The sequence below is a fragment of the Rousettus aegyptiacus genome, unplaced genomic scaffold (assembly GCF_014176215.1).
Source record: "Rousettus aegyptiacus isolate mRouAeg1 unplaced genomic scaffold, mRouAeg1.p scaffold_m13_p_12, whole genome shotgun sequence".
NCBI lineage: Eukaryota > Metazoa > Chordata > Mammalia > Chiroptera > Pteropodidae > Rousettus > Rousettus aegyptiacus.
In genome coordinates this window covers 81,151,763-81,223,851 of record NW_023416287.1, presented here as the reverse complement: position 1 = coordinate 81,223,851, position 72,089 = coordinate 81,151,763, and the positions used below count along the sequence as shown (strand labels likewise).

General features: G+C 38.5%; 1 long non-coding RNA gene across 1 annotated transcript; it reads right to left on the bottom strand.

Annotated features, from left to right (window-relative positions):
* Positions 1–35,082: 35,082 nt before the first annotated feature.
* On the bottom strand, positions 35,083–70,757 carry LOC107502198. The gene is made up of 3 exons (XR_001594944.2): positions 70,584–70,757; positions 62,678–62,836; positions 35,083–35,639 (listed from the first exon to the last, which is right to left on the bottom strand). It is a non-coding gene; the product is annotated as an uncharacterized LOC107502198 (long non-coding RNA).
* Positions 70,758–72,089: the final 1,332 nt, after the last annotated feature.

The following is a 72,089-nucleotide window of genomic DNA, read 5'->3' as shown; positions in this document are numbered from 1 at the left end:
AATCATGACTTTTTTAACACAGATAAAAAAGATTAATGGATTAATAATTATTGATAGAAAAAACAGAAAATATCTTAAAAATCAAAGATACCAATGTTAGCCAATTCCAAATTATTTATCTTTCCTTTTTTTCCATTAAAAGATAAAGCAGTCCCTCATTTATACTTTAATTTTTTATTAATACAAAATGTTTGCATCAGAATCAGATTCTCAAAATCTTTTGCTTCCATGAAAAAAATTTCATTTCAAAATTGGAGTTTAATAATATTTAATTATTGTTAAATTGGAAGTACAAACAATTGCAGTCTTTCACCTGGGTCTTCTTATAAGGAAATTCACATCTTTTTATGGTATTAAATATTCCCTTTATCTTCCGGAGAACACAATCTTGTTAAAGCATCTTACTTAGCTGAGGTCTTGTGGTGAAGACCATCTTTCTATAAATTGTATAAATATAAATTTAAAAAAGAAAGAAGAATCTCTGCCTGATCACAGCTACTCTACCTTTGAGAATTATCATCTGGCCTTACAATATGACCCGTTCCACCCATAACAGCTCTTTTGTTATTGTCTCACCCTGAATTCATTTTAAAATGCCAATTTCCATAATAATTTAATGCAGCTGTTAAGACATCCTCTTTCTTCTGATCATTGTTATTAATGGTGTGCCATAACATATGCAAGGCTAGCAATCCTAACTACTCTTCCTTCTGCAGCCATTGTGCATTCTCCTTCCAGATCCTGCTCCTCTCCCCCTTTCTCTAGGCCACAGCCTGTGTCAGCCCCACACAACTTTGAGAGGGGTCATCTCCTGCAGGAAGTTCATTTCAGAGTTATTAGTCCAGGACTTAGGAACTCTGTGGGCAGTTCTGTGGTGATCACAGTCGGAAAAGAAATTGTTCTTTAGTATTCCCCAGAGAAGCAGCTTGGCCTTAATTGTAGTCTTCCATTTGCTGTTGAATGGTTTATGGCAGAATCTTAAGGCTATTTTTTTTTTGTAACTTATTATCCTCGATGTTTTGAAATCGCTGTTCCATAAGTGTGTTTTCCTTCCCAAAATCTAAACATGACAAAATCAATTGGCAAAATTCTTAAGGTTTTAAAAGAAAAAAAAATGTATTAACCATAGATAAAATAATAGTAGATTAGAGAGAAAATGCTTGTTATATGCAACTTTGTAAGAAACAAATATATATAATATCAGAAAAGTATACTTTTACCCTATGGCACAATGCCGTATTCCTCCTCATATTTTTTACATAAGTAAAAAGCTTTAAAATTTATTATCACTTTTCTGATTTTAATACTTCCTCCAATAGATGCTCATCCAAGAGAACTTTATTACCTATAAAGCTTTCTCTCTCTCTTTTTTTTTTGCTCTTTTTGATACAATATATATATATATATATATATTATTTAAACATATCACTTCTTTAATAGGTCAATGTAGAAAATATTTTATCTTTGGAAACAGAGTTGTTGACACTGCAGTTAACTCAAAAGTTTACAAACATGTTTATCTGATTTTTATTTGAAGATGTCTTCTTGACTTTTAGTAAATTATTTGATTTAGTGCACACAAATGATGGTTGGAAAGATTTATTATTTGGGAAGTCGTTTTCAATGAGCTGAAAGGCTATATGCTCCACAGTAAATTCTGGTGAGAAATATACTAAAGAATTTCAGGCTCTGAAATAAGAAAGTTCTTGGAATTGTTTTTTCCGGTTAAAGCCAGTCCAAAAATTGTGTCATGTTTTAATCGAAAAGCATTTAGATAAACGACATAAGGTAAACGTCTCTGCAGCAGCCAAAACATTATCTAGTTCTTGATTTACGAAATATTAATGTCATTTTTGTGGCAGGAAACCTTTTTTGCTTTAAGCATCTCTTTAGAAAAAGAATGTCAGAAAACAGAAAATGTTAACAGTGTTGTAAAAGTGTTTTTAAAGGAGCATGTCAGCCACATCTTTGAACTTCTGTTTCTGTAATAAGTCAGCCCAGGACACAGAGGTAGGTTGGAGCAGTTTTAGAATCTGTGCATAAAGTCACTGCTGGTCTTGTTCCTCTTTGGCATTCTTTATTGACAATGACTTTAACTCCAAACGAATTGCATGAAGATAAATATGTCCATTAAGGAAACTAGGAGAAAAGGAAAGGGAAGGAATGAAGCTTAGGTTTTCAGGAGAATGATCATTATAGGGAGTTAGTAATGATATCAGAACAGAGACCTGCAGTCAAAAAGCCTTCTCCTCATTCTTTTTGTTTTAATATGACCATCTCAACAGGCTTCATTTCCTTAATGTGGAAGAGAGCTGTAATGTCAGAGAAATTATCAGATGGCATTGCAGGTGTTTTTTGGACTCGACTTCCACAATTCCTCTCATAGAAAATAAGGAGAGGAAACAAATGGTTTATCTTTGAGAACCTTTTGTCAAAGAATAGCTTGCCTTCCGAATAAAAGTTATTAAAAAAAAAAAAAAAGATTATCCACTCCAAGAGTAAAAACATGAATGAGAAACTTTTCAAATACTTTCAAATTCCTTAAAAAGAAATCACTCACTGCATGTTCACCAAAGTCCTGCTTCAATAATGCTTTGCTCTAGGAGTGACAACCCAGATGAAGTCCATCCCCAATCCAACACTAAATACAAGAAAGTAGGAACAAGTGCACGCTACATGTAAGCTTAAAAGGAGCTTTCTAAAGTAGAAATGATCTATCAGCTCCAAACATAACGCAGACCATGGCAACTTCAGGACTGTGATATTGAGCTTAATCCTGAGTCTGACCATAGGTTCCTGAATTCTTATATTCCCCTACCCTGCCATCCCATTCCTGAGGTTTGATAGTGTTTCCAGTCTTGAACATACATACACACAAGTGTGTGTACATAGACATCTACAAGCATATGCACATATGTACATGTCTACGAACACAAACACATCGTGTACTTAGGAGAGTGTTTTAATGTTTTACGCATTTCGTTTAAACAATAATGCCCCTGGCATAGGGCCTTTCCTAGGGTTTGATGATTGGTTAGTAGCAGATGATAGGCTTTGCACCATTAATTCTGGAATTTTGTTAATATCTCTAGGACATGCCCTTCTCAGAGATGTTCACAACCATTATATTTAAAAAACTGTAAAATACAACCTCTTCAAGCCCAATGGCCACAGACTGGCTTTATGGAGGTACAGTTTCAAATGATACCCTTACACGCTCTTGATGGCTTTTCCAGTGAAATGGCATGGATTCCCTCTCAGGAGATGAATCAGTTTGTAATTATTGTAATTGTTCCTATATATTTTGCTTAAGCTGCTGTGAATCAATCTAGTCAGCGAGGCCTCACATGCAAGAGTTTCCTCTTTTCCGTATTCTTCCCAGGTTTCAAAAGCAAAGGAATGGCACATGAATGAAAAAAAAATGTTCCATGCTGCAATTTTTTTTTTTTTTTAATTGCTATACAGGCAAAACAGGTGCTGAAATGCGAAACCCTTTGGAGGAATTTCTCTGTATAACAAATCAGTGCTCACACTAACCAAAAGTGAAGCTGGCTTTCGCGTGGAATGCTGTACAAAAGCAGCGCCTTATTGACATAAGATCCATAGACGACTGTCCCAAAAAGACCGAAAAAAAAAAAAAAGTATACTGCCACTTTAAGAAAAAATAAACTAAAATATGAACTACCAAAAACCCTGCCATTTCCAGCCTGGGCTTGATTAATGATTTTTCTATCTAATAAAAGGTTCACAAACCATCTGTTTTTCTCCCTAATGCCTTGCCCAAAGGTTTTTCGTTCCTATTTCAGGCTCGGGGCCAACTGACATTCCACTCTTTTTTTTTTTTTTCCCAGCCTTGTAAACAAACCCTTCTCTCTTTTTAATCTTCCAGTGCTGTTTCCTACCCATCGTTATGCATATTCATTGCGAGTAAACATTTTTAGTGTCTACACTTAATCTCTTCCACTGGCAATTACTGTTCTATGCTGTTTTGTAATGCAGAAGGGCCAACGCTTTCCGTTCTAATAACAGCTGGGCCGCAGATGGGGCCTGCAGTCATTGTAGAAAATAAAAATTTACAAGATGCCAGTGGAATTTATTTCAGTTTTATGGAGTCACAGGAGGAACCTTTCTGTTATCCGCCTTCAGTGAAATCTGTAGGCACAAGGCAAGCTTTTGACATTTAATCAAAGGGGGGTTCAGGTAGGGTCTGGAACAACGCAAGGAAGAAAGCAGGTGGATCGTATTAGGCAGTGCCATGGTTAATTTATTTAGAAGTGATTGGCTTAGATGTGTGCAGCCAATATTTGACATCATGTATATATCTTGTTTAGCATCATGCCTCTAAATTGTTACCACTGGAGAGACAGTGAGCTGTCGCTGTGGACCGAACCAGGTGTTTGGTCGGGTTGCTACTTAGAGGTGCTGATGAAGATGGCACTGTTCTCACCAAAGACGAAGCATTTGTGTGGTTTCTAAAAGTTGATTCATTTTTACTTCACCACACCATTCTCTGAACTACTGTAAGTGCTTCTTCAGCAGAACCCCGGGGTGTGCGAATGGGCTTTTGAATACGGGCTGCAATCCGTATTTAACATTGTGGCTTAACTGGGAATTTCCTTTCTATGACTCTAGTAGGTGAAAACGGATTTTTTTTTTTTTTAAGGCTTAAATGTTGGATGTACACTATGACGCTGATGCGGGGTGGGATTCGAATTGTGCCGGGACGTACTGATCAGCCAGAGCGCCCTAAGCGGTTAAGCGCTAACTGCGGCTCCCGCAATGAAAAATAAATTGTCATACGCGCACACTATAAAAATGCAACCCGATTCAAACACAGTGCTCTTTCTGGAAGCGCTCACTATGGTTCTTGAACCTATCCTGTTGGATCCCCCATTCTGTATCCCTTCCTTACTCCCAACCCTTTCCCCCAAAATGTGGAAAGGGAATCCATGAAAATCATCTAAGGATATCCCACAGTTAATTAAATAAATGAACATGGGCTTCTACACTAGGTGAAACCTAATCCAAAGGTGCTTATGTTTTTACATTTGGGGCCCTCTTTGCCACACACCTTCAGCTGGTTGCCTAGCAACCATGAGAGACCCACTGAGCATGCTCACTGAGAAGCCTAATTGCTATCACAATTTACTTTTGTTTTTTTTTTTTTAAACCCATTAACCAAAATAGGATGTTTTCCTTTTTGAAGGACAAGTAAGGTCTGCATGAATTTGAAAGGCAAGAGAGTATATTTTGATACCAAACAATTCATTAAATGCCGATGCTAGCATATATGCAAGTACACATAACAAACATAAAAACTGGAGCAGATTGACATTAAATAAAGTATAAATTCCCATTTATTCAGATTTTTATATACTCATTTCTTTTATTCTCATTATCTTTTGGTTGTGGCTTTCCCTCCCTCCTCCCCCCAGGAAAATGATTAAGGGAGGAGGAAAAACTAAAATTTTATGTTATATGATAAAGCATATTAAGATTTATTAAAGAACTTAACTTGATTTATACATTAGATAACATGTTTCTCTTCCAAGGTTTACTTTCCTTCCTTGCTTTTTTTTTTTTTTTAAAAATCTCCTAATGATTCCAAGTTTATAGCTAAGATTCAGCTCCCTTAATATTTTCACAAAAGGCAAGAAATCATTTTGTGTATCCGAAAAAGAAAGACAATTTTTTCTAACTTCAAGACAAAAACATATTTTATATTAGGTTAACCTAATCTATCCACTTATTAAAATCTCTACACAATTGCTTAGTTTTTTTTCTAATGTTTAGATTTGTAGAGAAAATGTGTTTGGAATTTTAAGTACCTAATGACCTAGTTTTATTACTAAATAAAATGCCTTTTTAAATGAAAACTTGTATAGTATAGATTTCCAGGATTCTCCTAATTTTTTTCAAATTTTCTAACTCATTTTGAAAAATTAACTCATTCTTTTTAACTACATATTCTGTATAAATAACCTTATATTTTCACGAATCTAGGGATTCTAATAAAAGACATGCTTTTTATTTTTTTAAGTTTATTAGGGCGACACTGGTCGATAACATTGTTTCAAGTGTACAGTCCTATAATACATCATCCGTATTCTGCATTGCGTGTTCACCACTGAACGTCTAGACTCCCTTGGAAGGACATGATTTTTAACTAGCCCCATGATCCTGTCTCATGCCCAATTAGTCCTATGGAACCACATATGACATATTTATTTGTATCGAATTGCTTTAATGCTAGGGAACACTCACAGGATAAAGCTTTCCCACTCCCCTTCGGGAATTAACAGATATCATCAAATGAAATAAGCTCATGAGGTAGGTAGGGGCTGTATACTTAACTAAGCCTTAGACATACCACAACACCCCTCTCCCACTCCACTTTCTGCCCCCATCCCTACCCCAGGCCTTTTTTTTTTTTTTTCCTCATCAGTGACCATGGAATTCTGGGTAGGAAATGTAATGCCAGTGGTGCTTAGATTGGCAATTCCAGAAGAGTAACAGAGCTAACCCTCAATGCAAAGGTACTGTTTCCCTAAGGATAACTCTGTGTGTGTGTGCGTGCGTGCGTGCACACGCGTATTTTTGCAAATAATATTCCTTGTTTATGTATGAGCCAGTAGTTTTACCATTCCCTGAGAGGCAGCCAGCAGAGGGAGCAAAATTTAGCACACAAGCAGTACTCTGATGTCCTAGCACTGGTAAGAACTCTGGAAGACACACTGTATAAGAAATTAATAGAATCAAAATATTTCATTTCATTATGATTAACGTTGTTATGCATAGAAGCAGGCTGAGCAATGTGGGTTATGAAGAGCTAACAAGGCTAACAGGTGTGATCAGAAGACTTGGGGCTAGTGGTTGTGAGTATGATGATATGATTAGTAAAATAGCACTTGTTTCCTTTTTCCTTCCAAAAAACTACGAAAAAAAATATAAAACACACACATATACACATGTATATACAATATGTGTGTGTTTTTAATTCCATGGCTGGAAATACTTATGTTCCATTTATATAGTTTCACATATGTTCTTTAATATGTGAATATATATGCTCCTTGGGGAAATCTTTCTTTAATTTCATTCATGTTGACAACTCCCTTCTCTCTCTTCTCTTTCCCAGTCCTCTGCTTCACTGGTCTCTCTCTCTCTCTCTCTCTCTCTCTCTCTCTCTCTCTCTCTCTCTCTCTCTCTCTCTCTCTCTCATACAAAAGGACATACACGTGCACACACACACACACACACACACACACACACACACACATACACACACACAAACAAACACACAGACTGCAACAGTTTTAATTCTCGATGCTTTGGAGTTACTAAAATGTTTTGAGAAGAGAGTAATTTTTCAACTTGTTTTATTCCAAACCTATCAAGTGACTGGCTTAAAGAGAGTTTGTTCCCATCCCCTGCTAATGAGCTAGTTCACTACAGCTCTGGTTTCTTAGAATTTAAATTGAATATGAACATTTAGGTATAAAGTAGGGAGTGATGAGAGCTTTTATGAACAGAAAGAATTGAAGCAATTGTTTGGTCTTTTTTTCCTCTCTCTCTGAAAGTGGGATCAGAATTGATTGTTTCCTCTCACCCGTAGTCCTTTTCCTATTTTTGTGCATTGATGATCTCTGGACCCATGTAGTTTTTAAGTTTTCTCAACCTTAATCTCTAGAAATCCTATAGAGTGTGTCGAATTAAGACTCCATTCCAGCAAATACATCTTCGCATTTCTGTGCAGTTAATTCAATACATTCATTAGAATCTAAGGCTCTTCAACATTTTCGCTGAAGCACATAGATTTTCTCCTTGCCCCCTACTTTCATATTTATCCATTTTTTCCTTCCCAACTCACTCTCCTGATCTACTTCAGGTACTTATACTCTGCATCCCACCCCAAAATATTCTATTGGTTTCAACTTATAAAAATCATTATGATACAGCCACCCTTCTTATTTTTTTTTACAAAACCTGACATTTCAGCTTTGGAGACAGCTAAACTTGTTCACTAAATTCATACATAGAGATCCAAAACCTAAGGAAAAAATTTATTAGATTCTGAATATAATATGCTCTTCTCTTGGTTACAAAAGGAAACTCTTTCCTTTTCTTTTCAGGTTCTATACAAAATGGCACAAAGATAGCCAATAACATTAAATTACCAGATTTCTATATGTATATATGTTTCTGACCGCATGAAGACAAATTAAAAATGGAAACTTCCTACTTGATGCTTTCACAATCTCTAAGAATTGCAAAGCAGCTTCCTTACCAAAGTGCATTTGAGTCAGCCCTAACACTATCTAGAACCCATATTCTTAGAAACTAAAAACCTCCAAATAATTGGCAAATGTTTTCCTTTATTAAAAAGGGAAAAACGTATGTGTGCCAACTGGTTTATTATAATTGACATTCCTTTAGGATATGGATGCACATAATTAATGTGATTATATATAATCCTCAAAAGCCACAGATACGAAAAATCTCCTACTGACTTGACAGATAACATAAATTTTCAAAGATTTGGGTAAAAATTGTATATATTTTCCTTCTACAAGAACAAAATCTATATGCAGATTTCATTAAAATAGACAAAAGAGTGCTTAAACTGAGAGAGATGAAGTCAGATATTTTTTTATTACTATTATGGGTTTGAATGCTCTAGAACTGGTTACTAGATAGGTTTTGTGGGAATTTTTTAGTAGAAAAAAATTACGAAAATATTTTAATAATGCATACCTAACGTTTATTTTCTTATTAGTAATTGTTATGAAACCAGAATGCCTTGCCAGCCTATCTGACTGCACCTGTTACTAGATATTTCCAAGAGACTCACACACCAATTTTGCCTGAGTGCACTGGGTGTATTTCCCGTTGTTTTGATTGTACAGTCAGGGCACAAGCAGTTTGCATTTAAAAAAGAAGGCACATTTTATTCATTCAAAGAGGGGAAGTGATGTCCTTGGAACTTCAACCTTAATGAAACACTTTTAAAAAGGACACACTGATTGGAATGGGAAGGGATCCAAAGAGAGGCATCCAGAGAGAGAAGGGTGAGTGCGTGATAGAGAAGAAAGGGAAATGGATTAGATCAGCAAACCAAAACGATAGTATCCCAAGAGACTTCTAAAAAATCTGTATGAAGTCATTACAGGCACAGAGCATAATCTTGTGGGGTGGATGCATGCTCCAGAGTGCAGAGAGTTTGCCCTCAAAGCTGGGTTTCTGCAGAATTAATTCTAAATATTCCCTGCGGTGTTAAGAGTTTTCAGTCCCCAATTGCTTAAGTGATGATTAGTTGAAAAGTTCCTCTGAGTAATTTTGGCAGAAGTAACATTTCTAGCTGGTTGATTTGGGCATCAGAACGGACCAATGTCTTCGGACATCTGTACTTTAGAGACACCCTTATGCTAAAACCTGACTCCAGCACTACCCTTGCAAAAATAGCACATTTCCATTCATGCAGAACGGTGATTAGACTTTCCCAACACAACTCATACTTTTTAAAAGGCACGTCAGAATTTTAAAGTGCCTTAAATAAAGGGCATTGGCACATTAATGCAGCTCTCTCTGAGAAAAGATGCCGCATAATTTCCGCTGAACCCTTGCACAAACCTTCAATAAAGAAAGTTCTCAAAGGAAAAAAAAATACACACATGTACACATTCTTGATAACGAGAACAGTGTCCCTGGGAATTAAATAACTTGTATGTATATAAAACTAAGCCTTTAAGGTGCTTTGTTTCACACACTGAAGGCAGAGTGAAAGTCCCCAGAGGACTGTTGTTTTACTAATTTATTTTAAATATTTTTCTCCTTCCCCCACCTCCTGCAGCCGTTGCCTGCTTGCATGGTAGAAGTACATAGGATATTGGGCTCAGTTATTTTTTAAAAGTAGATGTTACTTTCTCCTACATCTAAATACGCATTTATAAGAAACAAGTGTCTTTCTGTACTAAGTGCTTTCAAAATGGCCGTGTGCTGTAAGTATGCTGGAAGAGTTACAGGGACAGTGTGACAGGTGGATTAGTGCCCCCTCCGCTTGGCTCTTGCAGTCTCCCCTCTGGCAGAGATGCAGATGTAATTTATGCCACGGAGGACAAGGATTATGTGTATGTAGAGCACCGGCATCACGTGGAGCACCCAGTTTTCCATTTGACTTCATGGTCTTCATGTCTGTTAAAAGTGACATTGAAAATACAAAGTGGGGTGGCACATGAAACCCAACTCCAAAGCGGGCAGCTTTTTCAAGCTCGGAGAGAAGTAACTGAATGGCTGCAAAATCATCAGTAGTAGCTGGAGAGAGAGGTGGCCAGTGGATTTTACTCCCTCGTCAAGTATAGTTCAAAGTTTAGATTCTTCCCCAAAGGAAACTGAGAATATAGAAGAAAAAAATTCTTTTTATGAGGAAAAATAGGGGCAACCAAACACCTTAAGAGTTTTCATAGCCTCTTGGGGTTAGAAAGAAATATCTGTTTCAGTTCTACATCTTTTTCCTACATCCTAAGCTGATGTCGGTCGTACTTATTGTCAGTTTGGAATACATAGAAAACAAAACAGAAGAACTTTGCTGCAAGCAATGTTAATAATAGCATTGGATGGTGGATCTGTCCCCAGCAAAAAGATCTAGTAGCTAAACCCACCCAGATGATTAAGCTGGAAGAGTTCCTGAAGTTCATAGTTTGAGTAATAGCTTTCACCTGTAGGCTTCCAGCCATGATCAATAATTTTGCCAAGAGAAACCCACATAATTCTCAATGGGATATAAGTAAGCGCCCTTTCTAAATAACAGGTGGTACCATCCCGTCTGGTCACTGACATTCTTTTATGCCAGATCATTTCACTGGCTTCTTTCTCATAAGAGCTGCCATCTCTTGATTCTTCTCTTTTTTATTCCATGTCATTTGTTCACTATAACTGATCCAGATTGCCTACTGAAATTTTAAACTGCCCAAAACTGAAACAACCAAGGTTGGGTGAGAGCAGATGAGGTCACCAGAAATATTCACTGGGCACTAATGGTTTCCAGTCCTGGTTTAAGATTTAAAAAAAAAAAAAAAGTCAAAAAATTTTTCTAGTCAAAATTCAGGCATCAAAGACCCAAACAGTTACACCTCTAGAAAAACAGGTATCTCCCCATTTCGTCGAGAAATGTAACGAAAGCAGCATGAAGGAGCTTTTCTTGCCACGATAACATGGCAATTTATAAATAAACAGAGGGTATTCACTTCTCAAGACTTGTGAGGTGATGTATGGAATTTGGTCAACACTGAATTCATGACATTACGAAAGAAAATACTGTGGGTATTTTTTCAGCACATTCTAGTGCAATGGAGATATTGAAAAAAAGAAAAGAAAAGAAAAGATACTCAAACACTTACCACAGGAAAGAGATTCTTTTGAGAAAGCCCTTTGAGATACTCAGTTTTCCTTCCCCGAGAAAATAAACTGCACATTTATCTCAAGAGACAGATTACAGATTTTATAATTCTGATAGAACAACTGTAGCACAGCCTCAGCCTCCCACATGTGTATGTGTTACCATCCGCGGGGGGGGGGGGGGTGGGGGGGGGCGATGAGATGCACTAGTCCCATTAATAATAGCAGTTGCATGCTTAATTTCATGTGCACTGCACTGAAAAATTACTTCTTACTATCTAAAATAAGATTCTGGAAAAGCCTGAGAAATCAGGAGCTCTTCCAACACATCTTCTTGGTTTCTGTGTGAACAGGGAGCTGATGACTCAAGCCATTTGGCAAATGCTGAGGGTACATACTGAGGTTAGTGGATACTCTCAGAGTGAGTTTCATACGACCCACTCTGAGATCAAAGAACTGCTCACAACGAAGGGAGAAAAGTGTTGTCAAAATCTTGCAAGTCTTTTTACTCCCAAGCAAGAGAACACTGATTTTACTGCAACTTTTAATTGCGAAATACACCAGGCAGGGGACTTCCGGTACGCTGATTTCCAAAAACGAATTCTTTCATTGTGCCTTTCACCATTCTTTGACCTTGTTGATATAAGTGGGAAAGGTGATTCATAGAGCTGAAAGATATTTTTGAAATAATTGTCCTAGTTTTAGGTTTTAGAAGTCTAAATCTAGTATGACTTAGCCTTAATACTAAATTTGGTAGTAATTTACATGTGGTAATCAATTTAGTAGCATACTTAAATGAAATAAAAGTAAAACTTATCGCTCCCCTAGAGTGAATAGGTCATCTCAGGACATTTGACTGGGGCTGTCCTGGTTTTAGCATTAAAAGTCTTGCCTTCTAGGGAACTCCCCATCCCAGGAAAACCAGGATGGTTGATCACCCTATACTGGCCCGTGAATTCCCCCATTTCTATTCAGGGCACTGCATTGTCTCTGGGGCCCCAAGTTTCAAAGTCTTCTTGGCTTTCTGTCTCCCACATCCAAACAACTCAAGAATTTCTGTCCGTTTCATGTCTGCATATGGTCTTTTCTCTACCTTCTCCTTTTAAATCCCAGCTCCATGACCTTCTTTGTGTGTATACACTTGTGTCCGATTTCCCCTGGCTAAATCCTATCCATTGCTCCCCCTTCCACAGCCCCAGTGAAATTTGTCCACCTTCTTTGAATTTCCGTGGCTCTTTGTTTTTTATCTCTCGTGACTGTGATCAGATGATTCTAGTTCGTATGGTTGCTATCGTGTGTGTACAAGCCTTATTTCCTGTGCTCCTGTGAGCATCCAGTGACATGGATTCCATCTTACTTACAGTGAGGCACTATGGCATGGTGGTTCAGGGTGGTTGTGGGTTGAATGGTATCTCCCAAAAAAGATATATTTGAAGTCCTAACCCCCAGTTCCTTATAATATGAACTTATTTGGTATAGGGTCATTGTAGATCTAATTAGTCATGATAGTTCATACTTGAATAGGCCCCTAGTCCAATATAACTGCTTGTAAGGCAGAGACACACAGGGAGAATGGCATGTGATGATAAAGGCAGAGATTGCAAGTAAGCAGCTGAAAACCAAGGAATGCCAAGGATTGCCAGAAGCCGCTAGGAACTAGAAAGATGTAAGGGAGGATTCTCTCACCAATTTCAGAGAAAATAGGTCTCTGCTGATACCCTGATTTCTGACTTTTGGCCTCCAGAACTATGAGACAATAAATTCCCTGTTTTAAGCCACCCTATTTGTGTTCCTTTGTTATGGAAGACCTTAGAAACTAATACAGAGTCTAACTGCCTGGATTTAAAATCTTGTTTTACTGCTCACTGTCTTATGTCTCTTTAAGCAATTTACCTAAACATCTGATGCCTCCATTTCCTCATCTATAATATGATCCTAGTAAGAGGACTGATATCCTAGCTTTACTATAAGGAACCAAAGAATTAATACATATAAACTTTATACCTGGGTCTGGCAATAAACCATATTTTTACCTTTTCATTTTTTATCCTTCAATAATATAGATGCAGCTGGCATTCCATAAATTTTTATTGAATAAAGAAAATATGTAAGTTGATTAAAGAAAATGGGAATTTATCCAAACATACATATTCTGCTTCTTTCTGTTGACCTAATGATTTGATTCAACATGGCAAGATGCTTTCAAGTTGATGTTCCCTCAACTTTAAAATGGGGGAACCCTAGAGTTATAGTTAAGATTAAATAAGATAATGCCTACGAAGTGTGACTTTCACACATATCAGCTATTGTTATTATTTCATTTTAAGTATTTTCATTTTAATGTTTTCTCAAGTTCTAAATCAATATTATAAATAACTTGTATGTTTCAAACTTGTTAATAGAGCAACGTACAGAAGAAATCTCACTTTTGCTTGTGAGATCTCATTTTCTTGACTTCTAAAATAGTGCTTTCAGTTGGCAGCAGATTTGCCCTCCCACTCCACCCCAGAGGACATTTGGCAATGTCTCGAGACATTTTTGATTGTCATGATTGAGGTGGGGATGACAAATGTCTACTACTGGCACCCAGTGGATAGAGGCCAAGGTTACTGTTAAACATCTTATAATGCACAAGATAGCCACCTACCACCAAGAATTATCCAGCCTGAAATATCAATAGTATCAATAGTACCAAGACTGAGAAACCCAGCTCTAAAATGAGGCGACTGGGCCAGGTGATGGGACCAGATTAACTTTTCTATTCCTTCCATCTCAAAAATTTCTTAAGTTTTTTATTTCGATAATGCATTGTAAATGCCACACTTACAGACTGTTCAATTAATTATTTGTATCACTTTCTATTTTTTAAACTATGTTTTTTTTTTTCTCCTGAATGTCATGATAGTAATTATTTGAGATGATCTAAGTTCTCTTAGACTTTAGCCCAGTTCTTACTGTTGCACCTTCTGGATTGCTTGATCCAAATGTTCCTATGAATGCTTCTGTGGCGCTGTTTTAGTTAGGATACAGGCTTAGCTCATGTGAGAGAAACCCAAAATACCAGTGGCTTGAGCAAGACAAAAGATTATCCTTATTTCACATTTACTTGTCTCTGTAATCTCCGCTAAGAGGTGGCTCTGCTCTAGGAGGCTGAGATCAGCAGCAGCTATGGAGTCTATGGCATCAGGGCTCCAGGCTCCTTCTCTTCTGTTGTTTGGTCATCTTTAAGGCTTTGTGGTCCGCTGCATCACTCAAGATGGAGCATCACTATATCTAAATTCCAGCCTTTGCAACAGGGAAAGGGGAAAGGGAGAACATGTCTCGTCCCTAAGGGTATGATCCAGAGGTGCACGCCTAAGTTCCATTTATAATTCAAATTTAAATGGCTGCACCTATCTGTCAAGGAGACTTGAAAATATAGTCTCTATTTTGTATAGCCATGCACCCAGAAAACAAACAAACAAACAAACTCTTACTAGGTAAAAAAGAAGTGAATGTAGTTTCTGCTACAGACTCCAAGGTTAAAATGTCAAAATACTGAGATCATGTTCTAAGATAGCCACTCTCGGTTCATATCAAAATATATACAGGAACGGGATAAAGCATCAGGTTGGTGACTATCTAGAAAAAGCCACCTGATTTTCCCACTTTACACAGGCTGAACCTAATCTTGCTAGAGAATCAAAACATTTGAAGAAGATAAGACTATCTAGGACTCACATTCCATACACAAAGATCAGGCTGCCACCCACGTGGGCAGGTGCTGGGGAGACTATAAAATGCACAGGTCGGCTTCTTCCCTTGCAGTGGACCTCTTCTGATCCAGATACCAAGGAGCCCACCCCTTCTTGTGGAAATAGAAACCTTGCTTCTTCTTGGGATGTGCTGCGTTCTTGCTCATGATTTCTTGAGCCTTAAGTATCAGCCTGTTCCCTCATAACATGGGAATGGATAATGATCTAAGAGTACGAGGGTCTGTGTTTACAAGGACCGTAAGTGACGGAGGGAGAAGGGCAAGGGGGGGGGGTGAAGAATGTTGATAAGGGAATGGCTTTAATGATGGATCGTGGAATCTGAGTTTGGTATCAGTCCCTAGAAAAAATTCAGAGTGGCCTTCTTGAATCAAGTCTCTCCTCTCATCCTTGCCTCTGCCCTAGACATCCAAACTGCAGACCCTGTCTGATCATTTCTCCCCATGAACTCAGTTACCAAACTAGACTGAGCCTAATAACTAAGCAGCAAGATTGACAGAGGCCTGCAGCAGCTGGAAGCCATCCTTGCCCAAAGGTAGAGAGAACCCACCTAAGAAAAATCCAACACAGAAGAAAACAGATTTCAGAATGGGAGAGCCTGATGCTTGAGAAAGCATCGTTTGTACTCCCTAATCCAGAAAAGCTTGGGGACTGTCCATATCTTAGACTTCCCAGTTGAGCCAATAAAGTCCCTTTTTTGCTCAGGCTGGTTTAAAATGTGTTTCTGTCACTTACACCCAGAACACCCCTCGCTAATGTAACTTTCAAGAAATTCTCATTCTAATAGAAGCAAAACAACACACAGATTATTTAACTTCGACCTACTCCAAACAGGGCCAGGGCCCCCTTTTCCATTATTGAGTTAAAAATATATATATATATACATTTCCCGGAAAACAGCAGAATTCATGTTCTCTTAAGAAGACCAAACATTCAACTTTGCTTCACCCATTTTGAACACACACTAATATGGGTATAGTATACACTAATATGAGTATCCATCACATCATAGGCAAATCCTAATAGTTTAAAAAATGTCTTTGAAATATCCATTTTCTAATGAAATATTCAAGGTGATTTTCCTTTTGTTTAAAAAATTGGTTAACTTTTAGAAGAAAATATTTTTTTCTTGCAGCTAATATTTATGAAAGAACCTTGTCCATTGTATTCTTGGGTGGCCTTGAATCATAGGTGGTTACTGATGGCAGAATTAATGCATCAAAGGTTGTTTTGAATACCTCATTTAAGGCTTCTGCTTTAGGGCCAAGGGCAGAATTCCATGGCCTTGGGCCTTTTCTCAAGAACATCTTCTTTTCAGGGTAAGCCAAGACTAGGTTAGGTGTGGGAAGAATCAACTAAAAACAGACAAGATACCTCAGGCTTACAGTCTGGGACTCCTCAAGGCCTAGTTCACATCTAAAAGTGGATTTGGTGCTAAGTCTTCAAGCTTATTTGAAAGGGCTTATCAGAGTCAGTGAGAAGAATTTTGGAACTAGTACAAATGCTAAATTTTGGGTCCATGAGCATGGAAGATTGAGTTGGCTGGTAGCAAATCACCAGCCTGCTCTTGCCAATTTGAAAACACTCAAGGGGGGCACCAGAACCTCTGGGCTGGCGGGAACGTCCCTGGCCATTCCCTCCTGTTGGCCACTCCAGAGGAGACAGTGCCATGATGGTAATGTTCAGCTGTAAACCTGCAGGCAGCCTGCTGGGCTGGGCACAAGCTGGAGCCTATGTAAACATTTTCCCTTTCTAAACCTGCATATTGTACTCTGCAGCATTTGAATGCCCACCCCTCCAAGCTGGGACCCTGGGGTCTTCTCCAGAGTTTTTCTGCCTTTTCCCCTTTCTGTCCAATTTAGCACAACACACAGCACCCCCTTCCTTCCCAGCAGAGCTCCTCAGATTTGACCTTCTTCTCTTTTTCTTCTATCAATTCTCTAGCCACCTGGTAGGGCCAAGGTGACAGATTTTCTTTTTTTCTTTTTTCTTTTCGTGTGTGTGTGTGTGTGTGTGTGTGTGTGTTGTTGTTGTTGTTGTTATTGTTGCTGTTTGTTTGTTTTTTGCTATATCCATTGCCAGGACCAGTTTTTTGCAGGATGGAGTTAAAAGCTACATATAAAATCTGATTTCAAGGATGCACAAACATTTGCAAGGAATTCAGTATATTATCATTCCCAAGCATGCTTGATATTTTTGCAAATAATAATAATAATAATGACTTACATAAACATGTATTATGTGCCTGGTGCTATTCTAAGAGTTTGTATATATATTAATGAGATGAAGTTTCAAGAGCTAAAATTTTTGGCAAAGGATGTCCCAGCTTAAGTTTACACTAAAGTGTCAATAGCTGACTGCAGAATAATTCTTTTCTAAAAGTGCAGAAGGGATGAGTTGAGAAAGACGAAGACAAGACTATCTCAAGGAGAAGCTGCGTGCCACAGTGGGGAGAAGAAGGCTGAGAAAGGGGAGACCCAGCACAGAAACAGTAATAAATCAACAGTATTGCCTAACTCATTCCAAACCTGTTCTCCCTCATTTACCTCCAATCATCCAAATAAGCCACAAATATTGTTTTTCAGTGATGTTAGAATCTTCTTTCCATGTCCCCTTCTCATACTCTTATAATGGCTCCCCCGTGAACTCTAGAAATAAATTAAACCTTCACAAACTCCCAGCAGCCTCAGCATGGATTCCCCTTATTCGTCTACACTTACCTTTCTGAATACTGCGGTTTATGTGCTTCATCTCTCCTGCAAGTCAGACCGTACGATGCAATAATCAGGAAGTGGTTTTGGTCAGCGAACTCTATGTCTGGTTTGGAGTTCAATACAATATGTAAGTACAATATAATATGTAAGTATAAGATGCATAACCTTTGTATGAAAGACAAATATTAACTTCATGTTATACTACTGTCTTCGAGATGCTTTATAGGGATTAATTACATGATGTCTGCAAAGCAGTTTGAGAACCTCCGGGAAAGGTGCTATATAAATACAAGGTATGATTATTTTTAGGAGCTTCTACTGCTGACATTCAGCATAGCATGAAAGAATGAAAAATTATCTCCATGTTCCCCGTCGTGGTAACAACTTCAGCTTACGGTTTAGAAAACCCATTTATAGAAAGTGCTAAAATTAAAAAATGCATTCCTTACATGAGCTCATCTAGGTAGCTTGATCTATGGAAGAAGAGATCTTTCTAAGCACGAAGTTATTATAGAATTTTAAACGTGATGACTCCCCAGGCCAAAGTAAGAAATTTAGAAACTACAAATCTTTTCACTGAGATACTCAGGCCCCTGGCTCCAGTCCAGCTCCCTACCTCCAAGAGAGACTATACGTTTGGATGAATGTCAACTATCCCATTCCTAAAGTTGTCCAGCGGGAGACAGTTTTCAATCAACTTCAGCCACCTGTTTCCATCTCACAACCATGCTGTCGGGAAGTTCTTCATGGTACCTAACTTACACTGCTGCCCTTAAAACATACCAGGCTTCCTCTCATTTATCCTCAGTAAAGCCAGAGCACAGATACCGAGTGACTTTTCTATGTAGCTAAAATGTAGTCTTCCTGTTGTAATTCTTCATGTTTGCTGATCATCGTCACCCGTTTCACCTTTAGGAGTAAATGGTTCTGCCCTAGAATCATTTCCTTCAATTCTGTTACCTCCACATATATTATTCTGAACCTACTGATCTCATGGAATAAAAGTTCCATGAGGCCGGATTGTTTTTTCTGTCTCATTTACTGCTAGATGCCCTGTGTGCAGTACAGTGCCTGGAACAGAGCACACACTCATTGGTATGTGTCACGCATATACATCGAGTTGTTCCGATGATTAAATGAAGTATTAGAGTGCGTGGCACTTTAGCACTGAGTACGTGAAACCTGGCTGGATGTTGATGTTAGCCCACTTCCATGTCCCTGAGCTGTGCTATTTATTTATTAATACCCGGACGCTGGGAATAGTGTACCAAAAGTCACACATTGGTACTTCCTGATCCAGTCCATATACTTGGATTGCTTTTACCTCCCACAATTAAAAAAAAAAAAAAATTTAAATAGTTTGTGAAAATTTAAAAATTGGAAAATTTTACTTGAAATGCACATTTCTATCTTCTGAAACTCAGAAGACCTGATGATAAGAAGAGTCCCTTCCAACATGACAACAGTGGTCTGGAGCTGAGCAGCCACCTACTCCTTAAACAGGTGTTTGCTCTGTTAGTTCCCAGCCCAACCAGGTCTGCCGCCTCACAGGCTCCACCCATCTTTCCCTGCAGCTGGGGATAAAACATCCAAATAACCAAGTGAAGTGTTCCCTTCTCAGCCAGATATGGTACCATTCTGATGCACCCATAATCAGGTTATTTAATTCTCACAACACCCCTCTAAGATAGGGATCATCATCATCATCATCATCGTCATCGTCATCATCATCGTCATCATTATGTCACAGATAATTACATCATATGATGATATGCAGAGAAAAACTGAAGTTCATGCAAGTCCCCTGTAGGGCACCATCTCAGTTTCTTAGTTCCCTCCTAGTGTGGGGTCAGCAAACTAGACTGAGGGGTCAAATCTGCTTTCCACATGACTTGCAAAGTCTAATACATTTACTCTCTGGTCCTTCCAGAAAAGGTATGCTGAACCCTGGTCTATGCCATCATATAACTTGATTACTTGAAAGGGGCTTAAAGAAGCCATTTAGCATCTCCTCCCTCCTAGGCAGGATAAAACATAAACTATACCACACCAAACACTATCCAACTAATTCAGAAGCATATTGTCATCAAAAATTTTACCCTGGCACCAGTGTGACCATATTGTAATTCCAGTAGTTCTATAAAAAAACAGACTTAAAATAGATGCATGATTTACCCTAAGAAACCTCATCTAATTGGGAATCAGAAAAATAGACAGTAGCATAAATATATGTTTATGTGTATAAATATATTGCATGTATATATACATTATATGAATACAGAAATTAAACTACATCTAAATGAGCGGAAAAAGATTGGCAGAGAAAGTCTAGAATTGAGCTAATCCTAATAAAAGATACCTTTGGCCGTGTGTGTGTGTGTGTGTGTGTGTGTGTGTGTGTGGTGTATAAATAACTCTATTTTGGAATAGATGTGAGATGGCAAATGTAAAGTACATGGGTTGCTACAGACAACTCTTTGTTCACTCCTCCTGACTATAACAGGCATTGCTAAACCAATTACTGCCCTTTTGCCTGCTAAGCTTAATGTGGCTTCAGAATCTTACTTAGCACAGTATTCCAGATAGCCCACCATGTTGCACCAACTGAGTAGAGAGGCACGCTAGATGAAATCTTTGACATCTCTTGAGAAAAGAGTCTAGTTAGCAATGGAGGCAAGAGATTTTGTTCTTATCTCAATCTTATTTTTAGAACTTAAGCCATTTACACTATTTTTATACCTTGCCAGGATGTGGGTAAAATGAGAACAAAGGAGTTAATGAGCTCCTGCTAAGTTACATGCTGAACCATTCTAAAGTATTATTTTTATGGCGTAGACACCTAATGAACATAAAAAATATGAGAAACAAAACAGAACCTACCAAAGGAAGGCTATCCTGAAATAAAAAAAATAGTTTAGCTGGCCATTTCCCAGAATGAATGCCTTTTATAGATTTGAACTATTAAAATTTTCTACTTGAAAAAAATAAAAGCGATCACTTGGGGTTGGGAAAATGATATAAGTACTGGAGGAAGATGGTGTTAATGGTAGGGATGAATTTAACCTCTTCAGAGTTCATTTAACACACATTTATAGAATACCTATCACCAGGGAAGACACACAGTGCTTGCTGCTTTTGAGAATACAGCAATGTATCCAGAGGAATTAGTGGTCCTCTCAAATCCTTTTTTTAAAAAAAATAAAGTAGTATGATGGTGTAAGTTTGGAAGTTCAGCTGCTGGCTGCAGATTGCAATAGAGTGCATCAAACACACAAGGGTGTATTTCTGTCATGTAACTTAGAGTCTGGATCAACAATTTTGATGTTGGTTCAGCAAATGGTGCGGAATATCAGGGCCAAAGACCCTTCGGTTTGCTTGGAATTTCTCTCATGGTCCCAAAATAGCTGCTGGAGCTCCAGCCAACACATTCAAATGTCAGGTACAATGAGGAAAAAAAAAAAAAAAAAAGGAAGAAACCAAAAGTAGATGCCTGCTACCTAGGCCTTTTTAAGGAACTTTCCCAGAATCTCTAAACAAGGACTTCTACATATTTTTTAATGACCCCCCTACCTATAAGTCAAGATGGAAAATATAATGGTTTTTTTCTTTTATAAGTAGGCTCACTGCCATTGAACACTGTTCTTTATTGAGGAGGAAGAGGAGAAAGGATATTCAGTATTAATTAGCAATTTCAACCCCTTGTATAAATTAAATAGCATACAATATTAGTTGTAGGAAATTAATTTGTCTTTCAAAGAGCTTCACTCTAATAGAAGAAATAGTTTATTTATATATGTATATATTATATATATTAAAATAAATCAGAATGGAAAGCAATTTATCATCTAAATAAACTACAAACTATCCAAAGAATACAAACTGTATTATACATACATCCAAAGTGCTTTTTATTAGGTAAAGGGACAGTGGCTAATTTCTATTTCCTTCTTTATGACATATTGTATTTCCAAATGTACTACAATGAATAGTTGCTAAGGTAGAGAGAGAAAGAAAGCATCATAAAGGAGGGATGGCATGATTTTGTTTCCACACCTATTATTTCATTTTATCATTTTAACTGTGGCATTTAGAAAAATAGGAGGGCATAACTAGACCTAATGAAGATTTCAATAAAGAACCCGTATGAGCTCGGGTTCTTGGTAAAAAAGGTGAAAGAACTGAATGCCTAAACTGGGTCCTGGGCTCAACCAGGATAATTCTTTGCACGCGAAATATATAGAATCGTAGAATGTTATGTGGGCTGTGAAAGCAATGACAATCTGGGCTGTCATTTATGTTTCTGAGTCCAATTTATTTCCCATTTTCTAAAGAAAGTCATTAGTGGAAGAATGCCAGAAAATGATTAACAGCAAAATAAGGTGGGGATCTGGCACAGTGCGCCACCTGAGCTTGGTGATTCCAAGGATCCAGGCACCAGTGTCTGCCCAGCACCCCCTGACATGTGTACTAAATAGCCCTCTTCACATGACAACGTTTAATAGCACAATCTAACTGGTCAGAATGCTAATTTGCACTAACTCTCCCAATAGCAAATTAAGTTTCTCCTGGGCCAGCCGGTGCTTAAAAAAATACACAAAGAGTAGTAAGAAAGAACAGTGCTGGGGGCAGAAGCTGGCTGGAAATCCTGTTCTAAAGTGCCTTAGCTTCCTCAAATTATTTGGTGATTGCACAGCTGGTCCAGGAGAACTACTTTTCTGTGGAGATGTAACCCAAGTAGCTGTCTTCCAAGGAAATGTTCAAACAGATGAGCCATGTCTGCTTCTTTTCATGGTGAGGTTATCCTTACCACTTGATGTTCTCGGCTCTCTTTCAGCATAATAGCCCTCTTGCCCTGTCCAGCTAGCAAAACATTATCATCCTGTTATTATATAAACAGAGTATCAGGTGCCCGCCATCCCTCCTGCTCCTTTTCCTATCAGCTCTATTATTGATCTCTATGGTTACTCATTGGGAGATATGACATCTGAAAATCTAGTTGTCAGCACTTCATGCGTTCCTTCTTGGCTGGATATTTTTTTTCCTTAACACTTCTATCTACACTATGTAGTATGCATTGATTATCTTGCTTATTGTCTGTCCCCCATTAGAATTTAAGGTTCAGGAAGGCAGAAAGTTTGTTCTGTTTTATTTTCTATTGTATCCCTAGTGCTTACAAAAGTGGGAATACAGTAGATTGTCAATAAGTATTTGTCGAACTAATGAATGTCAATCAATATTTAGTGAGCAATTACCAATAGACACTGTGAGCAGAGAGGGTCTCTGGAGCTGAGTGCTGTCCAATCTAGGAGAGGAGGCAAAATATGCACTAAATAACAATAAAAAAGGTAAAACATGGCTTATGTCATAAGAAATGCAGACCACAGAGTGAGAGCATGATTTTAGCTGGGAGGAATCAAGAAAGACTCATGGGAAAGTAAGGAATTGAGCCATGGAATTGAGCCATGGAGAATGGGTACAAGTGGCCATGCAGAGATGCTGGGAATAGGGTAGGAAAAGAAAATCTAGGGCAATGGGGCAGCATGAGCAAAGGTGTGAATGCCGCACTACTTGAAGTGTGTTGTTGAGAAGCACGAGGGGGTTGAGAGCACAGGTTTCAGGCTAATAGACTTAGATGTGAGTCCTTTTCCACTTAATAGTCTTGTCACCTTGAGCCTATTACTTAACTTCTCTAAGCTTCAGTTTCCCCACTTACAAGATGATAATAAAAGCAGCTGCCTCATAGAATTGTTCTGAAGATGAAAGGAGATAATACATGTAAGTGCCAAGTCCAACGGCAGTCAATGAATATTTTTTTAGCACAGTCTATGTGCCAGGAACTATTGTTAAGTGCTAGGGATATAGCAATGGAAAGAGGTAGACAAGGTGTCTGCCCTGGGGGTGATTCTGTGTATCAGGATAAGACAGCTGATAAACACACGAGCCAATAAATGTATAATTACAGAAACTGCTAAGTTTTACAAAGAAGATAAATAGGATAATGAGACTGTGACTAGGGTTAGGTAAGAGAAAGTAGGGGAAGGCCTCTCAGAAGGGAAGGCATTTGTTCAGAGACCTACACGTTGAGAAAGAGGCAGCTACCCAGATATCAGGGGGAAGGACCAGCAGACACAATGGCCTTGGGGCAGATCTAGGGTTGAACTGTCTGAAGTTCAAATTTGGATGAAGCGATGGGTTTGAGCCCCCTTTGGCTTGAGCCAAAATGGATGGTGGTCTATATGCATTGTTATTAGAGGAATAGAAATAGATGAATTTTACTCTTTGATTTGGAGGGAGAGTAGAGAGAAATTGCTGTGAATAGGAAGTTCGAAAGGCTTTATACAGGCAGAGTGACACAATCTGACTTACACTGTACGACCTGCCCTAAAGGGATGGACTGCAGGTAAGCCTCTTAGAGGATGCGGGGAGACAGAAGGTGGTAAATAATCCAGGCCAGAGGACATAGGGTTTGGACGCATGACATGGCAGTGGAAATGGAGAGGGAGGTGACTTTGGAGTATATTTTGACTATACAGACTTTATGATTAATGAACGGTTTTGACATAGAGTAATCAAGGCCGATTCCTAGGGCTGGAGCTTAAGCATTTGAGTAGATACTGGTGCCATTTATTTACATAAATTTGGGGTGAGAGATCTGCAGAGTGGAAAGATTGATATTATTATTGGGAAGATATCTATTAGACACCCAAGTGGAAGTAGCTACTGTCAGCTAGGTACTTGAGCTCAGTTGGAAGATGTCTCTGCTGCAGACACAGGAGCCTAATTCATGGTCAGAGTTCACCAAATGGAGACAATTTTAAAGATATTTCACAAAGGATTTCTCTTTCTTGTTACTATTATTCTGAGTTATTTGATAGACTATGGTATTTAGACTTTCATAAGCCTTCATTTGAATTTTCAACAAAGGTTTGAGTCATACCCGATGATCCAGAAGAAACATAATTTTAAAAATTATGCCAGAGAGATAACCAGGGATGGGGCAGAAGCAAGGGAATAATGGTTAGGCACTATTATTATCTGAATAAAGGAAGGACGTTATTAGCTAGCTGAGCATTGGGAAAATCAACAAGGTAGAACATAATACCTGTGCCCTGGTTCCTGAAACAAAAGGACATGAATGGAAAGACCCATGAAATCCAAATAAAATCTGATATTTAATTAACAGTAATGTACCAGTGTTGGCTACTTAGTTTTGACAAAGTAATGTAAAATGCTAACCATAAGGGAAACTAAGTGGTTTATGGGAATTCTCTGTGCTATTTTTTATAAGTCTAAAATTATTCTGAAATAAAAAAAAAGTTATTTTTAAAAAAGATATGAAAACAAAATTTTTAACCTCAAAAGGAATTTTAATCTAATAGGATGCAAAGAAGAAAATAAACAGTCAAAAGCCAATGTTATATGTGCTATAGCAAAGCTATGGAAGCAGGAAGGATGGACAGTTAGCTCAACCTGAAAATGGCTGCTGTCTGTTAAGCAGTATCTCAGTTACAATCACTAAGCAGGAAAGGAAGAAGGGTGTCGTGGCCGAGGAAACAGCATTTGTTTGGTGGTATGAGAAAGTCTGCAATATTCAAATAACTGCAAGAATTTGGAAGAGACCAATCAAAATGACATAGAAGGTAGACGCTGTGCTCATTCCTCTCATGATCTCACAACGATTATAATGAAACTACAGAGCAAGCATCCCTGGGAGTTGCCTGAGGTCTGGCTGAACAGAATCCTACACCTCTCAAGTCTGGTACCAGGGGTGAAGATGTGAAACCGGCCTGTCCCACAACCACATGTGGCAGTGGAGAACCAGGAGGGTTATCCTGGTGGCAGAGCCTCTTACGTACCCCAGGGAATGAGGGGACCCGGCCCTATACTGGCTCCCCAGCCCAGGGCTCCAGTGCCAAGAAGAGAAGTCCCCACAACCTCTGGCTGTGAAAACCAGTGGAGCTTGTGGCAAAGTGAGACGGAGGAATTTGGGAGTACAGACGGTCCTCCCAAAAGGCCCCACGTAGATCTACTCAGTGACAGACTCACTTACTCTGAGCTCCAGTGCTGGAGCAGCTGCTACAGGAAACCCGGCGACACACAGGGAGACACTGAGTTGCTGGACATCAAGGTGAGGGCTGAACAGAAGGCTTTTTCTTGGACAGAAATGCTGGAGTATCCACTGTTCTTTGGCTGAGCCCTTACCTCTCCCAGCCTGCAGATACAGGTGCCACCATATCTGAGTCTCCATCAATCAGGTGGCCCTGCTTAGGGGATTCCCTGGGACTCTACGTCTCCCAACTTCCGGGTCCCTAAGCTATTTCCAGTGGTTTATTCCACAGAAATGGCCTAGATCTTTCCTAAAGTCTCTCCAGGGCTCACAAAACCCAAAGAAGCAGCATCTGGCCTTGGTGTGCCCCATACCTGTTGCTGAGCAGCCCCAAGCCTGGCATTAGCAGCAGCCAGCCTCGGTTCCTGGGTTGGCCTCTCGAGGCCCCTATAAGCCCAGCATGGGTGGCAGCCATCTGTGGATGGCTTGGTACTTCTTACCAGGTGGCCCTCAAAGTGCATGGGCTGCAGCTAAACTTGGTCTGCAGCTGTGCCCCTCCCAGGAGGCCCTTCAGCCGGCACACGCAGTGGCCTGCTTTGACCAGCTATGGAGCTGGAGAACCGCCCAGAGCTACATCTGAGGACACACCCGAAGGGCAGACTGGGTTCACTGGCCAGTCCTCACAGCCAGTCAGCCCAAGTGTCAATCTCTCCCATCGGCATGCAAACAGCAACTGAGACTCAACCACAACAGGAGGGCACAAACAACTCACACGAGGGACACACTTTGAGCACCTCCCTCAGGTCACCACTGCCACTGGGCCCCACAGCGCAACTACTACATAAGGCCACTCTACTAAGACCAGGAGACCTACAAGTCCTACCTAATACATAGAAACAAACACAGGGAGGCAGCCAAAATGGGAAAACAAAGAAACATATCCCACAAGAAAGATAAGAACAAGGCTCCAGAAAAAGAACTAAACAAGCAATTTACCAGATGCATAGTTCACTGGTTATAAGGAACCTTGGGCAAGAGTAAATGTACTCAGGGAGAACTTTAACAAAGAGATGAAAAGCATAAAATTGGAGATGGAGAACATAAAGGGGAACAAGTCGGAAGTGAAGAATATAATATCTGAGATGAAAAGGACATTAGAGGGAATCAGCAGATTGGATGAAGCGGATGATTAAATCGGGGATTTAGAGGATGAGAGAGTGGATGAAACCCAGTCAGAACATCAACAAGAAAAAAGATTCTTAAAAAACGAGAACGGTTTAAGGGGCTTCTAGGCCAAAGTCAAGTGCAACGACATTATCATCATAGGGGCACCAGAAGGGGAAGAGAGATCAAGGAATTGAAAACCTATTTCAAGAAATAATGACTGAAAACTTCTGAAACCTGGTGAAGGAAATAGACATACAAACCCTGGCAGCACAGAGTCCCAAACAAGATGAACCCAAAGAGGCCCACACCAAGACACATCGTAATTAAAATGCTAAAGGTTAAATATGAAAAGAGAATCTTAAAATAAGCAAGAGACAAGCAATTAGTTACCCACAAGGGAGCTCCCATAAGACTGTCAGCCTAATTCTCAAGAGAAATTTTGCAGTCCAGAAAGGCCTGGCACAAAAAACTCAAAGTGATGAAAAGCAAGGACTCACAACCAAGATTACTCTACCCAGCAAAGCTATCATTTAGCATTGAAGGACAGAGAAAGAACTTCCCAGACAAGAAAAGGCTAAAGGATTTCATCACCACCAAGCCAGTATTACAGAAAATGTTGGAGGAACTTCTTTAAGAAGAAATAAATATGTATCAAAAATATGAATAAAGAATAGCAATAACTACATATCTGTCAAGAAGGTCTTCATATGAAAAAAGAATTAAGTGCTCCAATCAAAAGATAGGATGACTAAAAGGATAAGAAAACAACTTTTACAAATGCTTTCTATAAGAGACTTACTTCAGATTAAAAGATACACAGATTGAAAGTAAACAGCTAGACCTAGAGGGTACTGTGCTGCATGGAGTAGCTCAGCTAGAGAAAAACAAATGCCATGTGGAATCTAAAGGACAAAATAGAAAACAACAAAAAAGAGAAACAAACTCATAGATACAGAGAAAATTTTGAGGGTTACCAGATGGGGGAGGGGGTTGAGCAGGTAGGTGAAAAAGGGAGAAGAGAGTAAGAAGTACAGAATGATAGTTATAAAACAGTCATAGAGGTATAAAGTACGGAAGAGAGAATATAGTCAATAATATTATAACTATGTGCCATGTCAAATGGGTACTAGATTAGTGGGGTGGTAACTTCATGAGTTGCATGGATGTCTAATCGCTATGTCATTTTACCTGAAACTAATATAATATTGTATGCCAACTATAATTGAAAAATAAAAAAAAAATATTATTTTAAAAAAAATGTCACAACTAGGGTGCATGGTGCCTAAAAAGGTGTAGCCAGACCTAGAACTGGAGATGAATGGGAAGGTAAGATGACAAAGGGCATTTAAAAAACAACAACAACAACAACAACAACAACAACAACAACAACAGTTTTATTAATGTATCATTGACATAAAGCAGACTGTGCATATTTAAAGTGTGCAAACCAAGAAGTTCCGACATACGTATACACCTGTGAAACCATCACCATGTCAAGATAATGAACATATTAGTTACCCCCCAAAGTTCTCTTGTAACTCCCAACAAAGCTCCATCCTGGCTCCCCCTGACACTTCCTGTTATTCTGATGCTGTAGATTGGTTTGAATTCTTTATAAATAGAATCATACAATATAATGGGATGAATAGTGTTTCCCCAATTTTCATATGTTGAAGTCTTAACTCCTTGTACCTCAGAATGTACTGTATTTGAAGACTGGGTCTTTAAAGTGATAATTAAATTAAAATGAGGCCCTTAAGGTAGACCCTAAAACAATATGACCTGTGCTCTTATAAAAAAATGGGAACGTGGACAGAGACACACGCAGAAGGAAGTCCACGTGAAAACGCAGGGAGAAGACGGCCATGTATGTTGTATGTATCCATAGTTTATGCTCTTTTATTGCTCTATTCCACCAAACGAATATACAATTTGTTTGCCCATTCACCACTGACAAACATTTGGATGATTTCCAGCTTCTTCTTCTTATAAATTAAGTCACTATGAACTTTTGCTTGTAAGTCTTTTTCTGGACACATGCTTTCATTTCTTTTTAGGTATGTTACCTAGGAATGGAATAGGTGTGTCACATGACAAATGTATGTTTAATGTTATAAGAAGCTACCTAACACTTTTCCAAAGTGGTTGTACCGTTTCACCTTCTTATGAGCGTATGAGAGCTCCATTTCCTCCACATTCTTGCCAACACTTGATATGATGAACCTTTTAAATTTTAGCTATTCAAATAGTTGTGTAGTGGTATCTCACTGTGGTTTTAATTTGCATCTCACAATGACTAATAATACTGAATATCTTTTCACCTGGTTTTTTGCCATCTGGATACCTTCTCTAATGCTATCTGGTCACATATCTTGTAAATGACTCTTTAAAATCATGCTAAAGAGTTGAGGTTTTATTCTGTTTGTAGTAGAAAACCATTGATGGATTTTGAGGAGCGGAATAACATGATAAGATTTTCAATCTAGAAAGATCGCTTTCATGTCTATGGTTAACAGGAGTGAGTGGAGCCCGATTTTACATAGGAGGCTGATACGATTGTGTAAGTAGAGAAGATGAGAGCTGGGAAAAGTGAAGATAACAGATCGGGCCAATTCCAAAGATGTTTGCAGGTAGGGTCAAGACTCGATGTCTAATTGGCTCACCAGTTGGTGTGGAGTGAAGGAAAAGGAGGGGTCAGGATATCTGTGGCTTCTGGCTTGGGTGATGAGAATGGGTCATCTCCAGTGAATCTGGGATGGGATTAATCACATAGTCAGTGCCAACTCCAAGATTTTGATTGACTCAAAACAGAGGCATGTGAAGGAGGAGGCTAAAACATTAGCATTGGTGAAATGAAGGGTTAAGTAACCATTTTTTTAGCAACAGCTGGACTCCCCACCCCCTCTCATCACTTGCCAATTTCATGAGTCACTGCCTCCCCACCAGGCTGGCTGGGCTAAAGGCCTCTTCTCTGAGCCCAGGGCTCCCCAGGCAGGCCTCTATTCCTCCAGTTAATACTTTATATCAAAATTATTTTTTTCTCACACTAGTTAGTGACCTTCTCAAGGTCAAAGATCAAGCACTATCTGTCTACTATCAATTTCTGTCAGGGGCTCCAGCAACGGGCAGACACTCACTCAGTAGAGTACGTCCATGGAAACTGATAGAAGGGAAGAATGGTAAAGGAGCCAAGCTATGGGATGGTGACACACCTTCTGTTACAACTCATGCCGTGTGGTCAGTGGAGGCCAAATCGCTTTCCCCTTTGTCCATTGTTGGGGAGCAGTTTTGAGGAAATGGTGTAAAGTTGAAGAGATAATGAACCGCTTTAACTTTCTTCCATGTGGGCCCTCTGTGTTTGCTCCACGCCCCAGGAGAAAACCAGAGGCTCCCCAATCTGCCTGTAGATCTGAGTCCCAAGCCTGCTCTCCCTGGGACTACATCAGGAATGGGGTGTTCTCATAGCCTGCAGCCAGCCCCATGTGGCAGAAGAGGTGCCCGGTGCTTCTCAAAACCACCTGCAGTTCAGTTTTGGGGTCTTCTCCCCTCCCAGCACAGTTCTTGGTCTGTTAGCAGTTTATTCAGAGGCAGAGAGGAGACACTACGGTCCCCTGTGTTCCTCCATGATATCTGTTTCCCCAGGCTGGCGCGCAGTCCTCAGTGGCACCCTGTTCTTTGGGAGGTGATCTTTTGTTGGAGAGCTCCCCAGTGTCTGTTGTTATGTTTGAGACTGACTTTTGTTCCAGACTAGTGGGCTGGGGAGACAAGCCTACACTAAGTGACACAACATGAACAGAATGCTTGTAACATTTTCCAAGTTTTGTTTTTTTCCCCTTTCTTCACAGAGCTTCCAGAAAACTCGCTCTTCTGTGTCACTCCCCTACATTCTCATCCCTCTATGAAGCCTTGCTTTTGGAACTGGAGTGCGTAGACATCTCTCTCGGTCCTCACCTGTCTTCCTCTGCCGTCCCCCGTCTTCCGTAGACCTTTCCTTTCCACCTTTCGCTCTGGGCATTCACTCATGATGCAAAACATACATTCCAGGTTACTCTCCCATGTCACTTTCCTCCCCACAGACAAATCATAGCTGTATGGCATGCTTAATGACACCAGTAGGAATCTTTCAGTTCAGAACACACATCTCTGTTTTTCTCGGAAGGGAGAGTCAAAAGTTTACCAGCTAAACGACATGGATGATGTGGGTGCATCGTTTCCACTAATTATGGCCCCGCATTCCCTGCTCCCTAATTAAGCCAACAGCTAGTACTCTATTTGGGGCCCTAATTTCTTTCCTTTCTCAGGTTGTCAAAAAAAAAAAAATGCCCACCAAGATCTCCTTTTGAACTGAAAATTATTGTGCTTTAGTCTCAAGCCAAAGAAAAATTTATTTTGGAAAGTTCGAATCAAATTTTCTGAGTTACTCATGAAGGAAAAGGTCATGAAAATGCAGTATTTCTGACTTAGGTTTTTTGTTTTTTTTGATTTTTTTAAAAAAACATTCAACTTTTGGAATTCTCTCCATTCAAAAATCACTTTAAAAAAATAATAAACCTGAACCTTTTATGCCCTTGAATTCCCATAACAAACTAGTCATACGCTGTAATTGAAAGATTGATGCTTAAAATGGTAAAGTACATGAGTAAACTCTCTTGTTATGTACCAGTGAATTCATAATACTAATTAGCCACCTCTTAGTTCTGCATATTATTGGCTAGGGATACAGATAATATAAATAGTGGGCAATTCCACAGTAATGTTTATCTACTATTAGAGTGTCTTACATTCTGGAAATCTATAATTCTTCAAATAAATAAAGGAGCCACATTATAAAGTTGGACTCCATCACGCATTTCATCATCTTTCAAATTTTGTACTAAGAATAAATTAATAAATCTTATTTAAATGTTGACTCAAGTGATGCTGTTAAAGTATTCCTTTGTTCTCCATGTTTCCCTACTTTATCTAAACTATCCATTGCATGATGGAAATAAGCAGAAGAGACAAATTATGAACGAAACATGTGCTTTAGTAGTCTAGTTGTATTTATAATTTCACATTCCCTTAGGTTGTAGGAAGTAATTAAGTGCTTTTGCTTAAAAGGTCACCTGGGGCTGCATGGAGTCCGGAAGTAAATTGTTAATAGAGCCATCAAATAACATTATTGGATTGTTTAAATCTATCAAAAATAATTTAAAATATGAATCACTGAAGGTAATTCAAAATAAGAAAGATTCACTTACAGAAAATAAAGATTAACTTTACATACCTCTCTATCTATATAAATCTTGACGTCTTAGTCACTTGAGTTTGGCCTTAAGAGCCGTCTCAGACACCCGAAGGGAGAGGCAGCCCAGGTGAAAGGCTCAGCATCAGAACTGCTCAGGCCTTTCTCCAAAGCTGCATGGATGCAGCCCAGAGGCTGTGGAGAAGTTGGAACCTCCTTCGGGAGATAAATTCTACCACCTCTGTGTGCTTCCTCCCAGGGCCTCCCAGCATGAGAATCCCCCAGCTCAAGCCAACCAACAGGCAACACTATTCAAAATATTTCTGGAACTGCTGCCTCTGTCCTGAAAGCACTGGCCAGTCACAGGAAGCCAAAGTCAATGTGACTGATATTTAAGTCAGAGCAGACAACAGCTACCCAGTGCACCCAAGCACGGCAGGACATAAAGGATCACACTCCAAACCACTCACACTCCCTGCGTCTGGCTGCAAGCTGGCTCCAGTGCTGAATCAATCTCACAATCATGGCCTTACATTTTATAGAAATCATAATCACATTATGGCAGGTGAATTGATACACTTACTCCTAGGAGAGTTGTGAGCTCAGAAGACCAACAAGACTGGCCAGCTAACAATAATTAGAGAAACAAGCCCATCTTAAGGCGATAGGGATCGTGGGGATGGGGTAAACTGTAAAATACACACCCCACCTAAAGCAGGCAGTTGGTCTCAGTTCCTACTTTGCAGAAATACAGGCCTAATGCTGCCAAATTCTTATTTTCAAAAGAACTGGGGAAGTTGAATTTTTATGTGAATGCTCCCAATTTTTAAATGTTGGTAGGTAATAAGAATTTTTTTGAATATTGGGTAAACCAAATATAACACAACTGGGTACCAGATGTGGCTCAAGGACCAACGGATTTCAATGTCCAATTTATATAATTCGTTGTAATTATATATAGCCTGTGTTCCCAAATCCATCAAATATTATTTTTAATTTGTTTTTATAAGAACAATTTTTCTGCCTCAACTAAGTGTTATTTCTGTTTTTCTTCACCTTGCACTCTCAAGTCGAATTTAAAGTTGACAATTTGTGGGTTTGATCGTTCTTGGTTACATTCTCTTAGCAGTTTGGAAGAGAGCTTCTTACTGTTTTACAACATAGTTTTCCACTTTTAACAGCAACAAGAAAATATTTTTTTCACTCCTTTTTTCCCCCAGGATTGATCGGGGTGGGGGGGGGAGAAAAGGGGGAAATCTCTTCATTCCTTTCCTAACAATGACTAGCATCATCATTGATGTCAACAGAAACATAATAGGGGAAAAGGGGCTAAATTAAATTTCTTTTGATGCTTAGATTTTTCACGAGAAGAGAAATGAATATTCTGAAAAATAGTTAAACTTGTTTAAAAAATAAAGAAAGAATGTTGTTGTTGGTTCAATACCAGGCGCTTTGGTGAGACGATAAGATTTTTAAAAAGCAAAGCTTTTCACCAGGTGTATGACACCATTTCACATAGCCATTTGGGTTTAAATGGAATGAAACTGGGAAAAGAATGCATTTTGCATTTGTAATTCAGTTAAATAGCTGCAACACATGAATTGGTCTGCTGGTAGTTCCCCATATGTTCCTTTAGTCATTTCAACATTTTCCGAGCAACCACTAAAAGTGATCACTTTTCTATGAGACTTAACCTCTTATTCTTAAATCTAATAGGCTTGCTTTTTTTTTTTTTTTTTTTTTGCTTTTGGATCTATAATTATTATTACCAGAGTAATTATAAACAACCCTCCGGAAAATTATTCATCAAGTGCTCATCATCATCTAATAATATTTTTGCATACCTGAGGACATATTATTCTTCCATGGCAATGCCCTCAAATCTTAAATATTATGCAAATTCCCATTTAAGAAAGGGAAAGGAAGGAATGACAACTTTCCCTTTCTGAGCGATACACTGGACTCTAAACTGATGATTCAATATCTGACATTATAAGCTATGAGGGGAAAATGAATATATATTATTCCTGGGGAGAATCACTTTTATTTTTTATCTCAATTACTTGTGGCTTTATTTGAAAAAGCTCAACTTTTGATATTATAGATAAGATGTCCAAATTTTACCTGAATATTATATTTTTGGCCCAGTTGTATTTATATATCATAGTCTTTATATATAAATGTCAACAGCACTTTTAGAGTATGATTGCTTTTAGATCTACCTTCTTAGAGTCTACAAAAACAAAAACACCTCATCAGCACAGCATCAGCAAGGATATACACCACACTAATTCAGAGTCTCAGTTGCCAGGTAAGGATAGGCAATATGGACACAAGGTCATTTGCTATATCTGGATACACATGCCCAAAGCCAGGTTCCAACCTCAAGTCATGACTAAGCAATGGGTAGTGGAGTCACTAACAAGGAATCTCCAGGCCCAGAATGGAGATGATGACCCAAAGTCTCCTCAAGTCACTTTAGAATGGCTGTCAGTTTTAAGGAATGTTTGGGTGAGAAATCTCATTTCTCCTAAGGCCTGCCCTGGTTGACCTCATCCTCTAAAAGGATCCACATGGGTCGAGACCGACTGACAGGGTGGGATGGGAATAATTTCCAACTGAAATCACTATGGGGAGGAGATAGTATGCTAAATAAATTGAAGAGAGTACTGAGGGCAGGAGTTTTTGGCCTCTTTCCTGTTTTAGATCTACTTATAGTATAGGAACCTCAAAATCAACCTGAGGATCCAGTGTGCATGGAGCTCCGAAGCTCCTGAAGCTCTTCCAAAGGGGGCTGAAAGCTTAGCGAAGAAGAGTGTAACACCCAGGGATCAGGCATGACGAAATAGACAGAGACCTTGCAGCAAAGGCTGGGAGGAACTGCCCAACTCGAAACCAAAAGGAAGCTATGGAAGTGATGCAATAGGTCTATAGCACCAGCGAGAGCCAAGGAAAGGGCATGTGAGCCAGTAAGGGCTGTAGATCTCTAAGTGAGCTGAGACCCACTGAACCACAAATCAAATCAACCACCAATCCCATTCCCAAAAGCAAGCAGAAGGACAAAGGGACATTGGCCCAAAGACCAGAAGAGCTGGAGGACTCTGACACTTCTCCACACCAGGAGACTGAGCGAGCCAAACACTTCCCCAGTAGATTCCAGTGCTGTTTTGAAGAGGAGTTGAGAACGGGGCAGAAATCATATTATTAATGAGAGGTAATACTTTCTGAACACTTACCATGTCAGGTCCCATTCTGAATATTTATGTTAATTCCTTTAATCTTCCCAACGGCCTTCGAGCGATTCCATTCTATATTTTATCCTCATTTCACATATGCAGAAACTGAAACACAGAAAGAGTGAATAATTTGCCTAAAGTCTCACAGCTATTAAAGGGAGCAGAACTTGGATTCAAAACAGGCAGTCTGTCTCTACAGCCCTCAGTGACAGCCATTCTACAATGACGTCTCTCTTTGAAAAAGAAGAAATCTTGTCACCTGGAAACTTACAAGATGGTACAGGAAATAAAGAATTGGTACGAAAACTAGTAACTGGGAAAGCATGATCTTACCCTTCTTCTATTTGAAGAGGACTTGGGAAGGGAAAGAAGGATAGACACAATGAGGATAATGATGATAAATATATTGTAATCTTTCTACATGCCAGGCATTGTTCTAAGTACTGTAGATGTATTAGCTCATTTACTACTCATTATAACTCTATGATGTAGACCAGTGCTGTCCAATAGAACTTTATGATAAAAATATTCTACTCTGTGCTCCCTAATACAGTAGCCACTAGCTACATGTGATGATTGAATCCTTGAAATGTGGCTAGTGCAACTGAAGAAATGAATTGTTACTCTCATTCCATTTTAATTACTTCTGATTTAAATTTAAATAGGCATGTGTGGCTAGTGGCTATCAAAGTGGACAGCAGAGAGGTAGATTTTTTTTTTTCTAATTTACCCATGAGGAAACAGAGGCACAGAGTGGCTGGCTATGCAATTTGTCCAAGGTCAGAGAGCTTCTCAGTGGCAAAATCATGGTTTAAACCTCGACAGTCTGACTCTGGAGCACGAACTTTTAACTCTTACATTTCCATGAGACATCCTGAGCAATTATCCCAGAACACTGAGTATTACCTCAAAGTACTGTTTAAATGATTGGGTGAAATATTTAGGTTCTTCCCTTCATAGTTGAGGCCAACTGACAAAATAAAGACACTAAATTTTTCTCTTTAGAGTGTCTCAAGTACACTGTCTGCTCTCCAGTAAATACATGTTTCACACAGGGTGAGTGATGCTGTCCCATTTGGCCCAGTTGCACTTGCATGCCTTGGATGTAGAGGGCTTCCCAATTACCATTACCCTGAACGGTCCAAACCTAGACGAGCACTACGACTGCGTGGGGCTGCCTAGCCTCTCTAGTCAAAGATGCCAGGATGCAGCTTATAGGGGCGAGGACCCTGCAGTCAAGCTGAGGGATGAGAGTGAGGGGTCATTAGTAGAAATAATGTTTCAGGAAGTAAAGTGCCAGGAAACAGTAAAGCAGAGCTCAAAGCCCAGTGAAAGATACACATTTGGAGAGTCAAACTGGAAAAATTTTCTCAAACTAGAAACATATCCTAAAATTGGCAGAACGTTCAAAACAGATACACCAAGCACAAAATTAAAGCCGCCTGGCCCCTACTGACATCTTCAAAGACCTTAAGTAAAAGCTTACCTCTCCGTGGGTTAATGTCATTTGTGACCCAGTGACAATAAATATCTGTCCCCTCATTCTAAAGTCAATAACTCGTTTGTAAAGTGTTCTTAGCTACCCACGAAAGGAAAGAACCAAAATACACCAAGGAGTGTTTTTGTTGAGATAAAATGCTCTTGTTGTAGTTTCTTTGATGCTTTAATTCATGCACGCAATAAATAAATAAATAAATAAATAACTGTGCCCAGTTTTTCTCTGATTTCGACTCCCTGTTTCACTCGGTTTAGCATAGTGAAGCTGAGAGGTCATTTTCTATGGAACACATCTTGAAAATGGTTTTCACTGGGAAATAAATCAGGGCTCTCTTTCTGAGGGAAGCAAGGTTGAAATAAAGTTGCTTTCTTTTAGGAGTAGACGATTATGTTAAAGTTTTGAGAAAGAGAATCCAATAGGGACCGCCTATAGAAACCTAGGACTTTTGAGTGTGAGTTTTATCAAAGCAAAAGCAAACCAGCCTGCTAGAGTGATCCTGGAGGGCTAAAGACAGTTAAAGATGTATTATGAGGAGCAAAAACCTGGGGGAAATTGTGTGCCAACGGGGAGAATTTTGCAATTTAAACTATGTGTGTGCGGGTGTGTGCGACATTTGTGAAATTTCACAAAATGTTTCCGTTTTGCCAGGCAGCGCTCACCAAGCCAAACCTTGGAGCTCTGCACAGCACCTAGGCCAAAAGCAATCAACAGCCCAAGCCCACACGACAGCGCATTAGCAAATACACCAGCTTCCCTCACATCACGCAAAGACATAAAAATCACAGTGCCGAATTGCACAACTAGAACATGAGAAGCAAAAATGAAAGAGGGAAATAACTTAAAGGGTGAGTTACTCTTAAAATTTTCACATGACTGAGAGATAAGCTTCAACTTCTTTTAATGTAAAATATCGGAGAACTGAGTTTTTGAACTGGGTTTTTGTATCGATATAGTCATTGGCCACCCTACGGAAGTCAAACTTTGCAGTTGGCTTGTAGGAACACTGTTGTGAGCCGTGGTCATTTATGCTGATGAATGTCCTAGAGCAGTGGTCAGCAAACATTTTCTGTAAAGAGCCAGACAGAAAATATTTTAGACAATGTGAGCCATGTATGCGGTGTCTTTTAACTACCCAACTCTGCTGCTGTAACATGAAAGAAGCATAGACGACAAGCAAATGAATGAGCATAGCTGTTCCAATAAAACTTTATTTACAAAAACAGGTGGCAGACTTTAGTTTACCAACCTCTGTTCCAGGAAACCTGGGACAAGTGAAGAGTATATATTTTAGATACGTAAACGAGAATAATATTAATTGATATTTGGGGGAAAATCTATTCATTCCGAAATCTATGTATTTCTAATCTACTCTAGATTTACCTAATCTAATTCTATCTAACATTTTAATATAAGAACCAGAATAGGGAGTAGGTAAGATTATAAAATCTCTAGGTAGGAAATTTCTGTTTTCATGTCACTATTCAGTTTAAATGTTTCCTCTGCAAAGACTATCCTAAGCAAATTCACTTACTCGATTCCTCTTCCTCCCACAAATATTCATTTATAAATCAGTGTTACCTTCTCTGAATTCTTGTAGAATAATATTGTGCCTAAAACATAAGTAGTTAGACAACTGAATAAGTGATTGTAATGTTTTTTACTCTTTTACTCAAAAAAATAATCAAAATTAGTATCCTCAAATATAGTGGAGGAATATTGTCACAGTTTAGAAGGAAAAGGATTTGGGATCTTTTTTTATTATCATTTTACAGGGATTATAATTTATATTATAGGCAATGTATAAAGCACTCAATTCCCAAACCCAATAACTCAATAAAGCCAATGACAGATATTCATGGACTCAGAAAAATTTACCATTCTTTTAAAAAACTTATTCAATAATTTGTACCAGAAAAATTAAAAACAAATTTGATAAGGAGAAAGGCATTAGATTCAAGAAATAAGTTAAGGATAGCACAAAACCTATGCTTAGATCAAAACAATTATTCATAATGGTGCTTTTAAGCTTAATTTGATTAGTAAGCAATAATTCCTCATAAAACAGGGATAAGATATAAAATAGATCAAATATAAAGTTGAAATAAAATTTCCATCGACACAGAGGAGGAAACAGAATAGACAAAAGGGGAGGGAAAACTTTCAGTCTTGTTTTGCTTCAGGAAGAGGTGAGAGATACCAGCTAATGTTAGAAACCGATAAAAGAGAATATGTTCAAATATGTTATTAAAAATAAGCATAAGCTCTAGATGAATAGGAGTAGCATATATAATCTTCAAACCAGTAAACAAACAAAAAAAATAACAGTAAAGAAAACGCAATCACTACAGGAAAGGGTAAAAACTAATTTACATAAAAACAGGAAGCCAACCAGGGATGTCAGAGTGAGACCAAATGTTTCCACTTTCCTAGTAAATAGCAACAGATAAATTTCTCAATTCAAAGACAGAATTTCAGATCAGTTTTTTCTTCAAGCCAAATCTAGGTATATCTGTTTCCAAGAGATACGCCTAGAACAAAATGTTTGAGAAAAATCAAATATAAAGGGACGGACAAAGACATAGTAGCGAATGCTAACAATATAAAGCAGGAGTGGCAACATTACAGTTCGTCAAGGCAGGAAGTATGAAATAAAACAGAGAGTAGAATCAATAAAGTAGGTATAAACTCAGTACATCTAACACTATCAAATTACATTTAAAAAATCTGATAGAAATCCTAAAAGCAATTAACAAATTTAATATCATAATGGGAAATTTTAATGTCTCTCTCTCAGAATTGATAGAAAAAATCATACCAAAAAGAAGAGTTCGATAGCACAATTAACACACTGGATTTAATAAATGGAGAACTTTATAACGAAAGAAACAGAATAAACATCTTTTTCAAATTCCCATGGAACATTTATAACACTGATGATATATTAGCAAAAAAATCTTCTCAAAAGATTTTTTTAATTGTAGAAATCATGCAAACCATATTAGATAGCTATGATGCAATAAAACTAAACATTAACAACAAAAAATGGCCAAATTAAAATCTATCCAATGGAAATTTACAAACATTTTCCAATTAATATTCAATTAAAATAAATTTATAATTTATATTACATACAATTTACAAAATGATAATGCTGAGAGCACTACACATAAAAATTTAGGAGCACTTGAGATTTCATGGAAAGCAAGAAAGGAGTGAAAGTGAACCGAACAAAAAAAAGAGAAAAAAAGACAGTGAACTGAGCACATATTCTAAAAGCTACATAACAAACCAATAAAACTCAAGAAGAAGAAGAAGAAGAAGAAGAAGAAGAAGAAGAAGAAGAAGAAGAAGAAGAAGAAGAAGAAGAAGAAGAAGAAGAAGAAAAGAAAAATCAACGTAAAAATCAGATGTGGGTATACAGATAGAGATATTAAAACAGGAAAAAAAATATTGAGTTGATAAAAGTAAAAGATTGTTACTTGAAGAGTAAGTACAGCAAATCATATCAGGAAAAAAGAAAACATAAAAAATATCAAAAATGAGAAAAGGGGCTTAATTATAGGCATAATAAATTTTAAAACTTTAAAAGAACACTATATAGGGTTTATTGAAAAATACTTAAAAACATAGATGAAATGGATAATTTTCTAAGACAATGCAAACTCTTTGAGCTTGCACTGAGTCTAAAAAGGTTTAAGAAAAGCTGACTTGATCAATAACTAGAAAATAAATCAAAAATTTAGTCAAAGATTAAGTCCCTTCCTCTTGTGTGTTATTCATCCTCCAAAAACTAGATAATTTCTATTATTCACTATATTTCACAGCAAAGGAAAATCAAATAATTAAGACATCACAATATCAAAATTGAGAGTACAGGAAAGAAAACTATGCATCTGTCTAGCTAATAAATGTAAATGCAAAAAGTCCTAAATAGCATAGTACTAAATTGAATCTAGTCCAGTGGTAAAATATAAAACAAAGTAGACCAAGAAAAGTTTAAACCAGAATCATGAGGATGATTTGAAATAAAACAAAAATGCAATTTAGCACCGCAATAAATTAAAGATTAATAATAACAATTAGCTCAATCTATGCTGATATGTTATACGGCCACATTCTATTATTTTTTCTAAGTGTAGAAAAAACTTCCTTAACTTCATTAGTCAGCAACCTACAGCTATCATAAACTTGATGGTGAACATCAGATTCACTCCCACTCAGGAATAAGGCAAGAATGCCTGCCATGACTACTACAATGGGGTACTATGCACTAGGTACCAGCTAAGACAATAAGACATGAGGAGCAAGCGATATCAATAATAAAATTAAAAAGATGAAATTTCATTATCTGTGAACAATATATGATTATTCATCAAAAATCCAAAAGCAGCAGTGGAATAATATTAAAATGAGAGAGTTCAATCAGATTATTAGATAAAACACATTTTGAAAATAATTAACATAAAAAACAACAATAAGAAAATGTAAAGAAACAAACAAACAAATAACTTCATTGAAAGACCAACAGAACTGGGCTCCCCACTGCGGCTGTGTGCCCAAGTCTCCCACTGTGTAAGACTCCACCTTGGTGTCCCGAGAAGGAATCACTTTCTTGCCTGGTGATGAGCTAGTAGCTGGCATTTGAGACTGAAATCTTGTTCTCTTAGGCCCTCTTTAGCTCTTGGCCCTTAAACCTGTTTACTTCGCTGTCACTTCTTCTCTCATAATTTCTCAACTTCAGCCCCCCAACCTCACCCCCACGATCCATGGCGGATATTTTCTAAGACCACCAGTGGAAACCCTGGATAGGATCGACCTTCTCTGTACTGCCTTTTCCTATCCACACACACAGTTTAATTTATAAATTAGGCACAGTACGAGATGAACAATAATAACTAATAATAAAACTATCGTTAACTATATACCGTAATAAAAATCGCGTGGATGTGGTCTCTGGAAATATATTGTACTGTACTCACCTCTTCATTTACAGGAAGCACCGTACGGCTTCCCTGTGGCATATCTCAATTGGCAGCATCGCTACTCTTGCGGTTTGAGGCCATTAGTAGATAAAATCAGGGTGACTCGAACACAAGCACCTTGATACTATGACAGTCGATCCGATAACCAAAATGGCTACTAAGTGACTAGAGGACGGCGAGCACCTACAACGTGGAGATGCCGCATGAGCGGATGACTCATGTCCTGGTCCCTGCTACTCAGAATGCTGTGAAATTTAAAAGCCGTGACTTGCTTATCTCTGGAATTTTCCATTTAATGTTTTTGGACCACAGTTGACCTCGAGTAACTCAAACAGTCAAAAGAGAAACTGAGAAGAGGAGACTATTGTCGTAATATTGTAATAAGATGATTCTTTGCTGCAAAGGGCCGCCCCGTGCATTGCAGGACATAGAGCAGCATCCCTTGCCTCTACCCATTAGATGCCTGTAGCACCCTTACCTTGTGTTATAACCACCAGCCACACTGCCAAGTGTCTCCTGGGGGATGGGAGTGAAGGAGAATTACTTCAGGTAGGCATGATCCCCTAACCCAGAGATCCTGACCAGGCAAACTAGTGATCCAAGTAAACAAGGTTTCACTCACTGACTTAATCAAGAAGCTATTGAGTCCTGATACATCCACACAAAAAATCACATGATACACAAAAGTGTTCTGGTTTATTTTCTGCTCCAGATCTTATCTTTAAAAATAAAATCTTTAAAAAGAGGTAAATTATACTCTTTGCATTAAAAGTGAGAATAGAGACCCACTGTCTCTTGGATGCCACCAGCCAGCAATTTGGACACAAGAAGGACCTACTGAAAAGCAAAAGCTTTTCTCAGCCTTTGAGTCCTATGGAGTTGCAAAAACCAAAATCCTGTGTGGTTAAGAAAGAAAACGTGACAAAAATGCCTACAAACCCAAACTTAATATTTATTACACGTGTAGGCTTTATATATAGACTGTTTCCTTGCCCTAGGTCAAATCTTCAGAAATCACGGAATTTAGAAGATAAAGCCCTAGCTGCTATGATTCGTACTTATAACAAACAACATAGAAAAGACAGTCACACACATTTTTAAAAGGCCCTGAGTACCAGAGTTTTAAAAAGATTTTTTAAAAAACACAAAGCAGAGGGTGTTTTCACCAGGACAGTGGTACATGCTCCAGCTTCAGCACTTCCTCCCAAAATCGAGGACGAGTGGTTTATTTATTTCTTAAAGCCACTGCCATGTATTCGTGAAAAACACAGTCAAGGGCTATGAACTTAACAGGGCTATAGACCCAAGGTGAGGGTGGGGGGGCAGGGTGACGGTTTTCAATAGAGAACGGCGATAAGGTCACTCAGACTTACGGGAAGTCACAAGTTGTTTTTAAGACCCGAACGGCAGCTGTTTTGGTTTTAAAGGTTTATTGAAAGTGGACATTATTTACACCATGTTCATACAAAAATACAAGCAGTGTTTCCCCAGCACCTGTGGCAGATGTTTAAGGGGAAAAACTGAGTTCACATAGCCTCAAGAATCATAAACATGCCAACCTTTCCCAAAATAATACCTCCCTTTATGGCAAGCCCAGCCTCTCATTTCATGCCGGATCTCTTATCATGATTTGAACTTTGATGAACTACTGCCTAACCCACCTTTGGCTATGAAACTGTCAGGTTTTACAAGCTAAATAGGTTCCACTCTGGTCAATGCCCAAATGGACATGCTCCAAGGAAAATCGGAGTGTTGTCTTAGAAAGCAGTGACTCGGAAAGATGTGTGTGAGCCTCTAAACTGGTTCTGAACCCAAGGTTCTGGCTACTGAGAGAAAAAAGAAAAGAAACAGCTGCAGGTGACCCTGTCTGGACAAATAACTTGCCTCAAGGGGAGAGTTTTCAAAAAGTCTTCCCGAGGGTCCTCCACATAGCAGGACTCTTGAAATCCTAATTGTTTCTGAAATACTAATACCTATATTTTGGTTCCTGGCATAAAATAATTGACTCGTTGCATTCTTCTTTGCCTTCTCATTTCAAACATCCTCTTCTTCCCATTTACTCTGATGGATTTGGTCTTGCTCTGACGAGTTGCTTAGCTGATTCTACTCTGGTAATTAAGAGTCAAGACTGTGAGAGAGAGAGTTCTGTGTGTTTGTCATTTATGGTTTGGAGGAGAGTTGGGCACACAAAGGGTGGCCTGGCCAAGCTGAAGTGGTCTGCAGATCAACAAAGTTGAGGGCCATTTCTCCAGGACAATGGAACCTGGAGGGTGAAAGCGCCCAGGAATCATCCCATGGTCCGTGGTCTGTGTAAGTCTCTGGTATGACATGACATAGTATCACCATGACGGTATCATGACACCTATATTGACACTTTAACAGAATATTTGGTAGTAAGTGAAATAGCAGAGGCCCTCCGGGGTACATTAAAACACTCTGCAGAGTCTTCATGCTCCCTGAAGTCCTCAGCTCACCAGGGAGGCATGTTGGCATCAAAGATGGCATAGTAGTCGACGATGGAGGAGCCACAGTTAATAACTATTCTTTCCAGGCTCTGTTTGTTAGAGAAAATTCCCCTCCCCAGACTTCCCTCCTCAGAAAACTTCCCTCTCAGATTCACATCTGGGTGAAGAGATCATCTCCTTGTTCCCATGACAAGGGGCAAATTTTCTTCTCCTCTAACCTCATAGTTCGACTCCAGCCCATTTCTGCTGCACCTCAGAAAACACTCAGCTTCGACAAGAGGAGATTAAAGCTAAAGGATTTGAGAATCACTTCTTACCAGCGTCTGCATAAAGAAACTGAAGGAGAAAAGGTCCAACTTCACTAGCTCATTGGTGGAGCCAATACCAGGATTCACAACCCCTGGCTGCTAGAGCTTGGATAACTGCGTCCTATCTACAGCGCGCTCAGTGAGGAAACACACTTTTAGTACACCTTTCTTCACCTCAGACACATGAAGGCAGATAAGGAAGGGTTTAATACTCTTGATATAGATATCTTTCTACAAAACTGTTTTTCCTTTTCTGATTTAAGGAGATTTATCACTCAGTTGAGGCTATTTCCTTCTCGCAGCCTTGGGAACTATTTTTCCTTTTGTGCTTGTGGTTGGGGAGGAAGGGAGGAAGAATAAGGCCTAGTAATTACCCTCTCAGAAGCCTACTTCAACACAACTCATACTTGAAAGGAAAACATCTGTGGACTAAAATTGCACTTAGTGAATCAGTTATCTCTAGCCAATTGTAAAATAATATTTGCTTTGCTGCGTTCTAAAGAAATATCAATAACAAATCAAGGAAAGAAAAGAATTAAGAACCTCATTATAGTTTGACAATCACTAAAAATGGAAACAAATTCAGATTCCTAATAAGTTAAGTAAAAGTGGTCAAGGAAATTAGCCAAGAATTATTTTCAAAGGAAGTTGGTGGGTAAGAAGGTGACTTTGGCAACTATAAAGCTCTATAAAGCCCTTAGTATCACTAAGAAAAATGGTTGGATTTTCCCCTTCCATTTTTCTCCCTTTTCCTTTCTTGCCCTGATGTTCTTTGGAACCTGATTTTCCTTAACATAATTGCCAGGAGACCGGGCACAAAGCCCTGTGCAGTCCTAAGAATGGCTCTGAGCATCACAGTTCAAGTTAGTAATGCTCAAACTATATCATGGTATCATGGTCCAAAGTTGCCATATTTTCATGGCGTTTTGTTTTGTTTTGTTTTGCCTTGCTTTAACTTCTCATCTACTTACTTTTGGTTTGTTGGAGAGATAGGCAGAAGCAGAGACCTTTGCCACTGAGGAAAAGGAATGGGCACCATTCAAGTACAGCCCTCTCACTTCTCCTCTCTTTCATTGTCTTTCTCAAGGAGGTGGCAGGTGGCACCTCTGAGACTACTACGTAGAGAAGGCGCAAGATTCTTTCTGACCTATCACATACATTTCCATCAGTTGAGCTTCTGAATTTATTTTCCAATTGACCCCAGAGTTGAATTGCAAACCATAAAGAACAGCTACCCGAACAAGAGGGCAAACCTATATGGAAAAAAAAAAAGTAGGTTCATATATCTCACAGGCCAGGAAAAATATTGAGTCGAATTAACCTGTGAATTATTTACAGCATTTCTCTTTGCTAAAATTAAGCAAACATTCCACTTGCATCAAATCTACTCCAGGAGTTTTAACTGTTTATTGTAAAATCAAATGCACAATAGCTCTTTCATGAAACATTTAGCTGTATCTTTAGCACTAACAAACATCACACATTTATTATGAATGCTTCCTTATTATAAAGCTAAACACTCAGTGCCTGAAACTTTGAGCCCTGTATTCCGAATCATTATGAACAAAATGTTTCCTCTCAGGCAATTTATTCTGGTGATGTGGAATCTTTGAATAAATAGTGACGCTAGTACTTTTAATAGCTGTTTCCCACCATGTATTGCAACGGAAAATTAACAACGGCTGAATTCATGACTCAGCATTGTACGCGTAGATTTAACATTTACGGTGAACTATAAATTATTTTATATGCGAATGTTCTGCCACTTGGATAAGTTCACTTGGCTACATGTCCTCTCCCTCATCGTTTTGAACAGAAAAGATGTCCTGTCTACAAAACATCCTCTGTAACGATAGGATTTTCTAATGGAACCACTTAAGAAGACGGGATGGCCCATGTCCGTAACAATTTAATCAAGCCTTTGTTTTTTTTTCCTTTGAGAAAATGTGTTTCTGAGGTAACACTGACAATAAGCTCTACGAAATATTTATTTTCCCCACTTCTTCCCTTTCTAGTTTCTTTGATCTGCATGGCTTCCAACCTAGCGATAACACTTTTTTATTATTGAATTTATTGGGGTGACATTGGTTAATAAAATTAAATAGGTTTCAAATGTACTATTCTATAATACATCATCTGTATATCGCATTGTGAGTTCACCACCCAACGTCAAGTCTCCTTCTGTCACCATATATTTGACCCCCTTCCTCTCCCTATCCCCTCACCCCCCATTCCTCTGGTAACCACTATACTGTTCTCTTGGGCTGAATTTTTAAATAACCCATTCTTGCTTCATGCAACTGGTTCTTGATATCATGAAGGAGCATTTGTTCTTCTGCTTTAAAGAGTGGCAATCATCTCTATTTTCTGATTTCAATAAAGTCCTCCAACAAGGGAGATTATTATATTTTAACATTTTTCTCTAAAAGGTGGTAACAAATTATATCTTATAAATCTTCATATCTTATAAAGTCCTGAACTAGAAATGTAACTTTTTTATTTTTTTAACTCTTTCCCATTTGTGGCAAATTAACTTACATATTACAGTCCTAACCTTATCTGCAAAGTTTGCCATGAAATATCTCGCTTTCATTACAATTTTCACGTCACTCTAGTATATCGACAGTCTTTGGAAACAAATGACATCATTCTATTTATAGCATTCTGGTTTTGGTAGTTCCATCACTGAAAATGTCAAATCCTAGGAAATGTAGTATTCCTATATGAGCTGCACTTTTTTTTTCCTATACAGGAAAAGGGTTAAATTAATGCCTGTGGTTCTGTCCTCACAAAATATTTGTTATTTTGCTATTTGTGAAGCATTGTTTACAGTCAAAGCACCTCACATTTGGAAAGCACGGTAGAGACCATCAAGATCCAATAAGTCTTAGCTGGGAAAAGCTTTTTAAACTCACATACCAAGCCCCTTGTCCATTAATTCTGGCTTAGTGGCCTGTTTGTGTACAGGGTGTGTGTGTGTGGGAAGTGAGGGTGGGGGATGAGGAGATCAGGAATCTGTATTTTTCAGCTCCAGGAGTTTTTTTTTTTTAAATCTAGGACTGAGTAAGGTCTTTCTCAACAAGTCACAAAACTCAGAAATATAAGGGAAATGTAATATTTGGCTCCATAAAAATTAGAAATTAAAAAACAAACAAAAACGATATATTCAAAGTCAAAAAAGATAAACTGGGGAAAATACTCGCAAAGATATTTCCCGTAATAGATAAAGAGCTCTTATAAATCAATAATAAAATGAGTTTCCACTCGAATTTTATATATATATATATATATATAAATAAAAGCTGCATAGTAAAATAATGAAAGAACATCATTACATATCTAATTGGCAAAGATTTTAAAAGTCAGTAGTTTGGACGTACACAGTCTCATTTCGTGGAGTGGTACTACCAGTTTGGAGGATAATTCCCCATATTAAAATGGAGAGTATTTTTACATAAAAGGCAACGGCAGATGAAAACATTCCCCGCTCGTATCTGTATGAATTGTAACAACTCTTACAACAAAGTTTTAAAAATCTTGTATCAGCAGTGAATAGTCAAGGAAAGAATAACAACTTCCTTCCACAATCTTCAAAACACTCTCACCAATGAAACAAATAAAAGATGCCGATGCTACTCTTGGCCACCCATCATCATACTCACTGCCCACAAATAGAACTGAGGGTGGGGGGAAGCACAAGGAGACAAAATTCAAAAAATCACATGAATATCCTCAGTTTAGAGACAAGCATATTGAGGGGGTAAGTAAACAGCCTGGGGAAATGGTGGGAATAAAAACCCATGATAAATGCACTCCCCTGTGGAATTCCAGTATTGAAAAAGACAGGCACCATCTCTAGTAGGCAGAGTGAGTAGGACATTTAAAACTCCAAACGGGGGTGGGAAACACAATGAAAGGAAGAAAACAACCTAAAAAAAATTAATTTCAATAAGAACTGGGGGAGGAAGAATATAATAAAACATACAAAATAAAAGTTAAAGAGAACTTACAGGATTGAGGGGGAAATTAACCAAAAAATAGGATTACATTTTTAAGAGAAATGTTCAGAATGGCAAGAGAACAATATACATGCCTGAAAATCAAATTACTGGTAGGAAAAACTGCAGATAAACTACAGATGAAACAGAGATTAAAGTGCTAGAAAAAATAAAATAGATATGAAGGACCAAAAAAAGAGATTCAACATAAAATAATTAATGCTGAATGAGAAAATTTTTACAGATGAAAAAGAAAAGCATTATAAAACACATCGTAAGAAAAATTTTCTTGGAATGAAGAATATGTAGATCATAAACATATACCATACTCCAAGAAAATTTGAGAGAAGAAAAATTATATCAACGTATGAAATTAAATTTTTAAATTTTAATGTGAAAAAAATAAATCTTCAGGCACATACACAGCAAAAGCAAGTAACTTTTGTGATGCAAAATAAAGGGAGAAATCAGGCAATTTCCACTGTAGCCCTCTATTCTGAAAGACAGTAATGTCTAAAAAACCCTGAAGGAAAATGGGACCCGAGAATATTATACTCAACCAAGTTGTTTCTTGTCTATAAAAACAGCTGAATCATGTTTTCACAATCATTCAAGCACCTAGAAAAAATAGTAATTTGGCCCTTCTTGAAAATACAATTTCAATTAGATACAGGTACTCAAGCAATGAAACAAACTAAAGAACTCAAAAAGAGAAAGTTGGGGCTTTAAAAAAATAACAAGTCCTGAACTCATTAAATATAGGAACATGACAAAAACTGAGGTAATGATGATTAGAGACTAGACTGTAAAATTTATATACATTAGCAAAGATTTTATAATTAACAAATTCCACAGTTGGGTGTCTCTGGGCTGGCAGAGTGGAATATTGTAAAAGAATAGATTTCCTCCTTGATATTTTGGGAATCTTTCTTTTTAATTTTAGAGAGAACTTTTAGAAACTAATACCTCCTGTGGCAATATAAAATATTTCTCTAAAATTGAAAGTTTCTTTCAGTTTTACCTGTTTCTTTTTATTCTGTTAGATCCAAATAAAAATTAAATGTAATAATCTTTTTAAATAGCATAAATATCATGGTCCTCTTTAATAAAATTGTATCTATCTAGCTTTCGTTCTACATAAGCTTTAATAACATTCATTATGGTATTAACCTAATGTAAAAAAATGTTAATTTCTCAATTGAATAGGAATAATTTTTGCTTTTTTTATGTTCTTGTTTATTGCTTGAATTTTTATAAATTTGTATAATTTTCTCCAAAGTTATTATGTCTTAAAAAATCAGTTTTATGCATTATCCAAAAATTATTTTTGAAATTAATTTGGACTAGTAATTTCATTTCTAAGAATCCATTCTACATACCTCTTTGCCTACATATACTTGCAATATCATATACACAAGTATGTTCATTGTGACAAACTTAAATGTCCTTTAATAGAAAACTGATTAAACAAATTATGGCACATCCATAATAAAAATATTATGTAATCATTAGAAACAATGAGGTAAATCTTAATATGGTGATAATGAAAAAAATATACAAGATGTATGCTATTTAATAAATTTCAACTGAACAGTGAGTATACTATATTTCACACACATATACCTACACCCTGGTTGTAAAGACACAGAAAATGTGTGTCAACATGCACAAAATTTGTTAACAGCAGCTGCATCTAAGGAAAAGGGCTAAGAGACTGAAATGGGAGAATTCTTTTTTATTGTTTCTTTTCGTATCATTTATACATTTTTTTCATTATATTCATTTATTACTTCTTACCTTTGGGGAAAATCATTTAAAAAAGAACACTTGCTTGTGATTTTGTTGTTTTCCCCTTTACTGTATGGAGGAGAAAGCTGAGATTGGGGACCAAATTACTTGATCTAGGTCACATTGCTAACTTTCTATCTACTGCTTCACACTTAGAACAGTGCTGTCACTAAGATAACAACCACAAGTGTCACCGTACTGCACACTTTACAGTCTCTCATTGGGATGCTTAGAGTTTTAATAATTCCAAAAGGGGCAAGTTACAACTCACTTAAGCAAGACTCCTGGGGAAACCTGTAGCATGTTAGATGAAACCAAATTGCAGGGCATGGAAATGAATGTGATCACGTTCTCCATTATTGCCACCCAGAACCTAACACACTCATGGGTGACAGTAACTGCACAGATGGTTTTCCCCTAGTTTAGGCTTTTAAGACTAACTTATCACTGTCTTTAAAAATAAAGAAAGAAATTGAGAGCCAATGTACAAAGCAAGGAAGGAAGGAAGGAAGGAAGGAAGGAAGGAAGGAAGGAAGGAAGGAAGGAAGGAAGGAAGGAAGGAAGGAAGGAGAGATTTCACAATGTGATTTTGGTATGTTTCTCTTAAAGCCTACCCTCATACTTTAGCAAATTCAGAGACATCACAAAATTCTAGAATGGAGCATGTTCAAGTGTCATGTTCTGATAAACATTTTAACACATGGATTTCACATAAAGGCACCACAGATAAACCAATGACTTTTTAAATTATTAACTTCGTAGCCTCTGTTGAGGTATCTGCAAAACCTTTGCCTAAAAATAAACAATGTAGTATCATTTAAAAAATAAAAAAAGAGGATGGTTTTATTTTAATCCTGCTCTGCCATTTCTTAATTAAACAATCTGGGGCATGTTGGTTTCTGGCCATTAGTTTTTCATCTTTAAAATGAGAATAATAATTCCAGCATCTCAGAATTGTGGAGAGAATTGAATGAGATAATATGTGTCAAGCGCCCAAAACAGTCTGTGTCAAAAGGAGGTTCAAAATGAATGTTAATTTCCTTTACCCCTTCCTTAGATAAAAACAAGTTTAAAGGAATGTAGACATATATGCTTTAAGAAAAATTATGTATATTGAATCAAATTTGAAAGAAATCAGCCTGAAATGGAAATGAACGTCAATTATGGATGTGGTCACTCAGTGAACTGAAATTAAATACACTTGTTCTCAATGAAGCCAGTGCTATTAATGAAAAGAAGAAGGAAACACATGACTGGATTGCTCACATATTTCTTGTTCCTATATTTGCTTCTTTGCTTATAATTATCAAATACTAATGAGGAAAAGTGATTTGGAGTTGTATAATTAAAATGAAGAAAAGGTAATTTTAGGCAAAGTATGCAGAGAGTGTTTTGATAATGAGGTTGAGAGAAACAAGTATTTTCTAGACACAATAATTGAATCCTCATAATTTGAGACATTAAAACTAAAGTATCTCTATTAGACATAGGCTACACATATTAGAGCTAATATTCTATTATCTTCTAACATGAAAGAAGTAATAGTCAATAAAATCTCAGTATTTTTTACATTCAATTTTTATATATAATGCATACATATTGAGCACTATCTAAAGGCATACATTATATATAATGTACATATATAAATTATATAAATATATTATATTTGTTTATTACATCATTATACGTGCTCAGTAAACCAAAGTATGTCTCAGAAAATAGAATTCTTGTAATTGTATTACCTCTAATTGTATATGCAGAGTACTATACTAAAGGGCTGATAAAAGCCTTATTTGTATAAACAATCTAGTAAGAAAAAATACATATCTAAAACCAAAAATATTAGCATAAATAAAAGAAGGAAAACTATAGGCACTAAGTATGAATGAAAAATAGAATTATTTGTCTTGAATATATCAAATTAGGAATATGACATATGATCTGTGATATCAAATGGTAATAATGATATGAGACAGACTGTGATACAGAAGAGCTGCTTTTAAATCTTATCCCAGTTGAGAGATTATCATTAGATTCTTGTTCTGGAATCAAGGCGGTAGACCTGAAGGACAGATGACTTTTAAATATCAAGATGTTAATATAAGCAATAATTTCTTCAGCAGTGCTTTATTAGGCACCAAGCCAATGAACTTCACTGCCATTATTTGTTACAGGAGATTACACAAAAAAACTGCCCAGTACATATCATCAATACTTGATGTCTATGCACATTCATAAAAGATTACAGTAAAGGTGTACAAAGTAAAGGTGCCATGAAAATTATAAATAAACTTACTCTCAGTATTCAGAGAGGGATTAAATACTTTATGAAATGAGATACAGGAGGGTATTGTAAAAGACGTACAATTTTGCCTTGGTCACAAAAATAGGAAGAAAAAAATAAGTAGAAAAGGTTACACAGCAAGGAAACTGAAGGGAAGTAATGGTAGAGGAAATGACAGATGAAAGCAAAAGAGAAGAGCATAAAATTGCTTGAATATCAATGTAAATAGGTGTTTAATTATTTTACTACCAAAGTGTAGCCACTGAATTTTTAAAGAAGTTTTAAAATCACAACTAGAAGAATTTCAGGAAAATCATTCTGGCAAATAGAGTAATGGTTGAATTTAAGACATGGAGTCTAGAGGTCGGAAGACTAGATTAAAGACTTTTGCGATTATTCAGGAGACAGATAAGCGTGGTCCAAAGTAAGGCCATGGAGACAGGAAGGTGGTGGCTGTTGAGAGATGGTGCTGTGATAGGACTTGGGAGGAAACAGAAACAATTGATACGTAAGCAAAGAAAACAAGAGAAATCAAAGATGACACAAGGACTTTGCTTCCAGCCATAAGGGAGTATCAGGGTCTAGATTTATTATCTTGCCATAAACAACCAAAAATCTGAACAAAATATGTAACGAAACTGTTTTCAGACATCAGACATTTGTAGCACAGGACTGTAATCTCCAAAAAAAAAGAAAAGAAAAAATAGGACAAGTTCTTCAACTGCACTGGCATTCTGCCTAAAAGTAATTTGCAAACCTCGAGCCCAAGGAGAGGAAACTCAAGCAGAGCTTCATAGCATTGCTAGTTGAAAAGATAGAGATTAATTACATTTCACAGTGGCAGATATAGCTAAAATTTGCAAGGTAGGATATCTGAGAAGAAAAAGCTACATAGAGAAAGAGCTCCAGAAATTTGAATAAGGGTCTTCAGCGTTTGGCTAAATACTGATCTATGTATGTATAGGATAAAACTCCACAAGTTTGGGAGAGAACTGGAAAAACATAATTATGTACCAGAGAGTGGTAAGATAAAACAGTTCCCAGAGTTCACATAGGGGCAGGATTAATTTTATTTCCCATTGGTTAAAGTGAAAGTAGAGACTCGAGAAAAACCAGGCCTTAAAAAATAGCCTAAATTAGTAAAAGTATAGGCTAATCTTGACTTGGTCTAAAAAAGTTTTGAAGCCTTGAAATGACCCAACTGATCTATAAGACTTAGCTACCCACCTGAACAAAGCTAAGTTTCTTTAAAGGAATATAACAAAATCTAGTACCCAGAAGTATAAATTTACAATGTCTCTCATCAAATCAAATATTATGAGCATTAAAAAAAAAAAACAAAAAACAAAGATGTGTCTCATATCTAAAAAAAACTAGACAATAGAAAGAGACCCAGAAATGACATAGATGGTACGATTAACAGATAGGGACATTAAAACGGCTAATATAAATGTACATAATATGCTCAAGGATTTAAAGAAAAAAAATGTACATAATAAGAAAAGAAACAGGAGATACAAAAAAGAAGTATAACTTCTAGAAATAAAAAGTACAAAATCTGAATGAACAATTCATTGAATGAGATTGACAGTAGACACTGTAAACAAACAAACAAACAAATCAATGAACTTGATGACTTAACAATATAAATTATTCTACAGAAAGCACCGAAGGGGAAACAAACACAAAAAAAGGAAACGAAACAAAACAAAACAAAACAACTCTGACCTGAGAAGAAATATCAATCTGTCTAACATATGTACAAATGGAGCCCCGAAAGGCAAGTAGAATGAGGTATAAGAAAAAATATTTTTATTTGAAGAAAAAATGGCAAAACTTTTCCAAATTTAGTTAAATCTATAAACTCAAAGCTCCAGGAAGTTTAAAAATTACAAGCAGGGTCGGTAAAAAAGGGTGAGGGAGCCAAGACATATCACAATCAAATTATTGAAAAACAGTGAAAAGAAAATAACAGAAAAAAATATCACACTGTGAAAGAAAGGAACAAAAGAGAAAACTGTCAGCATATTTCTTATCAGAAAATATGTAAAGCAGAAATGAAATCATGCACTGAAAGAAGAAACTGTTGACTGCCATATACGGCACAATATATTTTAGAAATAATAGTAAATATAGATTTTAAGGGGAAAAAAAACAGAATATTTTACAAGTAGACCTTTACTACAAAAATATTAAAAGAAGTTTTTCAGGCAGAAGGTAAATGATACCAGGTGGAAACTGACTACTTAAAGGAATGAAGAAGAGTAAAAATGATACATTCGTGGCAAAATATAAATACCTATCTTTTCCTTTTTTTAAAAAAAATTTTCTTAAAAGATAATTGACTTTAAAGCAGAAAGAAAACTCACTATGGAGTTTATAACACATGAATAATACGTATGACAACAATAGAACAAAAGCTAAGGGATGGGAGACAGATATAAACTGTTGTAAGATTGTTGTATTATATGTGAAGTAGTATAATACGACTTAGAGGTAGACTGTGATAAGTGAAAGATATGTACTGTAAACTGCAGAGTGACCACTAAGTACAGCTAAAAAGCCAGTAGTGGAAATAAAATGGAACATTAAAAAATAAACAAGAAAAGACAGGGAAAAAGGGGAAAGGGATAAAAAAAATTGATGGAACCAATAGAAACAAATAGCAAGACGGTAGATTTTAACTTGACCATATTAATAATAACAGTAAACATAAATGGTCTAAAATCTATCATTAAAAGGTATAGATAGCTTAAATGAATGAAAAATCAAGACTTAACGATATATTGTCTGTAAGAAACACTCTTAAGTATAAAGAAACATCTACTCCACCTTGCACAAAGGCCACAGCCACCACATGGAGGCTCTCTCCTGAGATAAAGTGAGCTGATGTTCCCTCCCTTTACATCTTCTAGACTTTGCTGTTCCTACTCACTTTTACCCCCAACTAGGCTTCATATAACCCTGCCCATACCTTTGTAGTTGTCTTTCACTAACTCGGCTCAAGTCCCTCATTGAAGTGTGCCATTCAATCCCCGAGCCCTGATTTGATGTTCACCATTATACATTTACAAAATACACTAATTTTTCTTTGACAGTAAGAAAGTTTATATTTTTTACTTCCAAGATCTTATATTTCCATGTCATTTTTCTCATGAAATTTATCTTAATGATGTATATTTTATGCTTGAAAATCTTTCGATCATTTAATCATACTTCTCTGCAATAAAAATTTGTATATAAATTGAAAGGTTTAAATCGTTTTTATTTCATGAAATAAAATGAATTATAGACTATTATCAAAATTTTTCTAGACTGAATGAATTATCATTACAGTTATTAACCCATAATTGATTCAACAACATAAATATATCATAAAGTTTGATTTAAAAATTATTGAATGTAACAAACTTCTTATTGGAAATGCATATTTTAATGGCAATAGGGCTTTTTTCTCCCAATTAGTTTTTATTTCCATAGATGAATATAACACATGACTAGAACAATATAGGGTTCAGACCAAGTCAATGGGAAAAAAAAGGACTGGGTCACAGGAAGTTCAGAGCTTACAAAAGATGCATAAATTCTTGTTGTTAATTTCTTTTAAGAGAGGAACCTATAAGACATTCCTGTAATAAGTATATGGCAAAAATAAATAAATTAGCAGAAAAAAGGTTAGTAGGGGGCAAGACATTTGCACTTGTGCTAAAAATAAAATAGAGATTTACAGTATATACTCATCTGGCAAAAATTAATGAAAATGTTTTTTCCGGCGACCCTGAATAAATGGTCAAGAAAGTATAAACGATAAATTATATATATATATATATATATATATATATATATATATATATATGATCTGTCTTCTGGAAAACATAACATGCTATTTTGGAAGTAAACATAGAATTTTCACCTTCTCCCTTTTGAAATTGAGGGACATAGGCAGTTGAGAAACAGCCTGCGGTCTTGTTTTTTTTGTTGGGTTTCGAAGGTCCCAGCCATCTCTTTGATAGCCTTAGAGGTTTACAACCCAGAGCAGCATTCTCTAGACCCAGGATGAGTAAAAGACAAGTTTCCTTTTACAAATGGAAGGCGAGATTGAGAAAGAGAAGAAATGACACATTCTTAGAAAAACCAGCTTTTAAGAAAGAGAGAGACAGGGAAACCAAGGATCTGGGATGCCCCTTAACCCTCTGTGCACCCCATTCCTGTGCCTCATGCCCTGTGAGAAATCTTCGGTGGCCCCCACGGGGAGATCTCATAGTGTGACAAAAAGAAGTACAGCATCACCTGAAGAAAGGAAAGAAAAGTCACTACTTGAATGTAAATCGTTCAGATTTACACCCTTCTACTTTCCTTAAGACACATTTTCTTTTTCAAAGCTGCTAATATCTAACAGTCAAAGAAGTATGAGAGGCAGTTAGAACGTGAAACCGGATCTTTTGCATATTCTAAGGTTGAGTCTACACAATAGCAAAGTGTCGGATGTTTTGTCTCCACGCTGCCAGACATCTGGGTTGAATGAAGAATCAACTAAGTGGACTTGATGTGCATCTTGTTTCCCTTCGTAAGGCTGTCTTTCATTCCTGGCTGTGAAACACCCTTTGATATCAGTAGCAGATCTGAGCATGAAATCAACTGTCTGCACAGAAGAAAAGAAAGGAAGCCTCGCTCATTCTTTCCATGAAATGTGCTTTCTCTCCTTTCCTCCCCCCGCCCCCCCCGCCCCGCTAAGCCCTTTCTGGGACTTGGGAGGTACAGGCTATTGTCGCTCAACCTTCATCCATCAGAAAAGGGCAGATAAGGTGCCCCTGGGTGTCTGCCACCACAACACTGGTTCCCAGCCTCCAGTTGAGGCCTACTCCCCTTTCCTGCTCACTTTCCCTCATCAGGGCAAGGGGTAATTTCTTCACCCCTCTGGTCTCTCCCAGAGATAAGGAGAAGCGGCCTCAGCCTATCTCTGAGCCACACATTCAACGAAGCGACATAATGAGCTGCATTTTGTTGAGGGCTCTCCAGGTCCCCCAAATCTTTCTCAAATGTGATTGTTTATAAAATGTTTGATAAAAATAAATGATGCTTTCAATTTAAACAAAATTTCACACTGTTACTGGTTTTAATAACAGTTTTGACAGATGAGATTTTCATCATCTGTTTTTTCTTTGTGAAGGCTTCTTCAATAAACTAAAAATGCTTTAAACTAACAGATGTGACTATAAAGTAAGGCTTGAGTGTGAGACATCAGGAACTAAGGCTTGTCAAATGCTTCAACATAGAAATTTATTCCTAGTGCAAGCATCTCCCGGGTATCAGAAAAGTCACCAGCCTAATGATTGCCGGCTAACGTGTGAAGCTTGTTTTAGCAGCAAGATGCCATTTATCCCAAACTGGGAGTGTATCTCTGCCTGCTCCTCCCATTTTCTCTCTGTATCTGACAATTTCTACTACTCTAGCAATTGGAAACCTATGGAAAAGTCAACCCAAATTTGTTTGAGCTCATGTTAATGTTTGATGAACTGATGATTCACGATTCTTTTCTCCATCAGCTCAAAAATCCGAATTTTCAATGATATTCTGTTTACCATAATGTAATTTATTTTTGCATATGTATGTATTATTTTTAACAGAGTCGAGGCTTGAAATTGAGATTGCAGTACTCTTATTTCAAAATAGCTCACTTGCCTCCAAAATATAACAGTTTGGAGGGTTTGTGTGTGTGTGTGTGTGTGTGTGTGTGGCGTCTTTATATATTTTAAACGGTTATTCTTGCAGAGAAATACAACATTGAGAGCCAACTTGACAAATCAGTTTAACAACAAAAGTAATCCTAAAGCTTAGTTAAATTAAGGAGTGCTATTATGTAAAGAACGTTTTTATTAAACCTTGTCCAATTCCAAATGAAATATCCTCTCATGCCAAAAAGTGTGTCAAATTTATTAACATGGTCTGGGGAATAAAATAAGAGATTGAGAAATACCGATTTCCATTTCGATCTCTTTCACTAACATTGCATATCTTCTGTCAAGTTATTTAACCCTCAGTTTTACACTTTCCCTTGAAGTGGGTATAGAGCATTTGGCTTCTGTGTGGTACAGTGAACAGATGAGTAATATGTCTCTTCTTATCTCTCTAGTCTTCCTCTAGTTCTCATGGTGAAATCTGCTAATGGCCAGCCCTGGCAGGAGCGAGAACTCATTCCTCTTTTCTGAAGGGCGCCCAATGGATGTTCCTCTGCCAAAAGAGGTTTTCACAAGGACCATGACAATAGAGGGGTTCTGGCAGAGGTAGGTGGGAGGGGCTGTCTTGAGCAGACTTTGGCCTGAGACAGGCTGGCAGACCTCAGAACAAGGCACTGCACAAAGGAGAGGAAAGCCACAATGAGGAGGAAAAAGAAGAACTGACCCGAATGGCACAAACAGCCCTAAATGAGGGTAGTCAGGTAGTCCAAAGCTAGCCAATGTGCAAAAGTCGCGGCAAGATCAGACTTGGGTTGGGGAACACTTGGAACAAAGTGGTATTGGGGCAGAGGTCAATCGAACACATAGGGCTTAGCTATATTTGCTGGAGAGGAGGCAAGGATCTAAGCTCTGGGGAGAGAGACTGAGAAGAACCAAGCAGATCCTCAGAGTTCCAATCCTTGCTAGAGTCTGGGGTTCTAGACAGAGAGTCCAGGCTAAGAGCAAGCAACCTGGGTGGTTAAGCAGACAGTCAATCTGATGGTTTGTGTTGAGAGGTGTCAGGACAGGGTAGGGAGGGTTCAGAACGATGACTCAGGCTTCAGTGCTGGTGCTGCATGTTGACTCATAAAAATGCATTTAGGTGTCTGTCTCCCTTGCTAGACTGCGAACTCCTTCGGCAGGAGCCTCTTTGGATCTTCAGCACCCACGAAGCATCTCCACATAACAGGGGCTTTGTTCATACCTCTTAATGAGTGAATAAGTGAACCGGAGTGAAAAACCAATGGATAAATGTGAAACCACTTGAACGCATAAGAACACAATTATATATAGCACTTTAAACATAGGCTTACAGCAGAATTCTATTTTCAGATCATAAAGAGAATAATCTAATAATGACAGTATCATGCTTTTCTAAATATGAATACTGAAAGAATTAAAATATTCCTGCAAGATTTTATCTTTTATAGACTCTCAGACCACCTCGATGATTTCCTACCTGTCAACTCTACTGGGCATGAATTACAATCAGAAATGAAACTATAAAGAAGACAAATTTAGTGTTAACTATGGCCAGCAAAATATATTTTTTTCATCCCAACATCTCGGGGACTCACCACCTATTACCTCATTCCTTTTTTTCAGGCTCTATAAAAACTTGGATTTATCCTTCAGTCTTTCCTTTCCCAATCACCTCTCAACGAGGTTCAAATATTTATCCTTTCCTCTTCAAACATTTTTAGTCTCTCTTCTGTCTCTCTTTGGCTTCTTCTGATTCCTACTTCCAAACGTTTTCACTTTTATTTATTCATCAATCAGCCATTCACTCACATATTCATTCAACGAACATTAATTAAGCTGTGTATTCCAGGTGCTGAGTATGCAAGAGTGAAAATGAGATTATCCTTGTCCTTCAGGATATCTCAGTAGTGGGGAAGACAGATTCATAAACACATACATGATAGAATAAGATACTCCACACTTTCCTTTTCCCTTGGAAGATTTCAATCTAGTTCTACCTAGCACCATCTTGGAAAGGAGGAGGGACTTCCTTTTCTTGTTATCACCACCTTGGCCCCAACCACCTAGATAGATAAAATAGATAAATCCTGGGCAGGGTTTCGGGGAATACAGAAACCTAGCTCTATGGCAACATAGCAAATGCATTGTCCAAAGACCAGCTGGCAATGAGGAGGACAGCTAGGTGCTAAGTGACTTCCATGTACCCTACTCGACTAGGGGACAGATGGCGCCTTCCCTGGTAGAGACCTGTGATTTCTTCTCCTGCTCTCCGTTTTTCTGATACTTTCTCCCCTCCTCTGCCCTGCCCTTGGAGATGTATAATCTAATCTCTGAACTAAATTAGTCTTTGCAGGCAGAAAAACTTGCTCAACAAGTAGGCATCAAAATCTTTCTGACTTCTACTAAGACCGGAGGATTTTCAAATATGTTCAGCCTTTGTTTTGGATGATTCATCGTCTAGCTGTCTAGTCCTGTGGGAGGGTCGGGTAGGGAGGGGTGATGGTTGCAGAGAGCAAGGGCATGTCCTCAGGATACAAGTAAAGAAATGTATTTACCTCAGAGACAGAAATACATTTATTAATATATTAATATATTAATAATTAAAATACAATCTCTCTACCTTTTTAGTATAAACTGCTAAATAACATATTGCATTAAGTGAGAGAGACAGGAATTGGAACTAAGGGACACAGAAGCTGGGTCTCTAATGCAATCTGCCATGAGACAGAGCCTCGATCCTGCCCAAAGCGCTACTTCCATTTCTTTCCACACTTTCACATCTGTTTCATGCATAGCTAATACTTTCTCCTTATCTACTTTTTTCTTAATCTCTACAACATGGCTTCCATCCTCATTGCAGAACTGAACTAGGCTTTTAATGGTCACCATTTGCTTTCTGCCTGGCAAATCCAGGGGATATTTCTGAGACCTCATTTTCCTTCATGTCTCTGAAGCTCTGGTCACTATGTCACATGGTCACTAGCACCACCTACAACGTTTCCTTACCAATTAATCAGGAAGATTCTGAACAGTATTACCTTTGGTGGTTTGGTCGTGAAAATAATAGGTACTTAGAATGATTTCAACATGTTTTTTCAAACTATACTCTCTTCCTCTAGATTATGATATGCCATCCTAGTGGGGACAAGAAATGGAGAAGTCATCTCTCATGGCTGATGACCACTGGTATGCAGAAAAATCTCTTGGAGCCCAAGACCTGTATTCTGATCCCAGTGCTATTATCTGTTATGCCATGCGGCCTTGGCAAATTACTCTGTGACTCTGATTTTAAGACAGAAGTGATTTTAGTGATGAATAGAGGGACTGCATGTGGGCAGTGGCCAAAAAAGCTGACGCCCTACTGAACTGTATTGAGGCACCTGGGCCAGAAGGAGCCTACACAGCTGTTCCTAGAATGAGGCCACACCAGCCAAGGGTGAAACAATACACAGTACACCATAGGGCCTTAGGAGCTGCTGCAATGAAAGGGTCTCTCAGTACAACTATGCACTCAGGGCAAGGGCTGGGAAAGAGAACAGAGACAGCCCAGAAGTGAAAAGGTGGGCCGTGTGGGGCAACGGCCTCTACCTAGACTTCAGTCAATTGTTCTGCCTACTGTTGCCTGTGAGACCAGCCTGGCAGACATGGAATGGAAGCTCCTACAAGAGATACACAGGCTTCAGTTTTCAATTCTTTGGTAGGCTTGCTTTCACCACTGCAGTAGTAAAAACACACCCAAATTTCCAACACTTTTCTCCTTAATTAAACAGACTCACTCCTCTTGCTTGCATGCGGAAGAAAAAGAACTCCTTTTTAGCTGAACACAGCTGGCTCACTTAAAGTTTCATTAAGACTCATTTTTACTAGTTAACACATCAGTTTCCATATAATGAAATAACTTCGCGAAAATCTAAAGCATGTACATATTATTATAATTGACCAACAATAGTAATTTCTTTCGTCCCTTTGCCTCTCATTGTTCATAAATTGAAGGGCTTTTTTTGTGCGTTTGTATTTTTTACTACTACTGTCTTTTTTTCTTTTTGCCTCTTAAGCCATAACAATGGATATTCCACCTGCGAGGCTAAGTCAGCGCTCAGAGCTCTTCGGTCTGCACTCACCAGCAGAGCTCCCTCGTGCTCAGGGCCGGAGCTCTGACGTGCACTCTGATGGCGCCCACTACGCTGGCGCTTATTCTCCAACGTCGCCCTAGTCTCGCGGCCGAGGACCTTCAGGACACCTTGGCGTCACCTGTGTCCACGCTCTTACTGGATGCAATTCTGGAGGAAAAAGGAAAGTGAAAGGGGCATCTACGAATGGTCTGTCCTGAACTAGAGTCTCTAACGATGCTTTACAATTGCAAATCCTTACCGTAATCCACCTGGATAGTAGATGCTGTTATCCATGTTTTTCGAGTTACAGAACTGACGCAGAGAAAAATGACATTATCAAAGGTCCCCGAACTAATAACGTACAATTAGTGTGGCCCAGTTACTTACTGTGATGTGTCTAACTCCCATGCTCATGGGTGTTCCCACTCTGCTACTTCCCTCAAAAGCTGAGCTTATAATCATGTATCGGTTTCACTCAAGAAAGGGGATCTATTTCTTTGCATTAAATTAAGAGTCCACTTTACTTTTTTTTTGAAGCATTAAAAGGTTTTGAGAACTTGATTAATGTGTAAGACTAATTTGTTGAATTTAGTGACTATGTTTTGAGAGCTTACCCAATATTGGAAACTATTTTAGGTCCTGGTTGACAAAAACAGTAAAGCATACTTCTGGTCATCAAAGAGATTGTCATCTTTTTTTTTTTTTCTCCTTGATTCTAATCTCTCCAACTCATATTCTGCACCACTTAAATTCCATCTGCATACTAAATAAACTTTCCTTAAGCACCTACTAGGTGCCATGACGTATGCCTTATACTTGAGCTAAGAATGAGATTAAGACACCTCTAACCTCAAGGAACCCACATTCAAGTCTTTCCCTTGGATAAAACCATTAATGGCTCCCTTATATCAACTACCTTGAACCCATCCTTTTCTGCAAAGCACTTACTCCATTGCTCAATTGTCTTTTTCTACTTTAAATTCATAGACTAGGAGTGCCATACTGTTTGGTTGTTCTAATTGCCTCGTGTCTTGATTTTATCTCTGCAATGACACTATAATCTACTTAAGAGCAGAATCACTGCTTACAATCATTCTTTTCAGTCACACACAAGACATGGGATTATTCCTTTGGCTTTAAACCAAAAGAGCCCTTTCATCTTGTGATGATTTAAAGGACTTTAAAAGACTTGTTGATTGATTTCAAGGATTAAATTCAACACCAGAGAATTTTATTCCTAGTTAAAAATTCCACGTAGTTCTTTAATACAAAAATCATCACTGAGATTTATGATAAAAAATGAGCTTAAAAAAAAAGATATTTGGGTGGAAAGAGGAGAGAAAACACTGCTAGTTATATGACATCTGAAGTTTAATCTTGGTTCTTTTTAATTATCAACTATCATTTTGGCTTTTCTTTCACCCAGTTACATTTGTAATTTTGCCAATTGGGTCAAGACCATCTTCCTATTATTTTGTTATTTCAGAGAAATGTAAGGCCAAATTCTTGTGTAACTTTCTTATAATAACTATACCCTATGTTCATAGTACTTAGCTTTTAAGTATGAAAGAAAATATCTTACTTTAGGCAAAGCCAGAGAGTAGGGGAGTAGTTATCCCTGTCTTATGTCCAAGCATGAGCCAACCTGCCATTAGAGCCAGCTGAGGGTGTCCCGATCTAGACCTGTACTATTCACTGGGGCAGGGAGGCAGCCACTAGTAAGTTTCTGCAGCTGGGAAGTGCAATTTGTCCTTGCAGAATACAGCATCTGATGGAGAGGACGACGGATCTGACACCAGCAAGACGAAATAGTGTCTACTTTCCAACACACAGTCATGGATAAATTGTGGTAACGGAGGGTCTAGGAGCAACTGAAAATAGAACTCCAGAGAGGCAGCTGGCACCAGAGAAGTTGGCCAATAGGTGAATAGGACCTAGTCCTTGGATCATTTGGTTTAAAGACTTGGAAGTATAAGGCATATCACTAGCCTAAGTGGCCTAGAAAACCAGTGAATCACCAGCCCAGTTACCAGATCAGTCCAGCCTGATCCAGGAGGAAAGATTAAAAGCCCAACTAAACAAAACAGAGTCTGCAGTAAGAGTAACCTAGGAAATAAAGCAAGGTTTTCTTAGAGGTGAGGTTAAGTGCCCTTCAGGACACCAGAAATTCAGACTCTGAATTTGGACTCCAGCTTCACTCTAGTAATTCTAAGTCACAAAATAATAATAATGAGGATGCACGCATTAACTCAAGACCCTACTCCTATAAGTACATTACATTCTAAGTGGAGTTTCCGAAGACCCCAACAAGGATGTTTAGGGTCAAGTTCTAAGGTGGTCAAGTTCTGAGGCCCTCAATTCATGCTGCCTTTGTTTAATCCAAAGCATGGAGACCCACCTGTTCCAAAGTCATGCGCATTTAGTGGGTTTAGTTCACACCAAACAGGCAGGCAGAATAGCATAGTGCAGGGGTCAGCACCTTTGGAAGGTAATTAGGTGATGATGGTGGAGCCCTCATGAATGGGATTAGTGCCCTTATAAAAATCAGCTGAGAAAGCTCCTTGCCCATACTACCACGTGAGGTTAGAATTGGAAGGCACTGTCTATGCACCAGAAAGAGTACTCTCACCAGACACTTAATCTGCTGGCATCTTGATCTTGGACTTCACAGCTTCCAGAACTGTGAGAAATAAATTTCTGTTGTTTATAAGCCACATGGTCTATGATATTTTGTTCTAGCCGCCTAAGACTGTAGGTAAATTCAGGCAAACTACCTTAACTCTGTATGCCTCAAATTTCTCATGCTTAAAAGAGTGATGATGATAACGTATCTTCCTCCATAATATATCTGTTAAAGATCAGTGCAATAATCCATGAAATGTGCCTAGTACAGTGTCCAGTATATAGTAAGTACTTAGTCACTATTAACCCTCCTGCACTCCATTTGGCAAGAATAGTTTCAGATTTGTACTCAAGTCGAATAGGTTTCTAATATAGAACTTATAAAGTAAATGTGTACTCTTGAGTAAGATACCAATAGAGACAGCCCAAGCCAGTTCATTCCAAATAAGGAACTTTGTTTAATATTATCAACATAAAAATTTTTAAGAAGATCACTAATCATTTTTCATTGCTGGGAATCTCTACAATATCTTGTAAATTGTTTTAAAGGGGTACTTAAAGTTTTCTGTAGGACTCTGTCAAATGCAGATAAGGGTCATGAAGGAAAAATTTACATTTCATCAGTATTAAGAATTTATTAAAACTCATAAAAATGTATATTATTGTGCTTTTTTAAAAAATCTTTTATAGTACAATCCCTAGGACATACTTTGAAAAAAAATTATTTCACTGTTGCAGCTTAAATCTTAAAACACCTCAAATTCTCTCTTCAACTCAGAATGCCATTCATTAAATTCCTTCTTCTAAGGAACCATAAATGCAGTAATCTAGACCTTGATAAAGGCTTTAAAGTTGTCCCATAGGATACTTGGGGTGAAGAAAGATGGAACATTAATGTCAAAGAAGCATATTATTTGATTCTCAATATAATTAATAAACTCTTTCTCTCCCCCACAGGAATCTGTTAAATCTCCAATTCTTATTTGTATTGAGACAAAAGATTTAGTTACCTACCTAACAGAAAAGGGGCGGCGGGGAGATCTGAAAAAGGCTTAAGTATTTAGTGGTTTAAACCCTGCATAAATTGGAGATTTGAATAAAAAATCAGCCCTGGTATTTTTCTATGAAAATAGTGAACAGAAGGAATATATGTGCTCAGAGGAATAACATTTTATGCCAAACATCAATCAACCCAGCTTTAGAAGCCTATTTATAATACTGTGGGGGTCCTGGACAGTCGCACTTCATACTGTGAGGACCAATCCATGACATTAGATAGTGAACAATTGAAGTCTTTACAAATAATTAAAACTCTGTTTGAAAATGGAGATGTTTTCCACAGCTTTCCTGTGTATGCACGATATCATCGATATTCAAGAGTGTAAATATTGACTAGTTATTGCTGGTAGCCAGAAGGAGCAAAATCCCCTTTGAAATAATAACGTGGAGTGTGTGTATATAACATATACATATGTATGCACACACATATGCATAGAGATGTTAAATATATAGTCATATAGGGAGAGAAAATATAGATTTCACTTTATATGACAGTTGAATAGCTATACTTTAAACAACCCATGTTCACTGCCAGTACAGTTCTAGTGTGAGTGTGTATGTATGTGTGTGTGATATGCAAAGAAGACGCAAAAATATTTTTGAAATTTTTTATCTGTGATTTTTTTCTTCACATGATAATGAGAGGTATTATAAAGCATGCCTTTTATCTTAAAAAAAAATAATAAAATAAAAACCTCTCCATTGTTTAAATTGGGATCTGGAACTATACAATTTTAGAGCTTGCAGGAACAGAAATAATAATCTTGTCTAGTTTTCATAATATTTTAAGCGTACCTTAAATCTTTTTGGGGCGGAGGTAAAGCACAACTAATACATAAATTAAAATCCTAAAAACGGCTCCTTGATTTCACATTTTTGCTTTTAAGAGGCACGGCACTTAAAATTTTTTTCGGATAAAAATATCCCTCAGGATCATTATTTCAATTGATTTCTTTAACAAAGTACTGAAAATGTCAGCACACTTTGGTAGTGTAAGGTACAGAACAAGCAACAGCCATGACCCTTTCTCCAAAAAGCTTCCAACTGGAGCCAAGAGTTAACACACGCACAAGGTCTTTGCAAATCAGAGTGTGGGGCTCCCTATAAGGAGAGTGCATGGTGGGGTGCGAACGATAAATGCAAACAAGAGTTAGAAAAGGGAGCAATCTGTACAGGTGAGACCTGTCAGGAAAGAGGTAAGCCTCGGCCTAGACGTCATGAACTGGACATACCGGAAGGACGGATGGAGAGAGGAGTGCCGACGGGGTCGGAATGGCCTGGCAAAGAGGTAGAGGGACAACGAGCACGCGATGGAAGAAATAAAAACCAGAGAGCAAAACCAATTGGAGATTATTAACTAGGTTCATCGAAACATGCCGATCTTCTGAGCGGGCCTCAGAGTTTTGTGATTTAGTTCAGAGCGAAGGAGCACACCAGAGGCCGACGGGAGAATGGAGATCTTCAGATCCATTTTCGGCTTTACAAGATTCCCACTCAGCCGAAATCACACACACACAACTACACAACACAAAAGCTCTGCGCTTTCTTATGAGGCGAAAGAACCATGATAATGCTGACGCCTTGCCCTTGGCCGATTTGACCAGGTCTCCACAGGGGTTGTGTTTCATACACCTTTCGTCCTCTGACCGTGCGGAGCGAGAGCAGGCCCAACAACATGTGTCCTGCTCTTGATACGTTTTTGAAGGCCGGTGGAATGAATTTACCTAGCAGACTGCATGGAATGTGCCCCAGAGCTTTTGCAGGTGACCAGAATCCACAGAGGTCTCTGACCCTGAGTGTTAAAGAGGCCATTAAAAAATACAGGGTGTTATTTGGAATGGGAGGTATGGTCCAGAATGAGAAGCCCCACTGGTCAAGTGGGCTCATACTAGAGTCCCATGACATCTTTGTGATGCCTACATGCACAACAAGATCTGTGTGACAATTTTTCAGTCAAACGAACAACTGTAGACTAACAAAGAGAACAACTCTGGAAAAAAAGTAATCCAATTTGATTCCAAGAGTAACCCCATCCATGGACAGCTATCAAGTTGCCCCTTTAAATTTTGCTTTGTAAACGTGCTCCCCTGACAATGCAAGGATCCCTCTTTCAACTCTGGACAGAAATGGCATTAGCTAGGAAAGCCCGGTCCACACCAGCAAAGGGGCACACAGAAGCAATCCAGGGCCAAAGCCTGGAGATCTTGATTTGCAACGTTCTGCCCATCTGCGTGGAAGTGGGACCTTTAAAAGGAAATAATACAGATAATTTCCTCTTCCTTACGCGTGTGTAGACGTGCTCCCTTGCATTTCTCTTCAGTCGGCCTGAATGCAGGAGAGCACCAGGGGGAGCTCACACATCTTCCTTCTCTTTCTCCCCCTCTCACAGAAGGTTGCCTCTTGTATCCCAGAAAAAGGGTGGGTCAAAACAACAACATGTATAAAATGACTCACTAAAGTAAGCACAGGTAAGTCATCCTGTAAAAATACTCTGGATTCTTTTTGAAGACTCTGCACTACATCCCTCACACTGGGCACACCTAAGGTCAGCATTCAGCCGTTTCATCTGGTTTTAAGATGTGGCCTCTTAAAACTCCTGGATCAAAACAGGCATTATAAGGGCATGTCCCTAACATGCCCCTGTGTGTCCCCAAAGTAAAAAGGGCAAGAGGAGTCTGCTTCCTTGCAATTTGAAATAGAATTCTTCAGCACACTCCAATTTTAATCACAGTGGAGGGTAATGGAAGGGATTTGGGGTCTTTGATTTTCCACATTGGTCAATGGGATTGATTTTTTTTTTTTTTTTTTAATTTTAAAGAAGGGAACTGGTGGCTCCCCTCCCCCTTCTTTCTAGGATTGAAAACGTGAGACGAGGAGAAAAAACTCAAAATATATAATTAACTTTGCATTCTCAATATTAGTAGAGAGAATCAGTAACACAAAGAATTCTGAAGGATCAGATAATTCACATATCTTACTTCCTGACTGTGTTCATGACACTGGCATTTAGAGTGTGGAGACCTCAAGTCTCCCCCAACTGCTGAGAGGGAGAGAAAAATGACTCCCTGCTTTTGCTACTTGTTTCACGGAAAATGCTCTTCATTCACTACTTTAAAGAAATGATGCATTTCCAACCCTAAATTTCAGATCTACAGATCACAAAATCAAAAGAGATTTTAGCCCTAGAAGATACATCATGAGGTCATCTGAACAACTCTCTGCTTTAAGGCAAGTGAGATATAATTGTTTTAAATTTTATATTCTAGACGAAACAGCTGAGGTTTAGAGAGGAAAATTAAGCGCCTAGGTCACACGGTGAAATGATTTTTGTCCATAAATTAAAAACTCACTAAGTATCCAGTTCCCCATCCCCACCTGTCCCTCCTTACACGACTGTAAATAACGCTTTTTTAATATTCCAAGTCTAAACTTTGAACTGCCCGCAACCCTAAAGAGGAAAGAGATGAATCATAAGAGAATGCAGAGTAATTAAAAACCGGGATAGCCGAACACCTGGGAAAAGCGCTGGGAATAATCAACTAACTATCCCATCGGATGCGGATTTCTGCGGGGTGGGAGGCAGCTGAAGCTCAGCGAAGCCGCGGGGCCGGCCGAGGCGACAGCGCCTTTGGGGCGCCTCTGGTTGCGCTGCAGCGCGGTCGGCGACAAGGCCCGGCGAGGCAGCTGCGGCTCGGCGCCCGGGCGGAGGCGCGGCGTGGCGGGGCCGCGGGCCCGGGCGGGGCGGCCCCGGCGCCGCGTCCCCTCGGACGCGGGACCCGGCGGGAAGGCGCCCGGGGCGGCGCAGCGGCGGAGAGGCGCGCGCGCAGCGTGCCACGGGCGGGCAGATCGCGGCGCGCTCGGCCGAGGACAGACGCGGCGGCGCCCCAGGAGGGCGCGGGGTTCCCGGGGGACGCCCACGGAGGGCCGAAGGGGCTGCGGTCACCGTCGCCCGCAGGGGACAGAGACGTCCCCCCGCCTACGCGGGACAGGCTGAGACGCCGCCGCCGCCGCCGCCGCCGCCGAGCGCGTCCACACCGCGCGGAATGTTAGTAAAGATGCAGCAAGCGGAGACTTCTGCAGCGAGGTGCAAATCCGAGCCACCTCGTCGGCGTGAATGCGGGGCCGGCCGGAGAGGGACAGAGGGGCTTTAATCGTGACAACAGCTCTGCGCGTGGTGCAGACTTTTTTTACCCACGGGGTTCGAGCATCTGAGGTTAAAACGCCTGGAACTCACATATCAGTGTGGCAGAGTTTCCCTGCGACTTCGGTGGCAGGCGACTCAGCACCTGTGCTCCGTGCCTCTGAGAGGGGCAGCTGTGCACATCACGCTGGCCCAGCCAACCGCACCGTCTGACCTGCGGGGAACAGAATCTGAGCGATGGAATTTGAACCGCCCTGCGGACGTGCGTGCTCGCAAAAATCTCCCAGCAGAGGAATGTCATTGTCCACTGAGAGATTATGTAGGGAGATGTTCGGGACCGGATAGGTAGACATATGACAGCCTAAGGAAGGAAGATATGTAAAACTTTAAATTGTAGACACTTAGCACCAACTGTCTGGAGCCTTGAGCAAATTAAAAAAAAAAAAAAATCTATCAGAAACATCACACTTCCAGGGCCCCTGGCATTTTCTAAATCAGTGGATGTACTAACGGGAGTGCGTGGGGAAGTTTTCTGAACACAGAATTCATATTACTTAAACTTTAAATCATGAAGTGGGTGCTTCAGCTCTCCTCCAGCTGGAAGATTTTAGCCCCCAATTCTTTAGCCACCAAGAAGAATTCCTTATAATCAAGTCAGCAAAAGTATTTCCATTAAATATTACTAAGTGGGAAACAGCCCAGTCTCTCAGCTCCTCATATCATATTCACCACAAACATTTCTGTGATCCACATGTTAGGTATTGGCCAGGCTTTCACACAGCCCAGGCCAGGTGTCAAATGACCCCCCACCGCCTTGCCAAAGAGCTGCTGCTGACAAATGATGAATAGGAAGTTGCATAGGAAAAGCCTCGATTTTTACTTATTTTTAAGTCATCCTCTTGACAAACATTGTTCTTTATTTGACTACTGAAGAAAAATTATTTGATAACTTTGGGAGCATTGTTTTTCTGTCATTCTACGTTTGTTGTTATCCTTTTGGGGAAGGGATTTTTTTTTTTTTTTTTTTTTTTGAGTTCTAGTAGAAGGGGTAAGTAAAAAGGGAAAAGATAAAGAGATTAGTTACTGGCTTTACCCAAACCCTGTTAGGTCTCGTTTTTAATGTGATGTGGAATAGAGAAGTTGCAATAAGTACATGATTGAAAAACAAGGTCTCTTTAGAAAAGAGCCAAGGAAAGGAATTTAGTGCCCTGGAGAGAAAGGTCAAAAAAACTTCTAGGACACTGATCTTTATATATGCAAAGCAGAGGAAGGAGTGAAATAAGGAAGGAAGTACACCTTCCTGAGCCCCCTGTGTATCAAAAACTTGACTTGCATGATCTCATTTAATTCTCCCCACAACCTTAGGAGAAGGGTATGATTTTCAATCCAATTCTCCTTTTACAAATGAGAAACCTGTAGCTCAGAGGCCCAAAGTGAATTGCCTGAGGGCATATCGCTAGTTAGGAGCAGAATTAGAATTGATTAAGGGGTAAAGAAGAATTCCTTGAGAATTAGTGTTTTTAAATCTCTATTAGTTACAGAGGGAAGCTGGGAAACTAATTACCTTCTGGGAGGATCTTTAGATTAGTGGGGAAATGC